The sequence below is a fragment of the Amaranthus tricolor genome, chromosome 11 (genome assembly GCF_026212465.1).
Source record: "Amaranthus tricolor cultivar Red isolate AtriRed21 chromosome 11, ASM2621246v1, whole genome shotgun sequence".
NCBI classification, from domain to species: Eukaryota; Viridiplantae; Streptophyta; class Magnoliopsida; order Caryophyllales; family Amaranthaceae; genus Amaranthus; species Amaranthus tricolor.
Genome location: NC_080057.1, coordinates 24,928,896 through 25,000,833, shown reverse-complemented (window position 1 = coordinate 25,000,833; position 71,938 = coordinate 24,928,896). Strand labels below are relative to the sequence as shown.

Below are 71,938 nucleotides of genomic sequence, written 5' to 3'. Positions count from 1 at the left end.
AGTGAATGCATAATCATACTATAATTTATATTGGATCTTCAACTATAAACTTAAACTTTTATTTAAATAGATTCTTTCACATCCTCAACAAAAATTAAAAAATCCAAAACAAAACTTAATAATATAATCTTGTTTTGTTGCAGTGTTTTCATCAAATGACGCAAATCAAAGAGCTGGAGTAACGTGCAACTTCTGAAGGCCACATAGTCAACTTACCCAAATAATTTCGCACAACCCGTAATCAAATTTGGTCTACTGATGAAGCACTTGAAGAGTCCAACTTAAGAGCCTCTGAATTTTTGCATGTGGTAAAGATACACAAAACATAGATTCAACAAAATCAAAAAGAAAAATAGGGAAGACCTAAACATAACTTTTTACCTCAAAAACAATAGCATATGAGCTCGTGGGTTATTAGAGAACTTATTATAGCTTCCAAGTGATGGGCCGAAATTTGAACATGTAACAAGGTTTAGGGATAAATGATGTAGGTTAGTTATTAAGATGTTAACATTTCTATCATGTACTATGTACAATACCATAAAACTGATATAAGGATATCATATGATGATGATATTTATTATGGAAGACCCGTCTCATTAAGATTATTACGTTTGATTTTAAATTCAGCAGTGGTAACGGAACAAGAAATGTGTATTTGCATAATTCGTCAAAGATAAAAAGTATTGCTTTTTGGGATTCTTGCACATTATTTATCAACATCTATTACAAAGTGATCCACCACAACTTTGTAGAAGTAATTTTATATTTAAACTTCAAAATTTAGGGTCATGACTCACAAGTAAATATGGGTTCCTTAAATGGAGAGCTGCAATCAGCGCCGTTTGAACATTTTTAGGGCGGAGTAAGGATAAATTTGTGAAGGACTTGTTGCATGCGTAGCAGTTTTGATTATAACAAAACATCCATTTTTGCAATATGGGGGAAGGAACAGCCTGCCAGATCCTGCTAAGAAGAGTAGGCCATTATGGAGGATTTGTGGAGTCGGTCACTACTAAGATGATTCCAAAAGATGCTTTGCCAGGATTTAAATTCATTTTTTCCCTCTAATCTATAGTCTACCACATTTCAATGTATGATTATTTGAGCACATTTAAACGACACCGTACTATGGAAGAACAACACATAAATTAGAATAGTTTCAACCAAACCCTAACCATTTCAGCATCTGATGCCATAGAGGAAGAAAAATAGGCTTTATGATTTGAATGTACAACTTTGTTTTATGAAATACATAAAGGTTGGTGTTTTCAAATTACAATCTAATCCAGAAACTCCATCAAATTAAATCAAATCAGAATACAGAAAGATCCGCAGAGTATTTGGAAACCTGAACAATACTCTACTATCAATGAACAACACAGAGATTGGTAAAGATTCAACCAAAACATAATAATCAAAATTACCAAAGATCAACACAAGCATCAACAATTAGATATCAACAATAAAATTCGTCCATTCATTAACATCAAGAAACCGACATGGCGACATCACATCACAAGATTCCACTAAGAACAATACTATTGTATTAATTAAAAGTAAGATACATGAAGATTAAAAAGGAGAAAGAAGCTGAGAAAGAGAAGGCTTAGGCTCAGAATTCATGCCGATGTAGATAATCAAAGGAATTAAACCAAAGTGAACCATCACTTTTCCTTTCTTCAGACTCCAATTAGTCCATTCTTTCACACTCTTGTATATCTTCGATTCGTCTTCTTCTTCGCGCACTTTCCTCCCTTTTCCTCTTATCGCCATTTTTTCTCTTCGAGATCTGATCACCGATTGTATAACGATTATGTCAAGTGTAGTGCTAATATGATGACAAGAACGAATCTTAAAAGGGTATCGCATAGCAATAATATCATTTATTATATTCTCCAAGGTTGAGCTAAAATCAAGACATTATAACAAGTAACTTTAATAATTCTCAACAAGTTGACACTATGTTTATAGCCTTACTAATATCATTTAATTATAACTTCGATAACCTAACGACAGTACTTGCGATCAACATTAATAATTTCTTTTACTTCAACAAGGCCAATTAAGACTACTATGCCTAACAAAACTCCCACATTCAACACAAATAAAATTACTCATGTACTAAAACACCATCATAATAGCACACAACCATTATTTTCATTCATACTTCAAACTCTAAGTCATGAATATGTTAAATTCATCAAACACACTCTTACCCATAAAAAGATTCAATGAAAATAAAATACAAAGTTCAACACTTTTCATTAACATTTCAAAAACCCAATTCATAAGTACATTAAATCATCAATCAAATTCTTGCCCATAACAAGATTCAATGACAATCATACAAAAATCAACACCAAACTCATAAACTTATTAAAATTGCAATTAGAAAGTAAAAGAAAATCAAAACAATGGAAGAAAAAGTGGCTTACAATGGTGGGACTAGAACAAGAGGTGAAACTATAGTTAATTTTTGTGGTGATGGTGTCGAAGATGGAGCTCGGTGACGGTAGGGAAGCCGAAACAGCCGCTGCTGCTGTCAGGAGAAGCAAATGCAGCAGCTGCTGCCCTTGGAGGGAGGAGTTGGGCCGGCTGCTGGTGGCTGTCGTGGGGAAGAGAAAACGCAGCCGGTTGTTGCTGCTAGGCGGCCTGCTGCGGTGGTTCTTGTGGACTGCAGATGGACCGTGAGGGAGAGAGGAGTGAGAGAAAGAGAGAAGAGAAAAGAGGGAATGTGAGTGACGGCTAACCTTGAGCCTTTAGGGTTTTATGGGTTTTTATCCATGTTGTTATTACTATTATCATTATTATTATTATTATGTTTGTTTATTATTAGGTTTATTTATTTATTTTTATCTCGATTCATTTCCTTGCGAGACCCAACTAAGAGACTCGCCTTCGTGGGCTCATATATTTTAATAAAAAAAAAATCATTTTGATTCGAACCTCTCTGTTTGAGAAATCGTAACTATATTTTTAATATATGTATATAAGTTCACATTTAAATTCGTATATGAAAGAAATTTATTAATTCAGAAATAATTTAATATAATTATAAAATCCCCAAAAGTTATTAAAATATTAATTAATGACGTCAGATAATCTCGGGATGTTACACCTAATCTGGTAAACCCCCCGTTTACTTATTTTTTACGCTTTATATATTTGTGAATTGTGATAAATAAATCAGGATATTTGATGGTACAGGGTCCTCCTTTTTGTGGACCGTATTCTTTGGGCTTTTAATGCAAACCTTTTTTGAGAAAAAAATGAAAAGAATAAGGTTATTATAAAAAACAATTCCCAAAAATAAGCAGAGTTTAAATGCTAAATTAAATGTGTTTATATCCGAGCTGTACATTCGTTGTTATTAACAGCGAAAAAAAAAATCAGGTCAAAAATAGTCAAAAAATTCTTTATTCGCAGTAATTAATAGCGAACAAAAGGGAGATAATATTATACCGTGAGGAAGGACAAAAAATTTAAAACAAAGTTTGTTCGCCAAAGTGTTTTTAAATTTTTTTGTCCCTTCTAACGCTATGACATTGTCTCCCTCTTGTTCGCTGTTAAAAACAACGAACAAAGAATTTTGACTTTTTTGACTTTTTTTTTTTTGTTTATTTTAGTAACAGCGAACATACCTAATGAATTTTGACTTTTTTGACTTTTTTTTTTGTTTATTTTAGTAACAGCGAACATACCTAATCTCAGCTATTACATAAAGACGCTCATTTTTTAAATTATAATTTTTCAAAGCTTATTTTGAGAAATTTTTTAATAATTAGCTTATTTCTTTCAATTTTCTTTTTAGGGAGCAAATCATATGAGACTTCATTATGGTGAATAAATTCATAAAAAGCCTAAATTATAAAAGTTGAGTAATAATAATTATTATTATTATACTAATAATAATAATAATAATAATAATAATAATAATAAGAATAAGAATAATAATAATAATATTATTATTATTATTATTATTATTATTATTATTATTTATAACATTTTTATCGTGAAATTTTCAATTTGATAACAATAAAATTTTTTTTTAAAATCATAATACTTCTATATATTAATAGTATTAACTTCGTACATTGAACTGGTAACTATAGTTGTTGATTTTAAAAACACATTTATCTGTTTTTTTTTTTAAATCACTTTCTGGGAGTTGTTGATTTATACTTCTATGTTTTTTTAAATCATTTGCAGCATTTTCTGAAGAGACGAACCAAGCAAGTGCAACAATGTCAGGAGAAGAAGAGAACGCAGCAGAGCTTAAATTGGGTGAAGATTTCATCAAAGCAAAATGTTTAATGAATGGAGAAGTTTCCATGATTTTAGAGCACAGATTAGAGCAACTTCAACAGGTTTCTGAAGATCCTTTAAATCAGATGCCTCAAGTTTTCGAAAAATCTTTGCAGTACGTGAAGCGATTCAGTCGTTACAAAAATCCAGATGCTGTGCGACAAGTTAGAGAAATTCTTAGCCGACATCAATTAGCTGAATTTGAGCTTGCTGTTCTTGGGAATATTTGCCTTGAAACTGTTGAAGAAGCTATTGCTATGGTCCCTTCTCTTGATCTTGCTTAATGGCCAGACAAAAAAATTTCCATGTGAGAAAGCGAAAAAGAGAAAGAAAGAGATCCGAAGGAAAATTTGAAATGGGAAGATTCTGAAAATTAGGAGCAAAATAAGAAAGAAAAGGACCCCTATGCTTCCCCCCTTAATCCATTAGCACCACTGTTTTATTCAGTTCTATACAACATGTCATCACCCCTTAATCCATTTTGTGTATACTCAGATAGCATGGCTAATACTAGCCTATGCAATTAATATTAAAATTCCATAATTAATTATGCTAACGTGTTTCTTAATGTTAATGTGTTTCTTTATCTTGAATAATTGATATATGTTGAAGTCGAAATAAAGTATACACAAAATGTAACTTTTTCTACAAAATGGAGAAATTGTTATTTGAGTTTAATCCTTGAAGTCAATACTGATATCTCATAGCTATTGCCTATTGGTAGTGTTTAATTCATTGAAGCCACGCATATTTATGGATGGGATTGAGCCCAGGAAGAGTGCAATGAGTCTGAGCATCAAATATCAGTGAAATCTTGAAGAGTAAACTACCCTTGAGTCACTCTATATTCATTGCTTCAACAATGGCTTTGGTATGTAGTAGCTAGGTAGCACTCTTTAGTTTACCTCTATTTTCCCAAATAGTTGTTTTGTCCCCAAATACACTATGTAGTCTGTGAGTGAGTACCTTACCTTTGGCTAAATATGATTATCTGTCATTCTAATTTCCCTCTTTCTCATTCTAATTTGGCCAAATACACTAGGTAGCACTCTGAACCCTGGATCCGCCACTAGACTGTCTATGTTGTAGCTGCTCTTGTGAGGCGTTCTGTCTATGGTGCAGGGTGTCTGATGTTTGGCAGCCTGTTCTTTTCGTTCTTGCCTCCCGTCGGATGTGCTGAAACTTCTTTCCTGATGCTGTGTTTGTTTTTTTTTGGGCTGCTGGCTGGTTTTTGTACTCCTTTTGCTGATTGAGCTCTGCTGAGTGCATCATGGTTGGTACAATTCTGCTGGGTTTTTGTACACCATGTGCATCATTTGCTGTGTATGCTTGGTGCTACTGATTGTGACAAAATTGTGTCTGATTCTTGTAACAAGATTGATGTTTTGCTTAATCTTGCAATCCGTTCTTCTGGGTTGGCTGCTAGCAGGCTATGCTGCTATTAGGTAAATTTTCCATGCTGTCTGGTTTAGCAGTGAAATTGCAAGATCCTGGTATTTGTAGTTGAAATAACCCTACTCTTAACTCTTAAGCTGTCTAATGGGTGTTTTTTTCATACCATCTTACCATGAGACGAGCCATGCAATTAACCTATTTTTCTAATTGATCACTTTAAAATAAATGATCACGTTAAGGTTGTAAGTGATCACTTTAAGCTATAAAAAGTGATTAATCTACGATTGTAAGTGTTCAGTTTATAATTGTAAGTGATCCAATTTAAGACTGAAAGTGTATATTGGACCAATCCAATAAAGGCAACCTCACCGTTAGTCTGTTCATTTGAAAATTTGTGACATTCATGAGTTTTTATATGAGATGGTCTCACCGCGAGTCGCGCATTATACATGTGTTAAATAGCCCAATAATACAATTATTATCATATGACTTTCTTATTTTGAAGTCGTCTCACTGAGAGACAATCTTTCACCAGCGTAGCTCTAACACAAAACAACAAATCTCCTGTGAGACGGCCGCATATATGCGACCACTCACATGTCCAACCCATAATTTTGAAGTTGCTATTTTAAAGCTTGAATTGGACATTTTATACCTTAAAATAGGCATTTTAAATATTGAATTGACAAACTTTAAACTATTAGAATGAACATTCTAAGTCTTAAAATGGATATTTTACACTTGAGTAGGTAAGTAAAATATAAAATTAAGGGTTGAAGTCGGGGTGTTAAGAGTTTAGAATGGACATCTTAAGTGGTGGAATGAGTATTTTAAGGGTTAAAGTTGATAGCTTAAAATTTAAATTAAATCTTTGGAGAAAGAAGATTGAAGCTTGAAGTAGGGTTTTAAGTGTTAGATTTAGCTTTTTAATCTTGAAATTAACGTTTTAAGACTTGAATTCGGCAAGTACGCACACGCGAGGCGACCACATGGAGAACACAAAAGTATCATTTTCAGGGTTATTTAAGACTGCTAGTGTAGATGGGTCGTGATGTCATGTGGGGTGATGTCCAATGAAAATTTGAAAAAAATAAAATTATTTAACAGCTTTATTCCAAAAACAAGCTTCGTAAAAACTTTATTCCCAAAATAAGCGTCCGTACATCCATACCTAGGCTCGGTATAATGTCCCTCTTAATAACAGCGAAATCAAAAAAAAAAAAAAAAATTAGTACAGCCTTAAACAGCGACAACAACGTTTGACCAGTCAAGCCTCAAGTCGCTGTTACTAACAGCGACTTGAGGCTTGACTGGTCAAACCTTGTTGTCGCTGTTAGTAACAGCGACTTAAAGCTTTACTGGTTTGACTTTTATTGACTTTTTTGTACGAATTAAACTAGCCGTTGTTAATTTGAAAAATAGCCATTACGAACTTGAAAATAGCCGTTGTAATTATGTTCAATAAATAATTCATCATTTCCCTACTTCATTGTATCCAATCTACATCATTCTTTAACTAGTTAATCAGTTTTTAAAGGTAACATAAGGTATTATGTTAGTGTTATTCTCAATTTATAAATGTTAATATTATTTTTGAATGTTTACTTACGTTACTATATCATATGTGTTCCGTAGATGTCGAATGAGCATTCTATTGAAGAGCTTTGTGATTGTGGTTATGAAGTTGAGATTAATACAGATTGGAGCGACTTTGAACCTGGGCGTGATTTTGTTGCTTGTCTTTTCTACTTGGTTGAATGATTAGGATGACATACTTTAGATGGATTTCTCCGGAGGGTACCAATTGGCAGAGAGAATTAATAATACGGCTTGAAAAAGAAAAACAAGAGCTTAAAGATGAGGTATTTAATCTCAAGAGACAAATAGATGATTGATACTGTGATGATGTGGCACCCTGTGAGGACCCGGCACCGTAGTCGGGGCACGTTAAGTCAACGTCCTCAAGATGAACGTCGGCATGATGAGGAGATGACCCGTACTCGTACGTAGTGCTGTCGGGCACAGTGACTTCTGGAATGAAGTGCTGAAACTGCGTCCCTAGGAGTATGCCTTGGGCAATCTCCAGTACAGGCTCCTCTTGGGTGGAGCTGATGACAGATGCAATGCCCTGTGCCTGCATTAAGACTTAAGTATTAATGAAATGTATAACGTGTAAGTTCTATGGATAATAATCAGCGTTCAAGAATACTTACAAAATGTGTCATCGTTGGTGCTGCGGGAGCGTACTGGGCTGCCGCGATGATACCTCGTGGTGTCATCCATCGACGAGTGATGGAGAGGAACCACGACATGTAATCCGCCAAAGTAGGTGCGCCTACAGCCTCGATCGGCGCACCTTGGGCCAGCAGCTCTAGCCTGTGCTCCCAACGAGCGACATGGCGCATGTTGTTCTCGAGCCAATTCTTGGGCTCCCGACCCTTGCGTGAGCTGTGATGGAGCTCCGCCTCTGTGTCACATGGCGGCGGGATGCCCTGTACCATCCCAAATTGGCGCAGTACGCGCTCAGGGAGATGCACTTCGACTATGTCGAAACAAATCAGAGATACAGATGCTCTCCACGCCCCTGACAATATGCCTGAGTGCTGAGGCGATGCAGCGTATACCTCAGCGGGATAAGGGTCCCATCAAAACTACACGTGAAAATGCAATTAAAAAATTACGCAATGTGATAGTTACAAGACAAGTTGTAGTGAAGTTTTTACCTGGTCAGCTCGAAGTAAATCGAGTTGATCGCGGTAGAACCCCACACTCAATCCTGTGTGGGTCCTTGTACGTCTTTCAAAGGACCACCACGATCCATAGGGCACATGTGGGGGTGGAAGAATTGGTGGCGCAAATGCACCACGTCCCACGCTCCTCATCGGTTGACCAATGAGAATGTGTTCCCACGCCTAAAGCTATGAATTACAGAAATAAGTAAGTAAACAAAATACAAAAACATTTAATACAAGAATTAAAGCGGTAACATGTAAAGTTAGTATTACCTGCAGAATAATAAGGGTCCCAACGATTTTACCACCCTTGGCAGATCCTCTATTACCACGTCCAGTCTTAACTTGAAAAAGGCCTCATCTGTAGTCAAATGCGACGATCTCATGGTAGTTTGCCTTCTCAGTGTTACGGGTGATAATTCTTGTGACGTGTGAAATGTACTTATTCCCCCCAATTAGCCATGCATTTGCGTTCTCGCGTCTTTTAACAAAATAATCATTAACATGATAGAAGGTGAACTCCACAAGAGTGGTTATAGGCAAGAAACGTACACCCTTCATCACGTTATTGAATACTTCGGCTAAGTTGGTATTAGTAACACCATACCTATACCTTCCATCACGTTATTGAAAACTTTGATAAATCAAGAAAAGACTCGGAAATGGAGTTTTGAGATAGATCAATTTCTGAAAATGAAGAAGAGCAAAGAGAGAAAGATTTAAGAGAACCAGAAATATTTGAAGCGGCCATGGAAGGAGTTGGAAGAGGAAAGGGAAAAGAGAAGAAGAAGAAACTAACCATGGTTAGGTCAAATTCGAGATTTAACGGCAACTTAACGGAAAAAGGTTGAAAAGTGTCACGGTTGTAATTAGCAAGATAGTTTGGGGGTACCATTGGAATTAAAAAAAACACATGGGTACCATTGATAAAGTGCCATAACACAGGAGTAGTATTGATAATATCCCTTAATTTTTTGATTTACCAAATAATATATGTGTGAATTTTAGATATCAAATCAAAATCATAGTTTTTGACACTATATAAATGATTAAAAAGTCAAAGTCAAAAAAAAAATATCATAAATCATAACACTAACAACTCGTTTTGTATGAGACCGTCTCATCATGAGATGGACCCTATATAATAAGCCCATTACATTAATTAATTACTTTAAGATCGTAAGTGATCGTTTTAAGGTTATAAATAATCACTCTAAAACTATAAAAAAATAATTTTTTTAAAATTATAAGTAATCACTTTAACATTTAACGTTATAAGTGAGCTCTTTAAGACAAAAAATATATATTAGGTCAGTCCAATAAAGATGGTTTCACTGTGATAGCGTCTTATTTAAGAATTAGTGTATTTTATTATTCGTTATTTTAAAATCAGTATTGATCATATAAAAAGGGGAGTAGTGTTGGTTTGTGAGGCCAGTTTACAATTTCCATGGGTAATCACCGTCAGCAGTCCCATGGGCCGAGGTGTTATAATAAAAGTTTTTCAAACTCATTTTGATAATTTGTTTTACAAAAAAACTTTTTTTTTTTTCAAATTTTATGTACAAATTCTTGTATAAGATGATATCACTATGAGACATCCCTCATACTTGGGTTAAAATAACCTAATAATAAAAATTTTTACCTTATAGGCTTTTATTTTGAGATCGTTTTACCGCGAGATAGTTCCATGTAAAAGGGGCTAATTTTTCAGAGGTTAGTTGTAGAAATTTTAGTTGGGTCAAACTTAGAAAAAATTGAATAAGATATGATTTGGGTCAAAGTATACAGTTAGTTTTGGACTAAGAAATAATAATAAAAAAAAAGGCCCACCTAGTCTTAAACGTTACAACTCGTGTTGTATGATACCATTTTACCGTGAGACGGGTCCATATAATAGCCCATTTCTTTAATTGATTACTTTATAATCATAATTAATTGTTTTACGATTATAAGTAATCATTCTAACACTATAAAAATTAATTATATTAAAATTATAAGCGATCAGTTTAACATTAATCATTTTAAAATAAAAAATATATATTAGGTCAGTTCAATAGATATAATCCAGACGATTTTATTTAAGAATTAGTGTAAAGTGTAAACGATTAAACGATGTGTAATAATTAATTTAATTTATTATATATTATTCCTTAATTTTAAAATCAGTATTGATGATATAAAAAGGGGAGTAGTTCAATATTCATCTTCTTCCTCCATTGTTGCCTCTAAAATTTTCGAAAAAAACCAGCAAAACCATTTTGCCTGAAATTTGCATTGAACATCAACTTACGCTTGTAATTCTTTCCTCTTTCTTCTTCCCTAGTTCAATAAAAACAACAATGGCGTTTTTCCTTTCTTTCTTTGAATACTCGAGTAGAGGAATAACAATGTCTTTTGTTTCTTCGCAGGAACTTCGAATGTGCAGCGTCAGCAATTTTCTTCTTCTGAAATTTTCGAATAACCCCGCAAAACAGTTGTGATCCATCCTGATTTCCTGATTTCGAAAGTGCAGTAGCAATTGTTCTTCACCATTATTTTGTAGCTAGTTTTTATCGGAGAAATATCTGATTTATCACCTACAATTTTTGCCGTGCTCCCAGGTTTTGACTGGTAAAAAGGTCTGCTCAACTCAAGGTGCACAATATGCCATTGGGGTGTTGTCTGGTAAAAAGGTCTGCTATTCATCAACTCAATGATCTCTTTTTTTATACAAGCTAAATCGCTGATTTTTTCTATAATTGATGATGTCTGTTGTGCATCTGGATAATTAGTCAACTTATGTGCTTGAGGTAACTATGCTTTGGAATATTATGATTATGCAACTTATGTGCTTGAGGTGCGTGCAGTGCATATACTGATAGAATTAATATGCAGAAGTTAGTGGGTTATTGTTGCAAGTTAGGGGAGGAGTAAAGATGAGTTGGACAATATTTTTGAATTGTTAAGTGAATATAGCTTGCATTACTTGCATTTCCAAAGTACAAGAAGTGGCTATTTATAGCCTTGGTAAGTCTCCTAGTTTCTAGGCTATTCTAGCTAAGCTTAGAGTGTTATACACTTTCTAGCATATTATATTCATATCTAGATAATTCTTGAGATTATTCTAGGTTGCTAATTCTAGATTTTTCCTAAGATTTTACTAACAATATTCTAGAAACATGTTCTACCACTACAAAAAACTATCACAATGGCGACAGACATTTTCCTCGCCATTTCATAGCTAAATGGTCAAAAAGTGACCTTGGCGACGAGCTTGCGACGGCATATGCGTTCGTCGCTATTTACTTCGTCGCTAAAATAAATATGGTCGCCATTTCCTCGCCAGTTTCATTGGCGACAACAAAGCGACGTAAAATTCCGTCGCCCAAAATCCAATACTGTAGCGACGAACGGGCGACGAAAACATTTGTCGCCATTGCAGCTCTGACGTTGGCGACCACCTGGCGACCAGCAAGCCGTCGCCACTGCTGCGTGCATTCACAAGTCTAATCTGATTGACTTTAACGCTTGGCGACCACCTGGCGACCACCAAGGCCGTCGCCACTGATCATTCATTATTGCGGAATTAATTTTTATTATTAGTGTTATTATTATTTTTATTATTATTATTATTATTATTATTATCATTATTAGTATTATTATTATTATTATTATTTTTATTAATATTATTATTATTATTATTATTATTAATATTAATAATATTACTGTTATAAATATTATTATTATTATTAAAATTAATATTATTATATATATTAGTTATATATATTTTATATTATTTATAATTATAAAATAAAAATATAAACACATAAAACAAAAATATTAAAATGAAAAAACTGAAAATATTATATATAAATCCAAAATTTATTTACAAAGTCACAAAAATTACAAATATTTTTAATCATTCATTGAGGAGGTGGAGGAGGTGGTTGATTTAAATTGAAATGCGATTCAAGGAATTTCATAAATTGTTCTTGTTCTCGTGCTAATGCTTCAGTCATCCTTTGATGATTCTCATAGGCTATCTGAGCATTTCCTCTTCGAATCGCTTCCCATAATTGATTATTATACTCCATTTGTCGGGCTTCTAAGTCCGCAAACCTTTGTTGTATAATGGCGTCATAATCAGGTTGTGCAGGCTGAGAAGATGGAATATCCTTTGGCTCGGGAGGATAAATAATCTGAGAGGCAGAACCAACCCCAAAAACCTCTTTCTTTTTTTTGTATTTTTTATTTGACCCGCTTTCTACGTTTTTTATTGCATCCAACCAAACTTTACTTGGGTCGCGAGTTGGATGCTCCTCCATCAAAGAACGATATTCATCCTACAGTAAAAAAAAAATCAATTACTAATAAACTAAATATTAATTGATACTAAAATAAATAAATATACAAGTTTAATAATTATTACATTAACTTTTTGTGACTTGCTATTTGTCCATTGGGAACAATCTCCTGTGTCACTTTCAAAGACCCCATGCGTTCGTGTAAATATTTCGTAGGGCGTGGGTCTTTGACCTTGTGATTGTTCCTGAAATAATTAAAATAAAACGACTGAAAACTAAAAAAAGATAAGAAAAAAATTAAATATAATAATACTTAATTGACAAAATACTTACCAAATCCCGCATTGTTTTGGCGTGCGGGATTGAGCCGCCTATATGAGTGGCTTCTGCTTTGTCTCTTCCTCCACGGCGGTTGGAGGAATTTCTAGCCGAAACGGCTTTATTATCTGGGCGTTCCCAATCCGCCTTCCATCGCGCCCAAGTCTCATTATCGATGGAAGGAGGTTTAAATTCGGGCTTGCTTTTCAATGTCTTACGCCATTTGAAAAGCATATCCGAATAGCGCCTTGCCGCTTTATCTTCCCACGACCTTCGAACAAAATGTTCGAGACGTGGATCCCATTTGTATTGTTTCTAATTAAATAAATATTGTCGTCAAATAAATTACTTAAAATAATCTATACATAACAAAGTCTAAAAATAATGAACAAAATAATAATTTTACCTTAAATTCATTAAAATAAAAATCTTTGGTGTGTTTTGTCACACCCTTCCAAGTACTACCTTCGGCATCTTGCCTATGATTGAAGGTAGCCCTTATTTTGGAGGCTATCGTATTCCCGGATATCGGATTAAATCTTACAATAATTAAGAAAATTAGTAAACATTGAAATTTTAATATTAAATAAATATTAATGATAATAACAAAATTAAAAGATTTACTTGTTTATCACGGGTAGCCATGGAAGATTCGGACGAGGATCGTCTCCTTCATCCTCATCCATATTTTGGACTGAATCAGAGGGAGTATTTTCATTACTCCCTTGAATATTATTATTCTCGTCTTCATTACTGTCGTCATTATTGTCGTTGCTATTCGACAAATTGTTCATTAAGTAGTTGCTAGCCCAGTCATTAAGGTCGTTATTGCTCATTTTGAGTACAATAAGAAGGAAGGAAGAAGCTAAGTATGAAAACTGAGGTATTAAGGAAAGGAAAGGAAGTATGAAGAAAATGAGGAAAGGAAAACGGAGGTTTTAAGGTAATGAGGAAACTGAGGTATTAAGATGCATGAAAATGCATGCAAAGAGGAAGTATATATGTTGGAAATGTGAGACGGGCGACCACAACATCGGTAGCCGGGTCGTCGCCCACAGGATGACAAGACACAGCTTTTCAGATGACAAGACCCAACAAGCATAGCGACGGAATATTTCCTCGCTGACTCGTCGCCACTGCTGCGACAAGACTCCACAGCTTTACTTTTCAGATGTTTGCGTGCTGCAGGGAAAAAAAATGTCAGGCAAGCTGTGGCGACGGGAGGTTTCGTCGCTATTTGGTCGCTAGCTGCTGTGACATGACTAACCAATTTGACTTTTACAGTGCAGCGACCGTATTTCTGATCGCCAGTTGGTCGCTGCCTGATGTGATTTGACTAGTCCTTTTGGTTTTTGCTGTTGGTATTATTATTAATTTTATTATTATTATTAGTATTATCATTATTAGTATTATTATTATTTTTATTATTATTATTATTATTATTATTATTATTATTATTATTACTGCTGTTATTGGTATAAATCTTATTGGATGACTGAAGATTGCGAATACACCAGTTACAACATTGTTGTAACTTCCATCGTCGTTCCTAGGAAGGTCTCTGACCCTGCATCGCACATGTGGCTCAAAATAATGGGAAACAAAATGCGATGCTTCCTCGGTTAAATATGCGTTGCATATCGACACTTCAACATGAGCTTTGTTTCTGACATTCAGTTTCAAATGTCTAAGGTACCTGTACGGAAAAATTAGTTCACTGGTAGAATAATGAATAAATTAATTACATATGATTTATATACCTCTCAAATGGATACATCCATCTGTATTGGACCGGTCCAGCAATTCTAGCCTCATATGCCAAATGGATCGGAAGGTGTTCCATGCTATCAAAGAATGTGGGCGGAAAGATAGTCTCTAGTTTGCAGATGATAACCGGAATATCTGCTTCCATTTTCCTCAAATCCTCCACACATAGCTTTGTGGTAGTCAAACTTCTAAAATATAAGCTCAACTCCGTAAGCGCTTCCCAAACCTTCACCGGTAGCAATTCTCTGAATGCAATTGGAATTAAACGTTGCATGAAAACATGACAATCGTGACTTTTCATGCCAAACAATTGATGCTTGGCCATGTCAATATTCCTTGCCATATTGGAGACATAACCATCGGGAAATCTAATACTCTTCAACCATTGAAGCAAGGCACGTATTTGTTGTTCATTTAATGTATAGGAAGCTTTAGGAATAGACGTACCTGTATATAATCAAAATAAGATGTTACATGAATTATTATTAATTATTAATTATATAAATGTTTGAGTGTACACGTACCTATAGGATGCAATTCTGAACGTATACCAAGTTCACGCAGATCGTGTCTACCCTTGATGTGATCCTTTGTTTTACTTGGCACACACAACAAAGTGTTGAAAATGTTATCAAAAACATTTTTTTCTATGTGCATAACATCCAAATTATGGCGAATCGTGTTAGTTTTCCAATATGGCAAATCCCAGAATATGCTCCTCTTCTTCCATCCAGCAGAGTATTTACTAACCTCTTTATTATGCTCCGGTGCATCTTCTTCATTGACTTTCAAAAAACCAAACTGGTCCAATTCATCAAGCAATTCAAATCCTGTCCGAATGATAGGTGGGTCTCTCTTCTCAACAATGCCTGCTCTGAAATTTGTTCTATTTCTCCTATACGGATGACTTTTATCCAAAAACCTTCTATGACAGTCAAACCAACACACCTTCTTGCTATGCGTAAGGTAGAAAGCTTGGGAATCATCCATGCAGTAAGGGCAAGCATATCGGCCCGCAGTACTCCACCCGGACAACATCGAATAAGCCGGAAAGTCATTGATCGTCCACATTAAAGCTGCTCGTAGTTGAAAATTCTCCTTTCTTGACACATCATATGTACAAATACCCTCCTCCCACAACATATTCAACTCTCGTATTAGAGGTTGAAGATATAAGTCAATGTTGTGCTTTGGATTACTCGGCCCAGGGACAATCACGGTCAAGAACATATACGGCTTCTTCATGCACATCCATGGCGGAAGATTGTATGGTGTTAAAATGACAGGCCACGATGAATACTGTTGACCCGAACTTCCAAATGGGTTAAAACCATCTGTACACAGACCAAGCCGCACGTTTCGAGTCTCCAATGCAAAGTCTGGATGAATGTCGTTAAATGTCAACCACGCTTCAGCATCGGACGGATGTATCATCTCTCCATCCTTAGTGCGGTGTTCTGCATGCCACCTCATATGCTTAGCTGTTGCCTCTGAAGCATACAATCTTTGTAATCTGGGCCCTAGGGGAAAATAATGAAATTGTTTCCGCGAAACTTTATCACCCTTACTGTTTCTTCTCCATCTAGAAGTTTCACAAATGTAACAGCAAGTTGCATTCGCATTATTCCCCCAATATATCAAACATCCGTTAGGACAACAATCTATCTTCTCAACAGGTAATCCAAGAGCAGCTATTTGTTTTTTCGTTTCGTAGAAGTTGTTTACCATCGTATTCTCTTCTGGTAACACTTCGTTGACAATACCACAAATATCGTCGTAACACCTCTCAGTGAGACGATGGTCTGTCTTCAGGTTTGTAAGTCGACCAATAATAGACATCTTCGTGTGATTTTCACAACCTTCATACAGAGGACTATTTACAGAATTTAACATTTCAAAAAATTGTTGACACTGTGGGTTTGGATTTTCGTCAACGTGTACCGGTGGTTCATTATCTACTGACTCTACATTATACTGTGAGGGAAAAAAGTGATGGTAATTGCCTGGAAACACACTTGCTGCTGCATCATGCACCATCTGTGCGTATGGATTTGGATCATATGACGATTGCTCTCCGACTTCCGCTGCAACATCAGATGTAGTTCCTATCTCTGTGTTCTGATGATATTCCCACTCATAGTAATTTTCAACAAACCCCCTTCTCATTAGATGTTCCCTTATTTCATCTACTTCCTTAAAACAACAATTTTTACACTTTTTACAAGGACATCTAATCTCAGAACTCATGCTTTGTGTACTAGCAAAATCTAAAAACTCTTCCAACCCTCTCATAAATCTTAAACTAAACTTTCCATTTTTTCGTCGGTTGTACATCCAACTTCTTTCTTGCCTAGAACTCATTTTTAACACCTAAATATAATATAATAACATAATCATTCAACTTATCAAAAAAGTAAGTTAATGACAATAAAAATATATATATGATAATAATAATATAATTATTCTAATAAAAACTATTAAAGCAAACTAATGTCAATTAAAATAAAATATAAAATAATAAAAAATATAAAAACTCAAGAAAATAACAAAGAAAATAAAATATGTACAAATTAAATAATCAAATTAATGACAATAGAAACTAAATATAAATAATAAAAATAAATAAAATTAACTCATATAAAAAAAAAACAAAAAACTCACTAACCTTTTCAAATTTTTTAGCTTTCAAAGCTTCGAAAATATACTACAAATTTTTTAGTTTCCAAAGCTCCGAAAATATACTACAAATTTTTTAGCTTCCAAAGCTTGCTTCGAAAATATACTACGATGGACAACAATCAGTGGGTTATTTATAGAAAAACATAGCGACAAAACGGCGATGAAAAAGCGATAAACAAAAAAACCATTCAAATTCAAAAATATGGCGACCAAAGGGCTACGTAACATTCCCGTCGCCATATTACAAATTGAAAAACAAACAATAAATAGAAACTAGGCGACGCAATGGCGACCAGATTTCCCGTCGCCCCGTCCCTGGGAAAAAAATTAAAATTAAATGTTTAACATCGCGAGCAATGGCGACCAAAGGGCTACGTAACATTCCCGTCGCCCTATTACAAATTAAAAAGCAAACAGTAAATAGAAACTAGGCGACGCCATGGCGACCATATTTCCCGTCGGCCAGTCTCTGAAAAAAAAAATAAAATTAAATGTTTAACATGGCGACGAAAGGGCGACCGTCTGTGGGCCGTCGCCATCTCGTTCTATTGTTGGCGACCGATTTGTTCCTCGCTAAGTCGTCGCCAACTTGCTTTTTCACTTTGCGACCCGTTTTTCCCTCGCCTAGACGTCGCCATTGGCGACCAACTGTTCCCGTCGCCATTTTTCCATCGCTAAATCAAGAGTTTTTTGTAGTGTACAAGTTTCTTGTTTAGATTTTTTACATAGATTTTTCTAGATTAACATCTAATATATACTAGTATATTGTTATGGTAGATGGTATTTATCACCTAGTTCATCTTCAATATCTATAACCTATGTTACTCGGACTCTTCATTTTGTTTCACATACCCGTGTCCAGTCCTTGATGTTCAGACATTGGTATGACACATAGACACTTCATTTTAGGCGTAAAATTGGATATTTAGACGTATCCGACAATTGGACACGTACCAATATCTGATATCAATACCCGAGTCCAAGTAACATAGCCTATAACCTGTAATGTTGTCTGCCAAACATGGCTGTTTTAATCTATACTAGTAATATTCTATAAATACTGATTTTCTTATGAATTGTGAGTGATTTCTATGTTTTTAACAATTGGGGTTGCGCTGTCATTTTCAGTAAGAAATGCTGGTTAGCTCTTGGTTTAAGTATGATTGTGTAGGATTATGCTATTGCTGAGATGAGTTTTTTGTTCTATTAGTTTGAACATAGATCATAGAGTTAATGAGTTGCTTACAGTGATTTTTAATGCTCTCATTTTAAATGATTGTGATGTGCAAATTTTATTTAACCGCAAGCACACGGTGTACGTGTAAATGCGGGTCAAACACAAGGAATCTAGGACAAGAAACTTACTAATTTCGATTAATTATATTGCTAAAAGAAGAAAAAAATATGTGGTTGGTTGTTTTCTAACAAACTACGAATGCGATAAGAAATATGGATTAAACTATGTTGACAAAGAGATTTAGGGTGTCGGGAATCCCCTAAAGTCTTGTATGATCAAATTTTCATTAGTGTCTATGAACTGTGGGATTAATTACATGGTTAAACATGATCTTGTTAATCTCAAACTCTCGCTCTGTTGATTAACTATTAGAGTTAGGCCCTATTAAGTCGATTCTCACACGCTAGTTTTATTGAACGAATTAATAAGAATTTAACTAAAATTCACCCTAAAGCAAAGTCGATCCCAATCTCACACGCTAGTTCTATTGACTAGTCCGACAAAGCATGTTTAATTTAGGACTGTTAGCACGATTCAACCACTTTAATCCTAGTTTCATAGACACATTCAAAAATCAAATCATACTTGACTTTATAGGTTCAAACCCTAATCCTAGAAAATAGATCTACGCACTAATCATGGTAAAAGCAATAAATACAAATCTTAGGATGATACTAGACATGACTAAGAATGAAATTAATGACAAATTCAAGAAAAACAATAATTTAACTCCAAGAACACAACAATTACAATTAAATCAAAAGGCAGTGAATGAAGTATAATAACAAGCTTTTATTGAAGAAAGATTAATGACAATAATTAAAGTTCAATAAAGAAAGATTAAAACTAATACAAGAAATTAAAGACAAAGAAAATTAAATACTAGTGAAAACTTACAATGCTTGAAGGAAGATTAATGATGAACTTAATGAAAAACTAAATTAAATGCTGAAATTAAGAGTAAACTAATGAAAAAAGAGTAATTAAGTCTAAAGGAAGGAAGAAGGAGAGAGGAAACCCTAATCAGTCATTAGAGGTAAATAAGACCCATTAACCTAAAACCTAATGAAAAACGGCTGTAAACAATCAAACCAGGCTTGGAATAAAAAACGTCGAGTTGGCTTTCAAGAACACGCGCCCACCGCCGACTCGGCTGCAGCTTTTGGAAAATTGATGAATCTGACAGCCTATACCGCCAACTCGGCGGTCACTTTTTCCTATCTAAAGCCGAGTTGGCTTTTGTTTCTGGAAATCATAGTGAGTGTCAGCACATAACGCTGACTCGGCGGTTGCCTCTTCTTCACTGAAGTCGAGTCGGCTTTGTCTTCTGGAATGGCTCTTGACTTTCTTTTCATCGCCGAGTCGTTGAGGACTTAGAGAACTTCCTCAGCCGACTCGACTTTTGTGATTTGGAGGGAAATACATAAAAAATTTGGTCTTTTGATCTTTTGCTTCACATGGCTTGATGCTATAGATGGTTTGATTCGATCTTTGAGTCCTGTAAACATGATTAGCCACAAAACCCACAAAAAGGACTCAAAAATGTCATGATTCGCTTACTTACCCACGAATTAGCCATGGAGTACCGAAATGGAGCAAGCACGCCTAAAACGACCTTAAAACGCCACTAAACACACAAAAGGAGCATATAAATGATAATGAAAAGTGCAAATAATTGCAGTTATCAGATTATTCGTCTTTGTTTTCTGGGCACTTCTTTGCTAACTTTTATCTTATGTTAAGTCTAACCTATAGTTATAAAAAATGAATTATGGACATTAAGATTTGCCGTTATATATTAGTTAAAATAAGTATGATATATTTAGAATCAAGAGGAGTATTCTTTTATTGCTTTTAACTTGGTGAGGGTGGCTAAGGTGATTAAATTGGAAGTGTAACAAGAAAAAAAGTTTGATTTCTAATGGAGAGTATGTTCTTGTAGTTCCTTTTTTATATTTAAATATCGTGATTAATTAGAATCTAGTTCATCTTCGAAGTCAAAATATATGACCTATTATTCTAGGACGAGAGTATGTTCTTGTAGTGTTTTTTTTTTAAAATTTAAACATGGTGACTCAATTTTAAGCATGTTTATGTTATTTTGATCTTGCAGCTTGTTGTGAATCCCGTTCAAGCTGTTGTATCGCTTCGACCATCAATGGAATATTTGGATTCTGTTGGGTCAAAGAAGAAAAATGATCCAAATGTTACGGTCGAAGAAGGATCCAGTAATGATGTTCGTTCTGGGCAATCAAGTGAGCAGGTACTGTTGTATAACCCATATATTCTTTTCATTCCCAAAAGTCGACTACTCATTTTTCATGCGATAGACTTTAGATGCTGAACTGCTAGCTTCTTTAGGCATACAAATCATGTTCTATTTTGCTTACATAGACTTCTAAACGATTGAGTTAGAAGATCCAAACTATTATTGATGTTTTTAATAATAACTCCTCCATTATGCAAGTGCACCATTTGCATTGGCATGCAAATCGAGGAATACGGAGAGAGTAAATTTGTTTTACAATACCCATATGACTAGAGAAGAGAAAAATGCTTTCTAAATAGGTGGGTAGTGCAAGTATGGGTATGCCAGAAACCAATAAGTTCTCCTATAGTTTCCTAGAGCATTGGGGTAGTATAGGAATTTTGAATTAAAAATGGACATGTTTATTTATTCTAAAAGGTTTCTTATATTATAATCTAGTTGTGTAAAATTATGTTATTTGTTTTGGCTTGTTTGTTATATGCTGCCAATATAAAATCTCAATAATGTTTTGAAGCAATTAAGGATTTATGTTGTTGCTTTTGATTACGTGCTTGGCGGTGTCTAATTTTTGGGACTTTCTTGTCTTGTTGTGCGAAAAAGCATGTGGATCCAGAAACCTTAGAGGTTAGAAGTATGATTGGAATGGTATATGTCTTATCCTGTCCAGTTCAATAGGAATTTTTTCTTGACGTCTTGATATTTGTTGTTCGACTTCTTAGTATGCAATTTGTCTTCAAAAGATTTAAAAATTGACCGTAAAATTTTAGTTTCAAATGAGAATATTTTCCTGGTGGTTGATATGGTTATTATGTCCTTGGCGTTCATTTTTTGCAACTTGACATGTTCATCTTTGCATGTTGAGTTAGTTGTTGTCATATGTATACAGAGATAAATTGTTCTGCACCTTCACATGTATGTATTGTTCCTTCACGCATTCATACTTATTGGTCATTTATTTTGCATAATTGGATGCAGCCATGGGTTTCTCTCAATTACCAAAGCTCGACGTCTGAGCTTGCACAAAGATATTTGACGAAGATGGTGACAACACAGAATGATCCATTACAGTTTTCGATGAATCCGTACATCTTCCATGTTCCTTAATTGGTCTTACTGTCCTTTTCTCATAATTTTGATCTTAATATGAAAACTTTGAACAAAGAAACAATTCTTTAGCTTAGTGGAGTAAATGGTGGGATTTATGGATTGCTGTCGTACTTTTATTTTAAGGGCTTTTTTGAAATGTTGCTGAAACTCACATTATTTGCAAGCATGACTATTTGAATTCTTTGTGTCCTAACGCGGCTATCACCAAGATGCAGTCAAGTGGACCATCAAGGTTGCATTGGGAACAACTAGTTCATTTCTAAAATATGGGTTTTTAACTTTTAATTATTAAATTATAAATGACGAATATAAGAATGAAAACCTCTTGGTTGTTATTATCAAATTTTCAACTTTTACTATTTTTAAAAATTAGTTGAAATTGATATAAATGTAAATTTGATTTTTTGATTTGCCAAATTAAAATCATAGTTTTTAAACACTATATAAGTAATTAAAAAGTCAAAGTCAAACAAAAAAAATATATCATAAATCATAACACTAACGACCTGTCTTGTATATAATCAGTCCATTACATTAATCATATAAACCCCATCTGTTAATAATTAAAATTAATTTATTCAAGATCCAAACACTAAAAGCTAACAATGAAAAGAACATAGTAAAGCATCAAATGTCTTGTAGTTGCAAATCATACAACTTTGACATTAAAAGAAGGCTTTGTTAAAGTTGATCATTGTTGAATTTAGCTTGGTTAAGCAGCACCAAACTCTCTACATAAGTACCAAGTAGCTAATCTTGTGAGAATCTGTCAAATATTGAACTTTATTAGTTATAATGTTATACGACGTTAATTGATCTTTATAACACCCATAAAATGTATGATTCCTCTCATCATATACGATTTTATTATGTTTGTCGATTACCAAGAAGATTCCAGAAGCTTCTCCATAGGCTCCTTTACTTGGTTTTACAGTTGAATCTCTAACAAAATATTGGGTCCATTGTTGCATAGGCTTCCCAGCATTGTTAACTTTTAAGATCCCACGATCTTTTGCATAGGCTTTTTTTTAAGGGTTTTACTGTTGAATCTCTAATAAGATTTTGACACCAATGTTGCTTGGCTTTCTCAGTATTGTTATCCTTATCCATTACCCAAATACAAATTTCTAAATAGGAAATACCAAGAGCAGCTAATGATCCACTTAAGACAAATACGATTTTCATATAATAGTCATTAAGAACAACAGGTAAATCTTTAATTCCAAATATTTCATCTTCAAAATCGAAATAAACAAGATTTTTACTACTGTATAATAAAGTAGGCTTCCAATAAACCACCCCTTGCGAGTAAACAACATTATCATGTGTATAAACACCCGAATCATAATTCTTTGTGAAAGCTAAAGATCTTCCTAATACATTAACTCAATTGGGTTTAACTTTCCCACGATTTTCTCTTAATGAATAAATTGTCATCTCAACTTCTAACCTTTCTCCTTTTTTATGCTCTCTAAAGACAAGTACTCTATAATCAAAACTAGAAGGTACAAATTCGAGACAAAAATTAAAGTCCAATTTTAAATATGTTTTCGTTAGAGGACAAGGAGGAATTTCTAATAATTTATATATGGAAGGATTCCATAAAAAAAGTTGTTCATCCTGAATCCTAAATCTTTCTCTTCTTACCAACATCAATCCATTAACTATATCGGTTTCATGATAAAAATGTTAAATCTGCCATTATCTGGTAAGTAGGATACATGTTTTTTGAAATTATAATCGCTTTGATAGATAATGAATGAATTTTGTACATTTCGAATCGCGTAAATGTTAAGACGGCTATTATTACGTTTGTTGTCATTGTAAATTTCTAGGTGCCTATACGTGAAATCATGGGAATCAATCAAAGAACACCATGTTTTACAAACACACCTGATATGTAACAAAGTTTTGGTTAGCAAATATGCAACACTTCCATCCATAAGACGTCTGGAATTAAATACTTGTCCTCTAACACCTTTGTTCTTTCACAAGCAAGTATCATCATACCATAATAAAAATTATCTGTTCATTTAAAAAAAAAGATACAATGAGAGAATCTTAAAAAAAATACTTAAATAACGAGCTTTTCTATGCATTTACACCAAATAATAAATCCTCAAAAAGACATACATAAAATGATTTGCAAGTTGTTCCTATGTGCAGGTTTGGTTTGTTTGGTTATGTTTGGTTACATTTAAAATCCCCTAATCTTTAGCCTAAAAAACAAATGAGTGATTTATCAAGCTAGCAAATCATTGTTATTTACCTTAGAAAAACTCAACATTTTCGTCTAGGGATGTTAAATGAACTTATACGATATTATGATGTAAGCCATGTAGCTAATGTCAAACGAACTTATTTTATCATCAAAACATGCAAAAAATTTATCATATACGATATTATAATATAAGCCAATAAATGCTCCAAAATTCGACGGGCTTTTGCATAGGCATCTTTGAAGGGCTCTACACTTGAATCTCTAACAAGATATTGGCACCATCATTGCTTTACCTATAATTTTTTTGCTATACCCAAATATAAATTTTTGAATAAGAAACACTAAGAACCGCTAATAACTTGATTAAAACAAATAGATTTTCAAATAATCGTTTTGAATTATAGCTGGTAGTTTTGTTATTCCATATGTTTCTTTTACAAAATTATCATTCGTGGATTTTGAATTAATAATCCATCTAAACGTGCCGAGTACAATAATAAAACTTACTTTTTATATAAACTCGTTTCACGGTGAGACGATCGAGCTGAAAATTTAGTTGAGTCAAGTTTAGAGAGAATTGGATAAAGATGATTTGGTTAAAGTATACTTTTAGTTTTGGGCTAAGAAATTAAAAAAATAAAGAGGCCCGAATGTTCAAATTCTTGTGAGAGATGATTTTTTTAAGAGACCAACTCTACTTTGGTAAGCTCGCTATTATTTCTTATGTTTAATTAAGCTTTAATGGGTTGGGTTTAAAAAACATTTCTCAAAAAGACAGTCACTCAAGAGACCGGCTGGTTACGCAAATTCTCAAATGAGACGGTCTCACAGTGTGACCATCTCTATTGGGCATGCCTAATATACACATTTTGTCTTAAAGTGATCATTTATACCGTCGAAGTGATTACTTATGATTGTAAAATAAGCATTTTTTATAGTTTAGAGTGATTATTTTATAATCATTATTTTATAATTTTAAAATAATCATTATTACGATGTTAAAGTAATCAATTGAAGAAATGGGCTAATATATGGGCCTTCTCAAAGTGAAACGGTCTCATACAAGACAAGCTGAAACTTCAGTCGGTCTTATATAAGACCGACTTACCATGAGACGAATCTATATAAGTAAGCCCATTTTTCAAAGTAATCACTTTAAAATTGTAAGTGATCACTTTCAGGTTTAAGTATTAACTTTAAGACTATAAAAAGTCACCCATTTAAAAATAAATGTAAATTCGGCCAATCTAATTAAAATGGTCTCACCGTGAGACCGTCTCATATGAGAAAATTTGTGTAATACCAATTCTTAATTGAGGCTGTCTCACCGTGAAACGACTTCAATTGGACAAACGCAAACTATTTAAAAAATAAATAATTCAGTTTTTTTTTTTTTTTTTTTTTTTTTTTGTTGTTGTTGTTGTTGTTATAGTGTTTTATCCTCAATCTCTGTAAGCCATTAATCCTCCTTCGTCTGCCGCCATTAATCCTCCTTCGTCTGCCGCCGTTCATCCTTCTTTTTCAACGGTTATACGTTGCACCAGTGCACAACATTACTCCGTGAGTCTTCTCATCGTGATTTGTTCTTAATTCTTGCATTTTATAGGAATTTTAGCGTTTTTTTTGTTAGAAAGGAATTTTATTTATTAATTTGTTCTTAAATCTTGATTATTTTCAAAATTCTGGATGAATTTATTTTTGATTTTTTTTTCCGTTTGAATTTTGATATTAATAGTTTATTGTTTTTGAATATAGGGATTTAGGAATTTTAGGGTTTATTTTGAAATTGTTCTTGGTTATGATGAAATTGTTCTTAATTTTTATATTTAGGGTTTATTATCTTTGATATTTAGGGATTTTTTTTGGATTATTGATTGATATTGATAACAGGAATAGCTCACTTGGTTACTGTAGTCTGTCTATATGTTTTACATGTTTAGTGTTAATTTTTTATTTTACTATTGAATTTTGTTTATGTTGCAAATTTGGATGAATTTTATTATTTTTGTTTGTTTTTTTCGTACAATCATAATATTCAGAATTTATTGTTTTTGATATTTAGAAATTTAGGATTTTTAGGGTTCATTTTTAATATAATAGAGTCCCCTTGTTCCTTCAAAAATAGCCTTAATTTTATCTAAAATTTGTTAGAAAGATTTTTATAGGTGGAACAAATAAAACAAACTAAACTTGCAAAAAGGAACAACTATAAGGGAGAGATTAATTATCATGAATTTGTTTTTAGGCTAAAGATTAGGAGATTTTAAATGTAACCAAACATAACCAAACAAATCAAACCTGCAAATAGAAACAACTTGTAAATCATTTTATGTATGTCTTTTTGAGGATTTATTATTTGGCGTAAATGCATAGAAAAGCTTGTTATTTAAGGTTTTTTTTTAGATTCTCTTATTGTATCTTTTTTTTTAAATGAACAGATACTTTTTATTATTGATACGATGATACTTACTTGTGAAAGAACAAAGGTGTTGGAGGACAAGTATTTAATTCCAGACGTCTTATGGATGGAAGTGTTGGCATATTTGCCAACCAAAACTTTGTTACAAATCAGGTGTGTTTGTAAAACATGGTGTTCTTTGATTGACTCCCATTATTTTACATATAGGCACCTAGAATTTTACAATGGCAACAAACGTAATAATAGTCGTTTTAACATTTACGCCTTTTACGGGAGACTGATTCGAAGTGTACAAAATTCATTCATTATCTATCAAAGCGATAATAATTACAAAAATCATATATCATGCATACCAGATCATGATATGTTTAATCGCTTTTATCATGAAACTGATATGGTTAATGGATTGATGTTGGTAAGAAGAGAAAGATTTTGGATTCAGGATGAACAACTTTTTTTATGGAATCCTTCCATATATAAATTATTGGAAATTCCTCCCTGTCCTCTAACTAAAACATATTCAAAATTGGATTTTCATTTTTGTCTCGGATTTGTACCTTCTAGTTATGATTATAGAGTACTTGTCTTTAGAGAAGATAAAAAAGGAGAAAGATTAGAAGTTGAGATGGCAATCTATTCACTAAGGGAAAATCGTTGGAAAGTTAAACCCAATTGGGTTAATGTATTGGGAAGATCTTTAGCTTTAACAAAGAATTATGATTCGGGTGTTTATACACATGATAATGTTGTTTACTCGCAAGGGGTGGTTTATTGGAAGCCTACTTTGTTATGCAACGGTAAAAATCTTGTTTATTTTGATTTTGAAGATGAAACATTTGGAATTAAAGAATTACCTATTGTTCTTGATGACGATTATTTGAAAATCGTATTCATCTTAAGTGGATCATTAGCGGTTTTTGGTATTTCCTATTCAGAAATTTGTATTTGGGTAATAGATAAGGATAACAATGTTGAAAAAGCCAAGCAACAATGGTGTCAAAACCTTATTAGAGATTCAACGGTGAAACCCCTAGAAAAAGCTTATACACAAGATTGTGGAATCTTAAAAGTTAACAATGCTGGGAAGCCTAAGCAACAATGGTGCCAATATCTTGTTAGAGATTCAACTGTTAAACCACGTGAAGGAGCCTGTGCAGGAGCACGTGGAATCTTCGCAGTAATCGACAAACATCATAATATCGTATATGATGAAAGGAATCATACATTTTTAGCATGTTATGACGATCAATTGAAGTCGTATAATATTGAAACTACTGAAGTTCAGCACCTGACGAATTCTCATAAAATTAGCTACTTTGGTACTTATATGGAGAGTTTGGTGCTGCTTAACCAAGCTAAACTCAAAAGATGATCAACTTTAATTTAGCCTTATTTAAATGTCAAAGTTGTATGATTTGCAACTACAAGACATTTTATACTTTACTTTGTTCTTTTCATTACTTAGCTTTTCGTGTTTGGATCTTGAATAAATATACTTTTTCCTTTGAATGTGCTATAATTATTAATTTTAATTATTAATAGATGTCGTTTTTATGATTGTTTTTATATTTCTTTAGTTATGTTATTATTAGCCTTAATTATTATCTTGCCAGCTATTGCGTGTTTATTTTGTATTGTCATGCTTTGCTTTCTTTGCAGTCTTTCTTGAGCTGCTTGATTAGTTGGCTGCATCTTCTATTATGAGTATGATTTGTCGTTTCTGGATAGAATCTATCGTAGTGTTTAAGAGAGATACATTGGGCATTATGATGATGATTAACTGATATAAATATTACATTCAGCGTGATGTGCCCATAAAAGGAAAATAGTGAAAAGAATTGAGAATTTGAAGAAAATAAGCTTATTTGGAAAAAAATTCTTAAAATAAGCGTGTTCTAGTCCAATGCTAAGATTTGGTTGTATTCACTGTTGCTAACAGCGGATGATTACTTGAACTGAGTAAAAGAAGTCAGTTAAGTAATCGTTCGCTCTTACTAATAGAGGACGATTGGGTTGACTTTTATTGACTTTTTTATTGTCATTGACTTTGGATGTTAATGGCTTGCTATTAGTAACGGCACGAAATTGTTTACCCACATACCTTATTCTAACCTTTTGTTCGTATATGGCACTCTTACTAACAATGAGAGATTATTTGGCTGTCTTTTGTTAACTCGGCTTAAGTAATGGCCCATTATGCTTATTTTCTTGAATTTTTGAAAATAACTTTAACATGGCCCAATACTGAAAGCCTATTGTGTGGGTTAACATGTGGATAAAACGGGCCATCAATGATTTGATTTAGATATTATACTATATTACAAATGTTTATATGAGACGGTCTTACAGTGAGATGCGTTTTATATATAGGCTAATAGTTAATTAATACAAAGTAGTAGCATATAAATTTCTTGTTTTGAGGCTGTCTTATGAAAGATGATCTCTCACAAGAGTAACTCATACTAAATATATACCATGTAAGAAAATTACTATTACTATAAGTTGTTCAATTTCTCGGTTTTCTTACAGCGTATCATTTTGTTATTTTAGTTAAATTATTAGTATTTATAATTTATGATATTATGATTATGATTTTTAAATACTTATGATACAAATTATAAGTAAGTCAATATAAAAGTACATAACTAGATTATCTTATGAATATATACTTCATAAATAAACAAAAAAAACCATAAAATTAAGGAATAATAAATAATAAAATAAATTAATCAACGTTTAAGACTGGTGGGCATCTTCTTTTTTTTTTTTTTTTTTAATTTCTTAGCCCAAAACTAACTGTGTATTTTGAGCCAAATCATCTGTGAAAATTTGAAATGTATAAGAGAATTTATCAATAAAATGAACCAAATAGTACAACTTTCAATTTGATTTCAAAAGTAAGCGTGAAAATCCCAAGCCTGTGGTTTGAGGCTGTTCGCAGTTAGTAACTGCGAACAGGTCAAAAAAGACAAAATAGTTGTTCGCAGTTACTAACTGTGAATAACTGTTTGACTTGTTTTGACTTGCGTATTTGTGGAGCAAAGGTTGCTTGTATTGTTCTATTTTTCAAATCATGTGCAAGAACATGAAGAAACATTGCAACAATTTCTCTCACTGTAACATATCTTGTAGTCACTAAACCACCCTTAAATTGTAAAATATTGCACAATTTCTCAAAATATCGTTTGTCTAGACGTAATTGCTCCCTACATATTCTATCATTCATCAACCGCCATCCAAACTGTTCGTCTATCCGTACGTTCTTGTTGATTCCATATTATTTCCTTTACTCTATACCTCAAATCAAACCAAGCCACAACAATAGTCATGAAAAAATCTACAATCGCCATAACAACTTGCTTATCTTGATCCACATTCTCCCTTGCACGCTTTCTGGATTCTTGAATACTAAATTGATCAGACATTTTTTGTCTTCCCACAAAAAAAAAAATTTTATCACTTAGGATACATGGTAGTATTTTGCAATTAATAAGTACTTAGAAATTGTATAAATTATTATCAACATTAATAATCTTTGACACTTCTAGTAGAAGTATATGATTTAACTTTTAACCCTTTAATAATGTAAATAGAAGAAGAACAAGATTCAATAATGAAGTGATGAGAAAATAAAGTTTATAGAATGACGAAACTTTCAAATTCGACAGTACACAATTTATTTTTCAAAAAAGAAAAAGCAAAACCCAGAAATCATTAAACACTACGAACACCCAATAATCATGATTGAAATTCTTAAATTACACTCAATTTAACAATGTTACAACAGTCGAATCAGCAGTAATCTTCTCAACTAAAGGTCTACATTGGCTATAATTGAGCTTTCTGGAAGAAAGAGGCACACCTAAATATCTAAAAGGAGGATCCCCTTTTAGTCATGCCTGTCTCCTTCAGAATAAGACTCTGAACAATCATCACAATTCAGCTCATATGAATGTCCATTTTCAACAATTTCTTTAATTTTCGATTCCCAGCAAATAAATTCGGAAAAAAAAGACCCGTCAAAGATTTTATCAATAAAACCCTAAATTATCAGAAACCCACCAACAAAATCCGCATAAAACCCCAGAATCTAAAGTATTCATAAAGAGATTTGTCAATTTATTACCAATTTAAGAGTTAAACAAGCGATCAATTACTTAAGTCTTAGTTTCTGACAAGTAAAATCAGAGAAACCATCCGCCAACAGGTAACAAAATTCTGGAAAGACGGAGATGAAGATTAAAACTTGCTCCAAAAGTCAAATCGCAGAAGAGAAGATTGAGAAGGCAAGATTATGAATTGGAAGACAAAGTCTCGTATGATTCGGTGTATAGTTGGCGTTAAGAAGTAAGAAGTGCTTCCTAAATCACACTCAATCTAACTACGTTACATCAAATACAGACAAAATTAGACAAAAATGACAAAACAATAAATCAACTTGTTTAAGATGAGATTGAACGGTGGGAGAAATTTCACTCAAATTCTTAAAAGCATCAAAATTCCAAGAAGTTAGTTTTCTGGAAATTTCTGTTTCTTAAATTTTTCACCATTACAGCGTTGTAAAATTAGACTCTTCCGGATAACTCTAAAATCTAAACTGAAATTTAAGAATTTTATTCCGGAAATACCTCCAAAGATACGAACTCAACAATGACGAAAAGAGTATAAAAACAGCAACAACTAAATCGCCTACATTGGTTCTATCGGTACCGAGCTCGATAGAGAAATAGAAAGCAAGAGATGAAGTATATCTAAAAATAAGGACGAAAAGCTTTAAAGCAATGAACAATGGTGGATCGAGGCAGATGAAAATAGGGTTTTTGAAAGTGGGAGAGGTAGATTGAATTTGAAATGACAGATCATGGGCCGTCATTTTACCATGGGCTATTTTAAAGAGTATTGGAATTAGATTGGAATTGGGCTAAATTTTAAAATTGAGTTTTATGACCTCTCAAACAAGTACATTGAGGCAATTCAGGAGAAAATTTGAAAAAAATAAGATTATTTAACAACTTAATTCCAAAAATAAGCTCCGTGAAAACTTATTTCCCAAAATAAGCGTCCGTACATCCAAGCCTAGGTTCGGCAAGAGTCGCTGTTAGTAACAGCGAAAGAGAAAAAAAAAAAATTAAAAGCCCAAAGTCGCTGTTACTAACAGCGACTTAAAAAAAAAAAAAAAAAAAATTTTTTTTTTTTTTTTTTTTTTTTTTTAAGTCGCTGTTACTAACAGCGACTTAATGCGTTTTAAGTTTTCAGTTCTCAGTTACTTCCTTATTCCAGCTGACGAGGTGAAGGAGTTACCAGTTAACCTCAAAGTCGCTGTTAGTAACAGCGACTTTGGACATTTAATTTTTTTTTTTTTTTTTTTTTTTTTTACTTTCGCTGTTAGTAACAGCGATTTAAACCGAGGCTAGGCTTGGATGTACGGACGCTTATTTTGGGAAATAAGTTTTCACGGAGCTTATTTTTGGAATTAAATTGTTAAATAATCTTATTTTTTTCAAATACTCCAATTCAGGATTTATAAATCAAATGTCCATTCTCAAACAAAGCATTAATCATTTCAAATTTTCATCATCTGTTATCCAATTCTTTCTAAATTTGACCCAACTAAATTTTCTACAACTAACCTGTGAAAATTTAGTCGGTTTTGTATGAGACTGTCTCGCAGAGAGGCGATTTCAAAATAAAAGCCTATATAAATTTTTATTGTTGAGTTATTTAACCCATGTATGAGGGATGTCTCATCGTGATACTGTCTTATACAAGAATTTGCATAGAAAATTTGGAAAAAAGCTTTTTTTTGTAAAAAAATTCTCAAAATGAACATGGAAAACTTTATTGTAACACCCCAACCCATCGGACTGCTGATGATTACCCATGGAGATTGTATACTAGCCCCACAAATCAACACAAGTCTTTTTAGCGCACTTTCACCCCACTCTTGATTGCTCCCCACCAAGCACACTTAACTGTGGAGTTCTTAGCAAATAGACTCCCTAGATAAGAAGATGCACCTTGTTGATATGAGTAGTTTATCAATCATTTTTAAAGTTCAATTCATGGTATCACATTTTTTCCCAAAATACGTATCTCCTATTCCAAGCCTGAGGTAGGTAATGTACTCTGTTAGCAACAGTGGACAATTACTTAAACTGAGTAAAAAAAGTTTGCCCATCAATCACCCGTTGTTACCAACAGCAAGCCATATGCGAACAAATACTTAGATTAAGGTATATGGGAAGACAATCGCCTTTTATTACTAACAGCAAACCATTGAAATCCAAAGTCAACAACATTCAACTAAATCAAAAAAAGCCAGCCGAGCAATCGCACCCTGTTAGTGTCAGCAGTCGATGCTTGGCTGACTTTTTTGATTCAGGTTTAGTTATTGCCCACTGTTAGCAACAACGAATATTACCAATTTACCATACCATAAGTTTGAACAGGAAGACACTTATTTTGGAAAATATAATTTTTCCAAGCTTATTTTGTGATTTTGTTTAGGAAAAAGGCTTATGTTGTTCAAAACTTCTCAAATCTCATGTCCACCCAGTCCACCCACAAACCAAGCCCTATCATGGATATTCAGCCCATTAATAAAAATGACAAAAAATAATATTAAAAAATATGAAGTTGTCATATTAAAGTTTGAAATGAACATTTTAGACCTTGAAATTGACAACCTATAACCTTTGAAGTTCACATTTTAAGTCTTATGGTAGTCATTTTAAACATTAGTGAAGGAAAATTAAGGCTTGTAGTATGGACTTCAAACCTTAATGTAGAGATTTGAAGCCTTATAATAAACATTTTAACAGTTGGAGTAGATGGTTAAAAAATGAAGTTACGCATTTAGTGAAGAAAAATTAAAAATTAGAGCAGAAATCTTAATGTTGGAATTATCATTTTAAACCTTAAAATAAGTGTTTTAAGGCTTGAAATTGGTGAGTAAAAAAACAGTTAAAAAATGAAGTTACGCATTTAGTGAAGAAAAATTAAGAATTAGAGCAGAAATTTTAATGTTGAAATTATCATTTTAAATCTTAAAATAAGTGTTTTAAGGCTTGAAATTGGTGAGTAAAAAAACAATTTTTGATTGGGTAGTCCATATAAGTAGCACAGATGCAACAAATACATTCATTAATCAATATTTTAAATTTTTAGAATAAATTAATTGGTAGCACGCGCTCCCTCAAAAAATTCTATTTAAGTTAAAAATTAAATTCAAATAAGTTAATAAATTTTTAATAGTTCAAGTAATCAAATACAAATTGTGAAGGTTTAAATTAATTTATTCTATGATGTAGTTAATAAAATAAAAATACGATACCATGATAAATTAATTGCTTTTGTAGAAATACAAATGATTTTAATTAAAAATATAGATTATGAACTTAAATAAACTTAGTCAATCCACAATGAACAAACCTACAAACTAAAAGGCATCTTAATAATTTATAAATAATGAACGTGAGGGATATTATCACCACTTAATACTGCAATAATTGTACCACAAAAGCTATCAAATAGCAAAATTAATTAATGATTAATAGAAGTACTCATATTCATCATAATCATAATCAAACATAGAAATTTTCATCAAATATAATGGAAAATGTAATTAAAATCATTGATCAAGTCAAAATGCTCAAGTTTAGGACACATGAAAATAGTTCAATGTAATTTCTTACGTGTCTCGTGAGCTTATCTTCTTCGTATAGTGTGTGCTCCTCCTTCTAGTGGTTTAGCACGGTGGTACGACATGCTTATGTTTAGTCTCCTAGCTATGGTGTTGTATGTTGTGTCATAATCTAAACTTCTTACTAAGAGCATTGTTATCAATCACCAAGATTCTTATGTTTTGCGATGGCAAAATTACTTATATCTCTTATAATTCTCAAACCGTCATTTTATAGGTTGCCATTTCACTTATATATGGGTACATCTGAAAATTTAAAATAGATAAGATTAATTATATAAAAAAAAAAGTACAAATAAGAGCAAAATCAACTTATTTTCAAATGTAAACGCCTCCAGCCCTATAGCTCAAGTTCGGTGCTGTTCGCAATTAGTAATTGCGAACAGAGACAAACTAGTCAAAAAAAAGTCAATTAAGCTGTTCCAACTTGCTAAGTGCGAACAGAGGAAAACTTAGTCAAACAGGGTCAACTCCTTGTTCGCAGTTACTAACTGTGAACTGGAGGTTGACTCTGTTTGACCAGACTCCTCTATTCGCACTTAGAAAGAAGCTGTTATATTTAAGGAAAAATCTGTCCGCAGTTAGTAAATGCGAACAGTTTCTTTGGCTTTTTTTTGAATCAAATCACTTATTCACAATTAGTAAATGCAAACAGACTCATACCTCGGGTTTGAAATTTTGGCGCTTACTTTTGAAAATAAGTTGATTTTGCTCTTATTTGGTGCTTTTTTTTTATAGTTAATCTTATTCATTTCAAATTTTCGATACATCTTACGTTTAAACAATCTCATAAAGAATTTGTGTTTTATTACTTTCTATCACTTTAAAGAGACCGAAGATGCACCAATGATAATGGTGAAAAACCTTATATATGGGGTATCTTAAGTTAAAACAATCTTGGAGAAAGCACGGATATAGCATGTCCACTATCTTCCTTTCCCAGGTCCCGACATATGCAAGTTATTAAATTGATGACTATGATTATAACTATTTTCTACAACTTTAGAAGCTTGATCATAATTACTTATTATCAAGTAACGTTATAAAGTGGAAAATTAAACAAATTATTGCAATATTTCACCTAAATACTCAAGAATAGTAATTACAAAAATCTTATAACTATTAAGTAATAGAGAAACCACATTTTCAAAAAAAAAAAAAAAAAAAAAAAAAAAAAAAAAAGCAGATTAAAAGGTTCCAAATTCATAGGATAATAAATCAAAGTTATGTATTAGTTTTAGATCATAGTATGACTATGAGCAGAAAAACTAGTGCTCCTTCTGTACCGAGCATCAAAATGGCAGGAGATCGGCCGAACAAGGCAGTAAGTCTTCTTGCTTGACGAAACCGGCAACAATATCAAAACTACAAGGTTCAGCAATTCAACTGAACCGCAGAAAAAAGAACACAACTGCATCGTAATAACAGAGCAAACAGTGTCACATGATTCGCTAATTGCCTTGTGAATTGCGAATAAAAAAAGCGAAATATAATTGGTTTTAGGCTATTTTTAAACCATTTTGAGCGAACTGCAAATCCAAAAGGCGTACTAAGTAGCGAATTATGTTTCACTAAAGCAACATATACCTGGCGGTATTCCTGTGTAGTAAAAATGTTGGAAGATACTTCAGCAAAGATCTTTTGGGACTCCGTCACCACTTTTTAGTACCCAAGCCCCTCCCTTTGATACGCAAAAATCAGTGATGACCTATTAAGAGACGACATCAACACAAAGAAAAAGCCTCAAGTCGGTGTCTTAGATACGGGTGAGAAGCATATTTAGGATTATAAAGCAAAACGTAAAACTGTTGTAACTACACGAAGTTCATACAAAACTCCAATATATAACATTTTACGTCGAAAATGCAATGTCGTGCCTAAAAATTTTGGAAATTGTAGTGTTTGCATTACGAAAACTAGTTGTCAACAAATACTAACTAAGCTTCATATAAAAATTAACACAATCAAATTAGCAAGGAAAACAAAGAACAGCGATGCAATAGCAAGAAAAAAATGTCGACCCGATAAAGAGGTGAAATTGGAGGATTCTTAATTGTGGTAGGGCTGCTAAATGCCTATAGAATGATACACACTTTGATTGATAGTGTCACCAAAAATAGTATTCTTCATCGCCCACAAACCATAACCAACAATTTCACAACCGTAATTTTTAGAATCGAATAGCACAGTTGCGTATGAAAATTCATAAGAACACTAAATTGGATTCATAAGTTTACTTCAGTTTAGTGGGTCAAATCCTCGCCCATGCCCTCGTAAACACAATCTCCCTAACTTCGAACATATTTGTGCAATAGCTAATACATATATGATACTCAAAAGAAACATTAGAAAAATTGAAATAAACCAGCCATGCTTTGAGGAAAACTAATATTGTACACACACTGACCTTCTGAAATTCACTATTAGTGGGCTCCTTTTGAAGTCTAATCTTGGCAGCTTCAATAATTTCTCCTTTCTTAAGCTTTGCATTAGGTCCTTTTCCAAGAAAAAGTTCAATAACTACTCTTCTGCAAGGGAAATGAAAGAAGTTCAAAAATCTCGAGATACAGACAGAGGGAGAAAACAAAATAACAGAAGTCCATGATCGGCTGGCTCATTCTTTACAAAGACCATGGAGGAAATAACATAGCAACTTTTAAGAGAACATTCTCATCGTCATCATACTCAATAAATCCCGCTCATAGAAGTTATGATAGACTATCAAAGAGAAAATAACATAGCAACTCTTAAGAGAACATTCTCATGATCAATGCAATGAATATAAGGATTGAATGACTACTAAAGCGATGGGAGAAATGTTGCATATCAAAGAGTGCTGCTGTTTGGTCCTTATCATGGAAGATTAGTATTTCTTAATATATTCTTTAGCAGGCTGAATAGCAGAATGAGAACTGACATCCTCTCTGCCCACGATCTATGTTACTCGAACTTGGGTACTGACGTTGGATACTGGTACATATCCAAGTGTCGGATACATCTAAATGTTCAAATTTATGCCTAAAATGAAGTGTCTAAGTGTCATACCAATGTCCGAGGATCAAGGATCGGACACGGGTACGTGAAACAAAATGAAGAGTCCAAGTAACACAGACGATGATGGTGGACTTCTTGTTTTAGCAGTAGAATTCCTTCCTTTCATTGGCTTATGTTGTGAGGAAAGAGAGGATGTTAGTACATAAAACATTTATGTCTCAATATTTAATTATTATCATACAAAACAATTGGTTATCAAATAAAACATAATACATCCACGGGCTAGAATAATGTTTTGAGAACCACTTATGTTGGAGTATGCCTTCGCCCTTGAGATTGAGACCTAAGACTAGCGCAATGCAATGTCGTTTGAACACCACTTATGTTGGCTAAGGGCTTCGGTTAGAGACTAAGGCTAGTGCAATGCCACTAAGTGATAGTAGCAGCAACTTGTTCTCTAGATTCCCCACGCAGCAGCAGGTTTACCGCCCACAAAGTAGGTGGATTCCATGTAAGGAAAAAAAGGTACGAAAATACAATTGCAAGAATTGAATCTCCTGCTCTAGCTACTTTAACACAGGTGACATAGTACACTGAAACCTAACACACAACAATCTAGAGCAATGGAGCATTTTAAAATAGTCTCTTATTTGAAGGTATGCTTATAATGACAAAAAAGTATAGCTCAAGTGAAATCACTACCTCAATGGGTCGACTTCTGAATGTTCAGGGGATGACTTCAATAAATAAACACCATGAATGTTAACTGCAATGTCACATATTACAGACTGAAGTTCTTCTTGAGGGGCATCAGCAGCTAGAACAGCAGCAGAAGCTCTAGCATCAGCCTTTGGTAGGGCAGACATAGAAACTGCCATATCCCTAAGACCCTGTAAAATTGTTTGAAAGCTGGCAACACAGATATAGCCTCTGTTATTTATACATGTTATCATCGCTAAGCAATTTGATTATGCAATATTTTTTTCATAATTTTTTAAAAAAAACTTCAATATTCATTAATTTATCTTTACATATAAAAATAGGCTTTTAAACTATATTAAATTAAATATTAAAAAAGCCATATAAAATTAATTAAGTTTAAACTTCTATCTATATCAACAAAAAAGATTATATTATTACTAGTTGATAAATTTTATTGATGAAAAAGACAGCAGTGGATGATCACTGAACTAAAAAACTTTCCAAAAAGATGCCAAGGAGTGATTTATGTATAAAAGAGGGTCATCAACAAAATTTTGTGAAAAAGGAATGATTGTACATGGTTAAATAGTTTGTAAACAGGTTTTTTCATTCCTCTTAAACATAGTTGACTCTCTTTTTCCTTTTTAGTGTTTTTTGGTTGTAAATTGTGTTTTACGAGTGGATAAGAAATCTTTGGACCACCAAAAAGAAAAGTTTGAAGCCCTCTAACTACCTTGAATAATCCATGAGGGAAGAGCTTAACAATAACACTTGAACTCTACAACCATGAACACCCTCAAAATGGAATCTTGGAGCCTTTGATAAAAAAAGATATCTTTAACACGTTCACTCATTTTTTCCCAAGGGGAAACAATAATAAAAAAGAATCGCATCATTACTAGGCCTAATGAAGGTACAAAGCTAGGCACTCTAGGGATGAGGTAAATTTATCGTTCTATATGCAAATTTCAACAAATTGTATATTCAACATGGTTGAGCTTAGTAATAAGCTCCTTCAAGTACTAATTTCAACAAATACTAATTCCTTATAAATTATGAAAGCTTTAGTAAAGCAATGAGACTAGGATTGAATGTATGATGATTTTAACTTTAGTTGCTCCTATTAATGGCTAAAGACAAGCTTGATTGTCACAAAGTTCCATTGATGTATGATGCTAGAACTTGTTCAGAGACGGGTATTTCACTAAGATACCTCAAGTGACTTGTAAGGAGAGAGTCCTTTCACGGTTTCAGATTTGCACGAAGTTTAAAGGAAATTCCAACAGACTTTTCTATGCACAAAAACACAACTTTCAATTTATTTATTATGAAATAAAGCATAGCTAAACTCTACACACAATCACAAGAGTCCTCACCTGCAAACTTTATGGCTTTGGAAAATTTTTCTCAAAACCTTTGGCAGGGCATCTCGAGTTTCTTTTGACAAGAAATTGTTTGGTCTTACACCACCTTCATCAAGACGCATTGATGATCCAGGCCTCCCAGAAGTTTTGGAATTCGCTCCAATTCTAGCTCCAGCTCTGCGCGCATCGATAATTCGTTGCAAGTGTTGCTCATGGCCTTGCCATAATTTCTGCTGTTGCTCCACGACATCTGGATAATGTTTTATAAATGAAACATCTGTAGGTTCTAAGAACTTCCAATCTTTACAGTATGGTCTTTCAACTGCTATTTCTCGAAGTACTACTTTTCCAGTAGATTTGGAAGATCCTAGAATGTCTAATTCTGAGTCTTTGAAGACTGGGCTCTTGCTGAAAAGTAGAAGAGCATAATCTCTTGCTAGTAATTCAGGTCCTTTGGAATTTGGATATCGAAATCTAGTTTTCACCACCCAAAGCCCCTGTACCAACATAGCATACTTTTGAAGTTCTTCAAGAACATCTTCAACTGGGTCATTAGGAGCAAGGTGAGTAATGGCTGCAAATCTTTGAACAGAGGGTCCCTGAAAAATCAAAAGGTTTGTAGCTCAACATAACTCCAAGAAATATTTGTCATTTCACAGCAGATGGTACACGACAAACAACATGTTAACAACTTAGTTTTTAGAGGCATGAGGCGCACCAAGGCGCAAAATGTCCTTTACCCGAGGCACAAGACACGGGATTTTTGTATATAAAGCGCACAATTTCTCTAAAACGCTTCAAAATCAATTTTAAAACGTATTTAATACTTAAAGCAACATGAAATTCGTATTATAATAACATATAGATATAAGTAAGATATACATTAGTTTAACAATAAAGTCACACGATAAGTCGATAACATAGTCTTCAGTTAAAAAAAGAAATAAAAACTAAAACAAATAGATTTAATAAAGCAAACAGTGGTTCTTGATGGTTGAAATGTTTTGTGACATACTTAAATGATCGCAATCGCATGTCGCAACCACGAAAAAAATGCGGTTCTCGCGAAACGGGTTGCGATTGTTATGTAGTATGCCTTTTAAAATACTTCATATATTATTTTTAAGAAATTATTATAAAATATCAATGAGATTTCTTGCATAATAGAGACATTTATTCAATTGATATTACATATATTATATTATCTTAAAGTTATGGAGTTAATAACCTTATTCTAAACTAGTTAAAAATTATAATAAAGTAGTAGTAACTGTTAAGAAATAAAAGGAAAGAAAAAAATTATTGTAGCATCTAAACATTACTAGAAACATTTCAAAAGAAAAAAAAAAAAAACATTACTAGAAACAATAGACAATTGTAAAATAATTTAAAGACATTAGAAGTTAAAAGAAAAGGTCTTCCACACACGCATAACTAAGTAAAAAAAAAATTCAAAAAAAACAGGAACAACTCTAATGTTAGACGAATAACTAGAAGACTGTCTTAGTTGTTTAATTTCACTTTCCCATTCCATTTCAACCTTCTTTTCTGTTTTTTCTTTTATCTTTTACACTATGCTTCTCTTAAATCTTCTTATCTTCAATGGTGGATGTGATGTGTAAGTTTCTCTTGACCTTTCTTTTCAATTTTTGCTTAATTTTTGGAGTTGGAAATGTCAAGCAGGAGCAATTAGCAAATAGGGTTTTTCTCATGAGGCAATTAGAAATTTACAGAATATTAACCCTTAAGTTATTTTAATTTTTAAAAAAAGACAACTAAGAGGCGTTGGAGGCAAGAAAAAGGCGCATTTGAGGCGCCTCTTGTTCTGGCTGCACCTAGAGTCAAGGAGGCATTTTGGAGCTCGCCTAGACACGCCTCGGGCGTGCTTTTATAAAACAGTGTAACAACCAAAAAACAGAAAGGTCATCATTGTGAGCTCAAAGGTAAAAGCTACTCACTTATTCCTTATGACAGGCCCAACTAATTAAATTTCTAAGTAAATGCCACGAATAGCCAAAGAGAATTCCTGTAAAAAATAAATAATAAAAAAAAAAGCCCAAAAGCCCAAACAAACATGTGGTGACCAACCATGAATAACACACTACTTCCCATGTTACATAATAGTTGTGTAAGACAACCCATGCTCATGCAATCATAGGAATTCCCATGAATAACATGCATTAACAGACAAGATCAGCATACAAAAAACCCCACAAAATAATGTTAAATCAAATACATACAGTGTCCTTATAAAACTTCATTTTCAAGAAAAACATCAATACCAACCTCAATAAGCGATGTCTTAATTCGCTCCTCCAGTGGCAGGGCAAGCAGAGACCTGCATCAATTAACACCTCTTCGTAAAACAAAAGGTTAGAAGAACAAGTTGCCTACCTAGGAACTAGATGAGCTAATAGTAGAAAATAGATTAACCATTAAGAAAGGCATTGACTACCAACACAAGCAGCTACTACCTAACTAGAGGCTATAAGTAGTCTTTTGCCCTTTTCTCAACCTGTAATATCTTCTTTGTTTTCCCCTCTCAATATATTATTGTCACTCTCACCCTTCTTTTTCTATATCTGTTCTTTTCAAAATAGGAATTGATGAATCATAAATTGCAACTCAAGAACTGTCCCAAACATTCTTTGGAGATAAAGTATGATAATGTAGAGTATGAGCGAAGGTCAATGAGGTGGGTAGCGGCAATTTTTGTTGATAAATAGAAAATTTTTGTTTACCACCCTTTCACTGAGCAAGTTATAGCTGATTGAAATTTTATCTTGTGGATTAGTGCCCTTTGGAATTTTGCACCAATAAGACAATACTACCCAAACACACATCCTGACTAACTAAATACACATGAGGTCGTTTATGACATCCTTAAGTCTTAAAAAACATGAATTGCGATTATGAAAAAACAATTACTCCCTTGGTCCCCAAGAGATTGCAACAACAGCATTTTGCACGAAGTTCATGAAAAGGTGGGGTCATTTAAATGTGGAAGACATTAAAAGAAAAAAATGTGTATAAGAATTAAAGAAACGTGGTGGGTACATTTCCACAAAAGGAAAATGTAGCAAAGTTAAAGCGACGGACCAAAATGAAAAGTGTGGCAATTTCAAAGGGACGGACAGAGTAGCAAATTAAACCACCCTTTCCTTATGTTCTCTCTGCTCCCACGTTCACCTCAACAGAAAACCTTCAAGGGCAACTGCACCTCATCACTGCTACTACCAGTCATCTTCCTTTTAGCACTCAAGTACACATCTCCACGTTTTGGTTTCATACGAAATCATAACCCCCAAGAGGAATAAAGAGATAAATAATGGGAGAACTGAGAAGTATATTAACATTAAAGGGTAGTAATAACCAAAAAAAACACTTCTAAAGGCTGTAAGCAACAAAGTAATGAGGTAGTAAGTGGCCATTTTATTATCAAATTACAAATAATCAAAATATGACAAAATAAACAAGTTCATTATCAATAACCCACATAGTACAACAAGCAAAGTAGACTAAATGAACAGCACTTGATATCCTCCACATTCTGAATCCTCATTTACAAGGCATACCTTAAAGGCTTAGAATTGAAAAATTATTAAAGACAAGCTGAAAACTCCACACAATTTGGCAATTTTCTTCAATTCAAGGGACAAGGACCAAATAACAATCGATTGTTATGAAGTGGAAGGTTTTAATTTCAAGGAATTCCAAAATTATATATTAAAACACACCAATCACAAGAAGACTAAGGTTTAAACAGCTATACCCTCTTGATGGTCCACTTGACTGCATCTTGGTGATAGCCGCCTTAGGACACAAAGAGTTCAAATAGTCATTCCTGCAAATAATTAGAGTTTCAGCATAATCCAAAAAAGCTCCTAAAATAAAAGTACGTAGGCGTTAAGTTACAACAACCCAGTTTAAATCCCGCCATTTTCTCCATTAGTTGCTGGAGCTTAAGCTTAAGCATTCTTTCTTTGTTCAATGTTTTCATATTACGATCAAAATTATGAGAAAAGTGACAGTAAGACCAATTATGGAAAATGGAAGATTTACGGATTCATCGAAAACTGTAATGGATTATTCTGTGCTGTCATCATCTTCTTCAAATATCTTTTTGCAAGCTCAGACGTCGAACTATGGTAATTGAGAGAAACCCATGGCTGCAACAAATTATGCAAAATAAATGACCAATAAGTATGAATGGGTGAGGGAACAATACATACATGTCAAGGTGCACAACAATTTATCTTCGTACACATATGACAGCAAGTAACTCAACATGCAAAGATGAACATGTCAAGTTGCAATAATTGAATGCCAAGGAAAAAATAACCATATCAGCCACCAAGGAAATATTTTCATTTGAAACTAAAATTTAACGGTCAATTATTAAATCGTTTAAAGACAATTCGCATGCTAAGAAATCAAACAACGAATATCAAGAAGTCAAGATAAAAATTCTTTTTTAACTAGACCGGGTAAGACATATAATGCATAATCATATTTCTTACCTCCAAGGCTTCTGAATCTACTTGCTTATTCTGCACAACAAGACAAGACAGTCCCAAAAGTTAGACACAGACAAGCACGTAATCAAAAGCAACAACATATTTCCTTAAATGCTTCAAAACATTATTGAGATTTTATATTGGCAACATATAAGTATATAACAAACAAGCCAAAACAAATAACATATTTTACACAACTATGTTCTGAAATAAGAAACCTTTTAGAATAAATTAACATATCCATTTTTTGTTCAAAACAACTATGCTTCTCCAATGCTCACAGGAAATTATTGAAAAACTTATTGGTTACTAGCATACCCATACTTGCACTACCCACCCACTATGGAAGCATTCTTTCTCTTCCCGTTCCTTGATTTGCACACCAACGCAAATGGTGCACTTACAAAATGGAGGAGGTATTATTATTAAAAACATCAACAATAGTAATGATTGTTCTCATTACTTTTTCCTTCTAACTCAATCGTTTAGAAGTCTATGCAAGCAAAATAGAACATGATTTGTATGCTTAAAGAACCTAACAGATCAGCAACCAAAATCTATCACATGGAAAATGAGTAGCCGACTTTTGGGGAAGAGGAGAATATATGGGTTATACAACAATACCTGCTTACTTGATTGACCAGAACGGACATCATTACTGGATCCTTCTTTGACGGTAACATTTGGATTATTTCTCTTTAATGACCCACCAGAATCCAAATATTCCATTGATGGTCGAAGCTGCACAACACCTTGAATGGGATTCACAAAGAGCTGCAAGATCAAATCAACAAAAACCATGATTAAAATTGAGTCACCAATTTAATTTAAATTTTTTTTAAAGAAAACTACAAGAACATACTCTCGTCACTGAATATTAGGTCATATAATTAACTTTGAAGATGAACTAGATTCTGATTTATCGCCATAATTAAATTTTAGAAAAAAGAACTACAAGAACATACTCTCCATTAGAAATGAAGCTTTTTTTCTTGTTACACATCCAATTAATCACCTCAGTCACCCTCACCAAGTTGAAAGCAATAAAAGAATACTCCTCTTGATTCTAAATATAACATACTTTTTAAAACTAATATATGATGAAAAAGGCAGATCTTAATGTCCATAATTCATATTTTATAATTATAGGTTACACCTAACATAAGATAAAAGTTAGCAAAGAAGTGCCAAGAAAACAAAGACGAACAATCATTTTAAATGAGAGCTTTGAAAACCATTGTAAGCAACTCATTAATTCTATGATCTATGTTGAAACTAAAAAAACAAAAATCTCATCCCAGCAATAGCATAAACCAACACAACCATACTTAAACCAAGAGCTAAACAAGCATTTGTTACTAAAAATGATAGTGTAACCCCAACTGTTAAGAAACATATAAATCACTCACAATTCATAAGAAAATCAGCAACTTATAAAATGTTACTAGTATAGATTAAAACAACCATGTTTGGCAGACATTACAGGTTATAGCTTATAGGTATTGAAGATGAACTAGATGATAACTACATTGATTATAGAATAATTTTCCAGATGCACAACAGACATCATCAATATAGTATAAGCACTGCACCTCAAGTACATAAGTTTTATAATCATAATTTTCCAAAGCATAGTTACCATTCAGAAATAGAAGTAATAATTTTCTCTTTGTAGGGAATAATTATCCAGATGCACAGCAGACATCATCAATTACAGAAAAATCAGTGATTTAGTTAGTGAATCAATCAAATATTTTTGCTGAAGTATTGTAAAAAAAAAAAAGAGATCACTGAGTTGATGAATAGCATACCTTCTTACCAGACAACACCCCAATGGCATATCCTGTAGTTTGAGGCAGCTTGCATGAAGATGACAAAACCTGGGAGCACCAAAAAAATTGAGGGTGAAATCAGATCTCCGATAAAAACCAGCTATAAAACATAAACAGGCTATGGCAATCGAACAATTCGAGATAGAAACCTCAATAAGCTTTTGGCCCTGTTTGCAATTAGGGAAGATTGTATTTAAGTGGTAAATTCGCATATAACAAATTGTTTAAATGATATGTATTGATGTCAAGTAATGGAAAACAGAATAAATGTTGCAACCTTTAGGGCAAAGTTATCATTTATAATTGATATCTTTAGGGTGTATACACCCCATAAGCTCTTTCACAATTTGATTAAGCTCCTCTATCATCACATTGTAAAAGGGCATATAATACCAAATCTGCTCTCAAATAAGCATCATATTATTTGTTTGTTTATATTTATTTGTATACACGAGCCATAGCCTTTTGTGTAACAAAATTCAATTACCCCAACACCATAGAAAGGCTCCCACCCACATAAATGTGGTTTGGGGATTGGATGTGTGCAACATGACGTGATAACAAAGAGGTTGTTTCAAATTGACAATATCGTCTACAACTTCACATATAGTCCATTATAATCCGAAACTAAAGACCTATAAATCTTTCACCATACCGAAGTAAGGGACACAAAGTCATAGCCTTTTGTAGTCTGGTTTAATTGGCCTTAATTCTCCACCTTTTTTTAGGCTTCTCTTTGAAATTATACACCACACTCATGATATGGATACATAGAAATGTTGAAACAAAAGAAATCGCCAAACATTAAGGGTGGAAATATGGAAAGAATCCTTGCATAATTTTGCTAAATTTCAGTTTATGCTGTCTTTTACTTATACATTTGTGAAGACAAATTCACATGCAAGTGATCAAAATTATGCAATCCAAACCCGGAAAATCAAGAAGTGAAAAAAGGAAGCCATATATGTCAATGAATTAACATCACACAAACCTGTTTGTTCATCTTGAATTGATCATTTGCTCTAACATCAAAATTATCTGAATTCATATCGATAGACAAATCCACTTCCACCTCACCGGTACTTTGTTTGAATCTCACCTGCTCACCAATACAATCACACCAAAAACAATTCAAAAAAATCAACAAAAAAACAAAACTGAGTAGATTATTAGTATACCTCGGTGCATCTTTGCTCCAAGTCGTAAGGACGCCATGATGGTCGCAGTGGATATTGCAATACATACAACTAACATAAATTAAAGCCTAATTAATATCAAATTCCATTCAAAACACATTTTTTTTAAATCCAATACATTCAATTTCTTCACTTACCTCAGAAGACGGATCAGGAGGGTTAAAATACACATCATACTCAGCAACAACTACATCATCTTCCTCCATAGCAACAGAACTTTCTGGAACTCCCGCCTCCTCTTCTTCCTTTAACTCTACAGTAGTACCTCCCTTTTTTTCCAAAAAATCCTCATCAATATCCACTTTAGCATCTCCAACGGATGAGATAGTATGTGAATCCTCTTCTTTAACATTCATTCGCTCCAGCGCCGGCTCCAGTTCCGGTTTTGGTTCAAGTTTAACCGGCGGTTGCTTTGTCTTCGGCTGAAACCTAGACGATTTCGGAGCAAACCTTGAAGTGGAAGGCTTTGACTGAGCTTTAAACGGGTTATCCAAATCATTGAATTCCATTTTTTCCCTTTAAATTCAAAACCTCAACAATGGAAGTATGGAGCTGCGGAAGTCGGGGGGATCTAAGAAAAAAAAACAATGATGTCAATAAATTAAATAATGTTTTTTTCACAAGTTATCTATAAAAAAATATCACATTTTCTAGTTTTTTAAAAAAAATACAAATAAAATATCAGGGAAAAAGAAGAGCCCATATTATGTGTTTAAATGTGAAGGTGCAATAAGAAGTAGCTTAACATGCAAAGGTGAGGACAGGGACACCGAAAATTGATATAATTTTGTTACTACAAAGTACAAACTCATTTGATATTTTATGTAGATCATTTGTAAGCATAAGGCATGTAATTTTGTTAGTAGGTAATTATTTTTCAACAACGAATTTAGCCAACTTAATAAAGATGTAACTACAAATAAGAAGTTACCAACACACCAATGTTCAAAAAATTGAACCCAAAAGCATACATAAACTATTCTATAGTTTAAAAAACACCCTCTCAGAAATTTTAAAAGGGATAGAGTGTATATCTTTAGCGTCATGATTGTTCAATAGTAGAATAGCAAAATTAGAAATTAAAACTCTTATTTTTCAATGTCATACACAATAATTTGAAAATGTATAGCCAAAAACCCTAAATCAATTATCTAAACTCTTATTTTAAGAAATTAGATTCAAAAAAATTACCTAAATCAAATGTAGAATTGAATTACTAATGAATTGAAACTCAAATAAATTCCAAGAGATTAAATATGAAACCATATAATAATTTACCACCAATTAAACCAAAAACCCTAAACTGATTAACAAATATGGTTTGAGGTATTGTTTAACAATCAAAAATCAACATTCAAAGAAATAAAAAACAATAACAAATTAACAATAAAAATTAAAACTTTTAGGGCAAGAAAGAAAAAGAAAAAAAAAAGTATATACTTTAGCGGTGGTGGGCGGAGAATGCCGGCTGGGGTGGCGTCTTTCGGTCTGCGGCAGTGTTGGCGGCTGCCGTCTGGAGGAAGGGCTGGAATGGAATAGGCTGGGCAGGCGCAAGGACTGGATTCTCGTCTCTGGAATGGAGGTTGAGAGGAGAACAGAGTATGGGGAGTAACCGAGAAGAAGGAGAAGCAATTAAGCGAATAAGGAACTGAGGAAAAGCGGTTTTGGAAAATATTTATACTATTTTTTTGACCCACAGTCCCACATCGGAAGATTAGTTCAACTATAAGAAGTTTTTAAATTTAGTTCATCTGATATTAGATAACTGTTTGAAGGTTAAAGTGAATGGGCTTTGAGCTTGCTGTTATGCGAGTCTTGGCTCAGGAAAGTCCCCGAGCCGTCATCCATAGAGATGTGGACCTCCGAAATGGGATTTGCTTTTACGTGGGATGCTTTGTTCACATTCATGCGGAACTAGGCTGAGACATGTGTGGAGCCTTTGAGCATCCTACGAAAGCAGTTGTGGCTGATTGTACAGTTATTCACTTGGGCTTATCGCAGCCTAACTGAGTGGGGCTTACAACCTTCAAACACTTTTTTAAATAGAGAATATAATAAGTAAACATTCTCTTTAGTTACCTATAATTTTAAAGTGATAATTAAAAAATAGACTAAATATATGAATCTAATAAAAAAATAAATAATTATATGAATCCGCAATGAAACTTTCATACAAATTTTGTAGTGTACATTATCTTATTACAATATTATAGCCATGTGCTCAAAACATATTTAACGATTCGATAGGTTTTCAACCTTGTTACTAAATATAATTTAATCTGAAATCGACACGATAATGCAAATAAACACTTCTCTTTGTGATAACATGAAACTGTCTTAAATAAGAAAATTATGCTTTTAATTTATAGTAATGTACATGTATTGTTCATATTATTATATTAGTACAATATAATTCTCTTGATTATAAATATCTTTGCTTTTTCCTATTATTCAAATAACTTTTAAATTGTATATTTTCTATCTTTCGAACACATGTTTTTAAAGGATCCAACTTGACATTACTCTTTAATTTGCATAATACAACTCAATACTTTCTCAGTTCTGAAATATTTATTACATAACTATTTTTAACACTATTTATCGTTTAAGCTCATTTTATACATCGCGGTTAATGTGTAAGGAAAAATATAGTCAAGTGGGATCTTATTTGAATTGTCTAATCGCATACTTTCATAATATTAAATTTTTATAATTTTTAGATGTGTACTATATAAATGATTAAAATAACACATTAGATTGCGTAAAAAGTTAAATGTAGCTAGTATAGTGAAACAGAGGAAGTATATGAGAATTTTTTAAAATTATATTTCATTATTCAAATTTAAAGAGACAAACCATTTCTTAAAATATTCCATTAGACTATTAAACAATATTTTATTTGACTAAGTTTTTTTATTGTTAGCCGCAATATATAAAATAAACTCGAACGACTAATACTATCAATGATCACAATGTAGCAAGTATTTAAAAAAAAGATATTATTACCCCCGGTGCAAAATACTTCTAACTTATAGTGTCATGTTTAATAGAGAAATGACACAATACCAAGTACTTCCTCCCTTTTATATTACTTGCACCAAACTAAATTTTGCACTATTCATCATACTATGATAATTTACATATTTCGGCTATTATATGAGGAAAAAATATAGTCATTTAGAACCTTGTTTTATTTGTTTCGTCGCATATTTTCATAATATAAAATTTTTATAATTTTTAGTTATGTATCTTTATATATAAATAATCCAACAAATGTATTGAATTGCGCTAAAGTACGTTTGGTGCAAGTATTTTTGTAGATTAAGATCCGTGAAGCACGCGCTTTGAACATTCTTGGAAGAAATGAATAAGCAGTCAACAGTATAAGTTACTGGCCTCGTACATCGGGTCGGGTCCTTTTCCTGTCACTTCTTTTAATTTCTCTCTCTAGGAAATAGTATTGTCTCTTTACACAGATAAGAATATAAGATACTCTGCATTCTTTAGCACGCGCGGATTTTCTTCTTCTTCCGTTCACTTGCCTTCCCTTTTTAATACTTCCACGCGCCCAGCCCTATTAAATCTACACATACTTCTATATGAGACTATTTCGCAGTCAAACAAGCTCAAATAAGAAGTTTATATTTTCATAACACGTACTTATTATATGGGCTAATCTGATCTTACAATTTGAGCTCATCTCATACATGGATTAGATAACACATCTAATACATATTACGAAAATATAAACCCATTATTTGAGCTCGTTTTACCGTGAAACAGTCTCTCACTTGTGCATATAGCAGGGTCAGGCGTTAACACGTGCTTGTCAAAACCTTCACTTAACGGTTAACTGACAATTACTGTTAAATGGTAGTGATTTACAAACGTTTAGGCCATATAAGGTAGATTTTTGACAAAAAATAGGTAACTTTTTGCAAAAAATATATACATTTAAGTAAGTTTAATGTAATTTTTCTTTAATAAAAATACTCTTTGATTCAAATAAATTTGTCTCATTTACTTTAACACGAAAATAAAAAAAAGTTAGATATAACAACTTAATGTAGTATATATTAGAAATAGGTGAAAAATATAAAAGTAAAAGTCATGGGTCATGTTAAAAATAATAATTTGACTTTTCATTATTATACTAAAATAAAAAAAAACGAGGAAAATTTATTAGCGGTCATTACTCATTTGTTATTTTCAAACAATATACTCACTTACAAATCATTACTCTTTTTGTTTTTCTCATTCACTTTTTGTAGATCTAATGCAAATTTAAGAGTCAAATAATTTTAATTGTGAATCTTTAAAAAATTGAAAAAGTTAACATTTAAAAAATATATATTGAGATAAATCTAAGAAACTCCACATTAATATATTTTTTTCATATAGATCGATGAAAATTTGTTATAAATTTTATATAAGAAAAACACATGAAAATAAATAAACAATTTGACCATAAAACACTACTTATAAATAAACTACATAACCTAATTAATAGAAGTAAAATTAAACTAAAAATCATAAATATAATTTGTTTTTTTTTTTTTTGTTTAAGTACGTCTAAGAAAAGTAGTTGTAATTAAAAAAGGCAAGATAGACATAATCAGTCTATCATTAATGTCATAATGTGTCATTAAAAGCCAAAACTTTAAACGTCACAGCCTTAGGCCTTACTACTTACTAGATGGTTAGACTTGGAGCAGATATTACAAAACTTACAGGACAGAATACAGATGCAGCGGTACTTCTTTTGTCCCATAGGTTTTATTTTAGTCATCTTTCCTTTTTTATTTTAATTCTATTTATAATTTAAAACTAAATATATATATATATATATATATATATATATATATATATATATATATATATAATATTTTTAAGAGAACTAAAAATATACTTCTATTCAAGTGAATTATAATTTAATTTGTTTTAATTTGAATTTTATTGTGATTATTATCAATTTATTTACTATTTATTTTAATTTTATTTATAATTTAAAACTAAAAAATATTTTTTTTTTGAAGAGAACTAAGCATATACTTCTCTTCAAGTGAATTATATTTTAATTTGTTTTAATGTGAATTTTATTAGGATTATTATCAATTTATTTACTATTTTATGTATTGTTGTTATAAATTAGAAAAAAGTTATGTAAAATTTTGTGTTGTTTCTCTCCTCACATATTTTCATTATCTCAAATATTTATAATCCTAGGTTATATACTTCTTCCTTTATTTACTTGTAGCCAAATCAATTTTAACACTTTTTATAATTGTATGATATTTTACATATTGCAATTATTATACCAAGAAAAAAATATAATTATGTGAAATTTTGTTTTATTCGTCTTACAAATATATTCATAATATCAAATTTTTAAAAATTTTAATTATGTATAATTTTAGATATAAATAACCAAACATACATATTAAACTGTGTAAAAAAGTGTTTGAGTGCAACTAAAAAAAGCCAACTTCAGCTATAAACAAACCGAGAATCATACTTCAATTAAACTACATAAAAAAGAGTATTTTACTTCGCATGTGGTTTCGCTCCTAAAAGGGAGTATACCTTTTTCTTTTTCGCACTTCTCTTAATTCGCAAAAAAAATGTAATTTATGTCCTTTTTTTTACACAAATTTAAACCAACTTTTATAGTATTCATTATTGTGTACAAGAAGTACTTTCTCCGTTCCACTATACTTGCTAATTTGACTTTTTATGTAATTTAATGTATTATTTTAATCATTTATGTATTAAATTGTACAATTTAAAAATTATAAAAAGTTAATAGTATTATATAAGTATGCGATTAGACGATTTAAACAATATCCGACTTGACTATATATATTTTTTATGCATTAGCCGCAATATATAAAATAAACTTGAACGATAAATAGTGTCAACAACTCTTATATAGCGAGTAATTCAGAACAGAGGAAGTATTTGATATATTGTGGTTATTATACAAAAGAAAATAGTTACGTGACATTTTGTTTTTTTAATCTTGTCATATATTTTCATTGTATCAATTTTTTATAATTTTAATTTATATTTTTCTATAACTTTAGAAATAAACAATCCGATTAACATATTAAACTGCATAAAAAAGTGTTTAACGGCAAGTAACAGAACAAATGTACTTGTTCGCCAACCCCATGGATAGAGCTCGTAGAGGAAGTACGTTCAAATAGTTAGAGGTGTTCATTCGGATGATTTGATCGATTTCGGATCACATGTTTTAGTTCGATTTAAGATCGGATTCTGTATCCACATTGTTTTTACATTTTAAATTCAAATGGATGTCGTGTAAAATCGAATTCAGTAACAAGGTCAAATATCAAATCATCGAATATATTTTAAACATCCCTACGTTTAAATACGTTCCTCCATGCGCGTGTGAGACATTCACTTTACTCCTACACAATCTTTTCAAATCAAATCCATATTTCTCTCTCTACTGTTACAAGCATTCCTTCTGTGTCTATTGTTACTACTCCACCACACTCTACTGTTACATTTCCTTACTTCTATTTCGCCCTTTTTCCTTCTCCAAACAAAACCTTACTAAAAACCCCAAAAAAAGAGGAAAGATTTACAAAAGAATTAATCTTTCTTTTTTGCCACCATGAACAACCACAATAAAGAAAAGCTAGTAGTAGAAGTAATAGGAGCACATAACTTAATGCCTAAAGATGGGGAAGGTTCATCATCTCCATTTGTAGAAGTTGATTTTGATAATCAAAGATTAAAAACTGAAGTGAAGTATAAAGACCTTAATCCCGTTTGGAATGAAAAGCTTATTTTCAACGTTAAAGATGTTGCTGATCTTCCATACAGGACACTAGAGGTGAATGTTTATAATGAAAAAAGTTCAAGTAATAGTAGAAATTTTCTGGGTAAAGTTAGGATTTCTGGGTCTAATATTGCTAAAGAAGGTGAAGAAATGGCACAACTTTATACCCTTGATAAAAGGAGTCTTTTTTCCCATGTTAGAGGTGAGATTACTTTGAAACTTTATGTTTCTTCTAGGGATGATTTTGGGGTTGAGACAAAACAAGTGATAAATTTCTCAAATGTTAGTAATTCTTCTGTTTCAATGGTGGAAAATGACGGTGGAGGGAAGAGGAAGAAGAAAGGTGGGCAGATTCAGCAACAAAATGAGCAAATTATGGTGGGGAATGATGGTGGGAGGAAGGAGAATCATGCATTTCAGCCAAAAATTGGGGATTTTGGGAAGAACCCTAGTGAGATTAAGCCAGTTGTGGTGACTACCCTTCAAAATAATGGTGGGGTTGGTGGTGGGAATGGAAATGTGGGTGTTGGGAGGAGTGTTTTGGGGATTTTCCCAAATGGGTCTAATGAGTTTTCCCTTAAAGAAACAAGTCCTCATTTGGGTGGTGGCCCACAAAGTAAGGATAAAACTAGCTCAACTTATGATCTTGTTGAACAAATGCAATATTTGTATGTTAGAATTGTGAAAGCTAGAGACTTTTCAGTCATGGGGGGAGGGGAAGTGTTGGGTGAGGTTAAGTTAGGGAATTATAAAGGAGTTACGAAAAGGGTTAGTTCAAATCATGCTGAATGGGATCAAGTTTTTGCCTTTTCTAAGGATTGTATTCAGTCATCAATGGTGGAAGTTTTTGTTAAGGAGAAGGAAAAAGATGAGTTTTTGGGTAGAATTTGGTTTGACTTGAATGAAATTCCTAAGAGGGCCCCACCAGATAGTCAACTTGCACCTCAATGGCATAGAATGGAGGATAAAAGAGGGGATAAGTCAAAATGTGGTGAAGTTATGGTTTCTGTTTGGTTTGGTACTCAAGCTGATGAAGCATTTGCTGAAGCATGGCATTCTAAAGCAGCAAATGTTCATCTTGATGGGCTTTGTTCAATCAAATCAAAGGTATATCTTTCTCCTAAGTTATGGTATTTAAGGGTTAATATCATTGAAGCACAAGATATTGTGTTAGGTGAAAAGGGTTCATCTGTAATGAGATATCCTGAGTTTTTTGTTAAAGTTCAGGTAGGAAGTCAGGTTTTAAGAACTAAAATTTCACCTCCTGGTACAAATAGGGCTGTTTCCAACCCTTTTTGGGATGAAGACTTGATATTTGTGGTTCCTGAGCCTTTTGAGGATTGTTTGTTGGTGTCGATTGAGGACCGCCTTATGCCCGGTAGAGAGGAGGTTGTCGGCCGTCTCCTCATACCCTTAGGAGCCATTGAAAGAAGGTGGGATGATAAGATAGTACCTTCAAAATGGTTCCACATTGACCATCATAATAGCCTCTCTTTTAGTAACCCTTCGGATCCCTCAAAAAGTCGGTTTGGGTCTCGGGTTCATATTAGGGCAAGTCTAGATGGTGGGTACCATGTCTTAGATGAGGCCACCATGTATAGTAGTGACCTTAGGCCTACTGCTAAACAGCTTTGGAAGCCTCATATTGGTGTTCTTGAGATGGGTATTTTGGGTGCAACCGGGCTTATGCCTATGAAGATTAGGGAAGGTAAAGGAGGGACAACTGATGCTTATTGTGTGGCTAAATACGGTCAAAAGTGGGTTCGAACACGAACTGTGGTCGATTCTGTTTCGCCTAAATGGAACGAGCAGTATACTTGGGAGGTGTTTGATCCTTGCACTGTGATAACCATTGGTGTGTTTGACAATTGTAGGATTGATAAGAACATTGCTGGTACCGGGGTAAGGGATTCTCGTATTGGGAAGGTTCGGATTAGGCTATCGACACTAGAAACCGATAGGGTTTATACTCATTCATACCCTCTTTTGGTGTTGCACCCTTCTGGTGTGAAGAAAATGGGTGAGCTTCACTTAGCTGTGAGATTTTCATGTGAAAATGTTGGAAACATGCTTCATATGTATACAATGCCCTTACTTCCTAAGATGCATTACGTGCATCCTTTGTCGGTGAATCAGCTTGAAACCCTTCGCTTTCAAGCAATGAATGTGGTGGCTACTAGATTTAGTCGAGCCGAGCCCTCTTTGGGCCGAGAGGTGGTGGAATACATGCTTGATCATGACTCCCATATGTGGAGTATGAGGAAGAGCAAAGCGAATTTCTTTCGACTGATGGCCGTGCTTCAAGGTCTTATCGGTCTGGCTCGTTGGGCTGAGGCGATCCGGTCTTGGCAGCGACCGGTTTACTCGTCGTTTTTTGTGATTGTATTCGTATTGTTAGTCACATATCCTGAGCTCATAATCCCTACAATGCTTATATACATGGCACTTGTAGGGATGTGGATGTACAAGTCAAGACCGCGACATCCTCCTCATATGGACACACGACTTTCCCATGCTGAAAACGTGTACCATGATGAACTCGATGAAGAGTTCGATACTTTTCCTTCGTCTAGGAACCCAGAGCTCGTGAGAATGAGATACGACAGGCTTCGTAGTGTGGCGGGGAGGATACAAACGGTCGTAGGAGACATGGCAACTCAAGGAGAAAGATTCCAAGCATTGTTGAGTTGGAGGGATCCAAGGGCTACGTTCTTGTTCGTGATCTTGTGCTTGCTCGCTGCCATCGGATTCTATATGGTTCCGATCAAGGTTGTGGTCGCGTTGTCGGGAATTTACTATCTAAGGCCACCAAGATTTAGGAGCAAATTGCCTCCTCAGATTTTTAGCTTCTTTAGAAGGCTGCCTTCCAAAGCTGATAGCTTATTGTGAGAAGATTATCAAGTATTTTGTATTAATGGCTTATGTATTTTGACCTTAATATTAGGATGCTAATTATACTTTGTTTTAGGTGAGTATTAGAAATTGACTCTTAACGTAATCTTTTGTATTTTGGCAATTCTTAGGAGTTGGAACTTAGAAATGGTTGTTGGTGGCTTCTGTCCGATGTATTGATTGCCTAAATCTTATATGTAATTATTTTGGTTATTTGTGTTATTAAACATTGTTCCATTGAGATTGTTACATTAGATTACCAGCAAAGGCGGGAAGCTACATCGCGGACCAGGGATGTTTGTTCTTTGTATTTCAAATTTCGGTCCCTTACTAATTTATAATACTCTCCATGCTCATCTTTGTTTAATCCTTATAAAATCTTTTACTTTATAATAGAGAATTCTATATAACGTTGTAAGGAATATATTGAAAATAATATATATATATATATATATATATATATATATATATATAGCACTAACGTTCAATTTACTTTATGCACTCTATTCAATGCATTTATTTAATTCTTAATATCTCTAATTGTGCATTATTAAAAATTATAGAAAGTTGATATGAATAATTCTTACATTGAGACGAATCAAACAAGATTCCACGTGAATATGTTTTAACTTGTAGATTAATAATAAAATACAAATTAAGATTAAGAGATGAATAGTGTCCAAAAAGCAAATAGGACGTGCTGAATTGGAGGGAATATTTTTTTGAAAATTAGATAATATCATTAAAAATACCAGAATTTTTTTCTTACAATCATTATTGATATCAAAATAAAAAATCCTACGTAAAGTTTTGATAGCAGACACATCATCACTGAGGAAACAGGACTCGACTTAGTCATCGTCTACAGCTTCAATTTTAACTTCAAATTAGATACTACACGTCATCATCGGTGCATAAACTCTTAAGTTTTACGGAAAAAATGGGCATGGGCAAAGTATTCGGTGTGGGTCATTTCCAAAAAGTTGGTCTGGCCCATAATTCGGAGAACAATATGCTTCTATTAACATGAAAATTTGAAATAGTATAAGTTTCAAGTTTATTTTTAAAGTAAGCGTGAAATTTCCAAATCTGAGGTTTGGGGTTATTCGCAGTTATTAACTGTTAACTGTGAATAGGTTAAAAAAGACAAAATAGTTATTCGCAGTTACTAGCTGCAAACAACTATTTGACCTGTGGAGCATGTTAACTGCGAACAGGTCAAATAGTTGTTCGCAATTAGTAACTACGAACAACTATTTTGTCTTTTTTAACCTGTTCACAGTTACTAACTGCAAACAGCCCCAAACCTCAGGTTTTTAAATTTCATGCTTACTTTGGAATAAAGTTAAAACTTATACTATTTTGTTCTTTTTTTTAATAAATTATCTTATACATTTCAAATTTTCTTATTAACATAACCTTCCATGTTTATAGGAATTATTGGGCTATTTTTTTCTCATGCTTTTTATTTGATTTCTCACCCCTCTTAGCACATGGGCTTGACATAATCGGAGACACGAAATCCATTTCGCTGGAATTACATAAGCCTTGGTAGTATTAACTATTAAGGGTAAACCCTTACTAATACAGTAATACTAGATTCAAATGTGCTACAATCAATACCCCATTTGAATTATTATTATTATTATTATTATTATTATTATTATTATTATTGTTATATTCTCACAAGAAGTTGGTGAAAAATCGCGCAATAAGTTGAGCGCCCACACTCTTTTGAATAATTATAATAATTATTTAATTTATTATTATTATTATTATTATTATTATTTTAAAATATAAGTATATAGATATATTTTTTTTTCCTTTCCATTAAAAATATTATTTGCAGAGAAATTTAGTGTTTTTGAGTGTCATTTAAATTATTTACAAAGAGAAATTAAATGTGTTTGAGTGTTTTGACCTTTCTAGTAAAAATATAATTATTTATGTCATGTAATAAAATAAAATACCTCAATGAACCATTTTGACACTTTCAGATGGCAAATCTTTTGTTAAGAAATGCTTTTAGTTAATTGTGTGATATTTAGTACAATAAATATAACTAAATATCATACAATTAAACAACTTGATTATTCCATGTGACAAATATCATATAATTAAACAATTTGATTATTTCATGTGACAAATTTTTATAAGAATGTCACATTAAATTTTCCAATGCTTTTAATTAATTGTATGATAGAAAGTTAGAGACTGCATAATGTATCTATTAAATTTAGAGTAATTATCAACAGTATCCTAAGTTTATGCACTTTATCAATTATATCCCTGAGTTTTTTCGATTGTCAATGGTACTCTTGTGTTATTGAGCGTCTTACAACCGTAATATTTTCTAATTTTTTCCGTCTAAAATTATCCAAAACCGTTAAATTTTTTACTTTTTCTTTTATTTTTTTACGTTTTAAATTGAAAAATAAAAGAAAAAGAAATAAGTAAACGGTTTTGGACAACTCTGGACGAAAAAAATTAGAAAAGATTACGGTTGTAAGACGCTTAATAACACGAGGGTACCATTGATAATCGAAAAAATTTGAATTTACCATTGATAATGTGAAAAACTTAAGGGTACCATTAATTTCCCCTAAATTTATAGGAAGTCTAAGAAAAATAAAATTAAGTATAAAATATATCTCTTAAATTTATAGAAAGTCTAAGAAAGAGAAAATAAGCAACTGAATATATCTATTAAATTTATTTATATAAAGTCTAAGAGAGAGAAAAACAAGTATGGAATGTATTGTTTTAAATCTTTATTTAAATTATTAAATTTACATTCATGTAAAATCTAAAAGAGAGGTAAAATATATTCTTGCAAAATCTTTTTAGATTCGTCTTGATACATAATTTTTTATTACTATATCATTTTTATAATTTTTTACAATGCCTGTTGAGAGTTGTTGAAGTTCAAAATTTACGGTAATAAAAATGAAATAAAAGATTGTGGCTTAAGTCTTTATTTAAATTATTAAATGTAATTATTGTTATAATTCTTTTTAAACTATAATTTGATAGAATTTTTGTCTTAAATCATGGTAGAAATTTTCCCATTTAGAAACAAAAAACTTAAAACATTAGCTTGATTTTGTATTGTTATTTTGTTAGTGTATTGGCCATTTGATTTAAAGAAGAATTAAGTTTGGGTTTGCCTAGGCATGACATGGGCATTTGATTAAAATTAATCTATTGATATGAAATTGTAATAAAATATAATACAAATGAATAATAGTTGAATTGGTTCAGTAATATAAATATTGTCCATTTTATATTATTATCCTAAATTTACCACTTTATAATATATGCATAAATCTTGTGGCAATTTTAGTTGCGTAGAAGAGTATTAAAATATACGACAATAAAGAGAATCGTGACAGAGATTTGATTTTCATCGCTCATCACTTACAAAAATAAGATTATTTTCTTTTTTTATTTTCAGTGATTCCTCTAACTAAACTAAAATAAAAAAACTAAGGTATAGTGAAATACTATATAAGGAATTCCACATGGTAACCGTGAGTTTTTGTTTTTTCCATAAATGTTTTTTTTTGAAATCCGCATATTGACCTTAAGTTTTCAACTTTTCTGTGTGACAGACAAATTGTTAAATTTTTGGTTAAATTGAGTATATATTTCGACTTGATTTTAAAATATATTATCAATTAAGATGCCGACGATGTTTGTTATTTGAAAAAATGTCGTTACGTTGGATAAAAGTAACATAAAGTTAACAAAAAAAACTACTCTTTTGTCTACCACGTGAAAAAGTTGAAAACTCGAGTTTACCACGTGGACTAAAAAAAATTATTTTTCTACCATATAGAAAAGTCAAAAATTCAAAGTTACCGCATGAATTTCCTACTATTTATAATAATTTGGGGTACAACTACTCTTGTGAGATACTGTCTCTCAAAGAGATGATTTCAAAACTAAAAGCTCACATTTTTATTTTCTCTTTTATTTGTATTAATTGTTAGTAGAACCTTCTCTTACAATCAATAATTTGGTAGCTGCTACAAGTATTTGCAAAAATATAAAAGGAAAAAGAGAAAAAGCGTGCTGGATTGGTATCATATAAGTCCGACAGTATTCCAAAAAGAAGGTCCATAATGTGGCCTAAAGTTGGTATTCGTTTTGTTTGTTTGTTTGCTGTGAGCCTGTGACTTGTGTAGTAAGTCTGGCAATGATAAATCCCTTTCACCACCTACATGTAAACTTTTAACCCACTCTTGTCGAAATGTTTTTCATAATATTTTTAATTTTGTCTAACCTTAAAAAAGCATTGATTTTTCTTAATTCAATCAAATTCGATGCTTGATTAACGTGAATTTCTAAATAAATGTCAAATCGTACAAAATATGTGATTATATTTAAGTTGTTTTGTGCGACTGCACGTCTGCACCTAGATACGATTATACGATTTATACGACTCTACCTAAGTATATGTGTAGTCGCACAAAATATGCGAATGTACCTAAGTAGAGTTGCACGTTTTGTGTAGGCCTTGACCCTTGGTTAGGTACAATGACATTAGATATACCTCCCGCCTTCGGACATCTAAGAAGTAGGTACTTGAAGATATAACCTTTAATTAATCACTAAATTTAAGAAAATTTCCGAAATGTAGCATAAAATTAGTTATCACTACACAATCGATGTTGAATTACCTTTCATATTGCTTTAATATACAAATAAGAGTAGTTGAGATTAAGCATATATAGTCTATTTAAGAGAGATAATTCTAAAGGTAAAAAAGTCAAAAGGAGTAATGACACAATGAAAAGGTGGCGACACGAGTCTCAAGTTCTACCTCACTATTTTCGAATTATAACATATTACTTTTCGTCAATTTTTAAATCAATTTGAGTTAGTATTCTAAAAAATGTTTTGAATAACATTACAATTTTTCAAGTCAAATTATTTAAAATCTCGATTTTAAATTTTTTTTTAAAAAAAAATCAAACCAAACACCCCTAAGAGTTCAAAAGTCGATGACCCTACAAATATGCAAAGCGACTAAGTGAGATCAACTAGACCTTTTATTAGTTGTATGTCGTAAGTTGTAAGTACAAACAAATATATCGTTTCGACTTATAAGTCCGAAAATTTCATAAGTCTTTTAAATTTTTAGCCTTACATGACACAAACGCACTCAATATCTTCAAAAATACAGAACAAGGAGCACCACCACCCATGAAACTGTCAAGCTACCAAGGATCAGATACCGACCTGGAATTGGTAATCAAGCACCCAAAACGAATCTATTAACGAAGTTTTGAACGATTCATCACCTCGACATGAAACAATTATACAACATTTAGCAAGGATAATGAGCTGCAGTTTCTCAAGCAACAATTACCAAAAGGTGCGGAGAAATCTCCTGCGATGGAGAATTGACAAGCCACATACTTCATGCTGATGATGTATTATGATTCTGATCCAGGTAGAGTTGCAAGTGCGGATCTGTGTGATTTGGAAGACCTGTACGAGCTCCAAATGCTCGGCAACAACCAGCGGCCTAAGGTGATACCACCCAATCAAGATCATTAGCTTAAAATTTTCTTCTAAACAAAGGATTTTATGTCAATACCTAAACGAAGTTCCCTGTATGGGCTGATGAAAGTGTCACTCACCACTCGAGCAGCAAATGGCAACATTTTCTCTGGTGGCATACCCGTACACAGAGCTAGAAAACAGAGACGAGGATGGTTAATGCGATGATTATAATAGTGGCATCTCTCCAATCAGACGAAGAATTATATCAATGAAATCATAGATCCTTCCCGCTAATAAATAATAGGAACAAAAACTAAAATACATAAGCCAAGAGCATGTTCCTTTTGAAAACGATAGCAAGCTTCTCAAATATGAAAGCGATCACCACATACCATAAAGAACAGCTCCTATGAAGGCGTCACCAGCACCGGTTGTATCAACTAGCTCCAAGTGGGGTATCCTCTCAGCAATTCCCACAAGCAATCTTCCGCTAAGAGTTCCAATTCCAGGGGCTTCTAGCTTCAAAATTGGCTAGCAAGAGAAGAAAAATGCATCTAAACAGAATAAGATAACCGTACCATAAACATAAGTGCATGACATATAAATGTTCTGTCGGTCCTAGAGTAGCCCTCTAGTGAGAAGGGCAATAACATGGCAAGTAAACAATAATTATAGGTGCTCCGCGCTCTTGTACTCAAACTCATTCTTACATTAGACCAGTGCCATGTGATTCACTAATCTCCTTGCAAATAGAAATAGAAAAAAAAAACAATTTATGATCGATTTTGGACTATTTGGGCCATTTTGAGCGAATTACGAATTCAAAAGGCGAATTAGCTGGCGAGTTATGTTACACAAAACAAAACCTTAAAAGATAAAATTCAAGGACGATAATTACATGACAATCATCACATGAACTGTTTATTTACTCTTATCACTCAATAGTTCATATAACAACCTAATACTTACTTAAAATACATACAATTGATCAATAAAGTTAGGAATACATGAAAAAAGCATAAATACACATATGACCAGAAGTTCAGAACTAACCGATGAAACACAAGTTGGATTGGCTGCATATTTGTCTTTCCTCTGGTTTAATGAAGCTAAACATTGGTCCACATTCATCTCTTCTAACTGAGTATCATCTTCTGAAAGATAATAAGATAAGTTTATCCATGACACTGTATGCATATTCAATTGATAATGCACATTTCAAAGTCAATGTGCAAAGATCAAGCATATTTATAGACAGATAAAATCAAAAAAACGAAACACATAATGGACACATTATGAATCTTTGTAGCATTTACTCACTGTCATGACTTCTCAGCAGCATTATGCACCCCTCTTCACCAAGAGTAACAATCACAAATTTCAACTTTGGCAATCTCATTAACATAGAAACAAGTGCACTTGGCATAGATGGTGCCTTTGTCCAGGCCTATCATAGCAAGAGATAAAAAAGTATGTTACCCTGGGAACTAGTCTTAACATTATACGTCATCTCATTTGCTCTGTTTCAGGGAGTCGCCGTTAAACAGGAGTAATCTCTTGGGAAATAAGTAGAGAAGTTGCTGCCATAAGAAAGGCAGTGTTCACCTGAGGAAATTTTGCTGAACAAACAGCATAGTTCGCCATATTCAAAAGTTTGTCAAACCCTTCCTCTCCCATTTCTGCATCAACCAGAATTGGTATATTTCTACAACATGCCTGCAATAGAAAAATACTGTAGGTCCGTCAAAACCAATTTACTATTATGACCCACAGGCAGGGTTAGATCCAGAATCTAAAAACACTGTTAGCACCAAAACACATTGAAAATCCAAAAATACCGGTCTCAACTTTACCCTTACAATGATAATGATGTTATTTTCAGTCTTAAATATGTGTGCCATTGTACGATGAAGCAACTAGAAAAACAGAGCAAGTATTTAACAATAATATTAACAATATTAAACAATAGGATCAAATATGATTAACATTAATAAATCCCAATAACGATAATGATTAATGACCCTTTAGAAAACTGTTCAAATAACCCTTGATTCTGAAGGCAAAGAAACCAGAAGCCATTAATATGAACAGCTTTATCTGAGGAGGCATGGGGCATCTAGCAACTTAAGCAGTCAAGTAGCTTATTAAGGTCAATAAGAAACAAAAAAGTCTTTTTCTTCACTTGGGTTTTTCCACTTCAATATTAAAATAGCAAAAGATAATAGGTGATTAGCAACCTGAAAACAAAATTAAGCAGCAATATCATATTCCTCAGAGTTCACAAGAAATTTAAATAGCCAAGGGATCTAAATTCAAAACTACAACCTGAACAGACAGAAAACTAAAACAAGTAAGACATGAAAAGGAAAAACCAATATTTTTCTAATCAACCAAGCACACTCCAACACAAAAATAGAAACTAAGTGAAAAAAAGAACTCAGAGAGGATGCAAAAGAATTACCTCTTCTGCAATAACTAAAGCCGTTTTCAGTGAGAGTCCATCAAAATAGACAAGCCTTGCCCCATCTAAAGCAGATGATAAACTTGTGCTTGAAAAGTCTGCAGGCATCATGGGAGGATATCCTGGATAGTAAATAGCAGTTCGGGTTTTCCTGGCACATGTGAAAAAGCTCACACTTAACACATGTACAACGGTGAGAAAAAGTCTGAAGCAAGGGTAACAAATTTTCACAAATACGTATAGATACAGTTTCCAAATATCAAAATGAGAATGAAAAGGGTGGAAGAATTTTAGATTTATATCAAATAATCATACAAAAGAGAACAAGAAGCAGCAGAAATATAGAAAGTAGAAACACAATCAAAACGTGAATTATGTATAGAGGAAAAATGGGAGAATGGAAGACAGAAACTAATAGTTATGATTATGAGTGCGCGGGACATGAAGCAGGTAAACTACGATTCCTATATGACTAATTTTATGTGTGAAAAATTAAGCACGAGTCTCACATTTGGCTGTCAACAATGACATAACTGTACATTGAACGACCTTCCTTAGAAACCTGCATATGTAAGTAAATATTTCTTAAATTAAGACTCTTTGACATAGAGGAGTAAGCTTAATCTGTAAAAAAACAAGGTGAACGGATAGTAGACTGTATGGTGGTTTAAGTGTTAGACGGTATAGTCCACTCCTCAAACATGCCTAACACTATATAGATGCAACTTTATTAACAAGTTTATATCCTGTTCAAGATAAAAATAGTGGCCTAACGCTAGAAAAGGAGTTATGAACACATCTTTAGAAGCCTAAATTAAAATTTTATTTTAACACACTTACAACCGAAGCAGGCAGGATAAAACTAGCAAGTAAAAAAGAAACTTATTAAAATTTCCATGTAACATAGCAAGTAATCACCACTACAAAAGAAGTATCCACACCATCAGCTTCAAGCTCTTCTAGCATGCCTCTTCCTTCAGCATCTTCAGCAACCTGAGAACTAGTAATTAAGGTGAGTGAGCCAACAAGTGTCTAGAATTCAGATTCTTCATTCTTAATGAAAAAATCTTGAAAGAAAGACATTTAAGATAAAGAACTAAGGGACCTAGACCTTGGCAATTATTCTTGGTCTTAAACCCAAACGAGCAGCACAAGTCAACGCATTACTAACATTACCACCCCCTTGTACCTACAAAAACCATCAATCAAAAAAAATTCATAAAGTTCCACAGCATAAAAACACAAAAATGCATTGCCTCAAAGTCACAAGTTAACAGGGTTAGTGATGTCGAAAGTACTCAGCCTTAACCATGGATCAAAAACATCATATGCAACTTCCTATACATAAGAAGTGCAGATGATCAATAAGCATTTACTATAGTACATTATAGTCCAAACTAAAGAAATCTTTTAGGCTCCTTTAGGATTGGACATAACATAAGGTTCGCGGATAAGCATTTAAAACTCACTTGCGTTCAATGTTAAACGCTCTTTAAAATAAACATAGTATCTAAACATCAAGGGTTAAATTAATGGCTAAACCTAATAAGAGAATCTTTATTCCCCTCTTTAGGTCCTCATTTCTCTCCAAATACAATCGTCTAGTGCAGTAGTGCTACAAAATTTATGCAATGAAAAATTCTGGAAAACAAAAGGCAATTTTCAAGCAACATTGTGCTTTAAGAGAAGAGATTCATGGCATCATATATGCATGCATGTAGAGAAAGGAAATCCACACACCAAAGTTGAACAATAATTTGGTGTACATGGGGTGACTTCCATGCAGTTACATTATCATCGGAGTAAAGAGTTATTCAATCTTTATAGCAAAAACATGCACAGACCATGGGTAGTTGAGCATTATTCATAGAACTTTATTTTAACTCATAACAACAAAGTTACAAGAAAACATAAGATCAAAAAAGTCATTCAAGCTCATACACTATAATTAAAGTACCTTGGAGGAAGTGCCTTTGATCTTCTCATCAGGCTTAGGAAAGCCATCCACCAAAACCAGATAGTCCATAGATGCACCCCCACAACCCACCTGCAATGAGCCACAACATTAAATACTGGTATGTGGTAAGTTCACATCCTTCTCTTCTCCCTCATCACACATGAAATAAAGGAGTGTTCTACTTGGGCTGTAAAGAAATACCAGTAACCTTCCTTTAGTCATTTGGTGGCTTGTGTATAGGCATCAGGAATATATTGGCTATGTATGAGGTTTAGCTTAAAGAGCCAAGTCAGCCAATTATGCATATGAGGTAGTTTTGAAGCTTTGGGGGTTCATAAGTAAAAAGTTGAGTCGGCTAAAAGCTAACTCGGCTTTTAATGAATCAAAGTAGCGTTTTGGGCTTAAGTACAAGCCGACTTGGCTTTTAGGGTGGCCTTCTCAAAGCCGACTTGGCTTTTAAGTGTGAAACTGGTTTTTTTTTTTGCGTTGCTCTGCTTTCCTTCTTAACCCATGTACGTGTGTTTGGGGTATAAGCTATAAATACTTCAAAAAAAAATAAATTTGAATACTATTCTACATTCACATACCATTCTTCTCAATTGTAATTCTCACCTCTAGCCCTAACTCTCTCACACTCTATAATACTCTATTATTATACCTCCATTAAAGTTCATTATAGAACTTGACATTTAATCAATTCATCAACAAACTATATAGGAAGGACCGTAGCCCACATTGAATGAACTCCGATAAATCTTTTGAGGTTGTAGATTTGTGTTTCCTTGCATTAGATTTCTTAATTTCTGTGATTTTGTGATTAACCCATCAATTGGGACGTTCCCAATGATCTGGGATTGCAGGATTGATTATTTTCATCCAAACTATACATTCATTGCATCAACCATTTTTGCAGCTGCAATTATCCAAAACTACATTCATGAAATTTACTGCAATTCTAGTGAAAATCGATTGGATAGACTTCGTATATTACAACATTAAGTATCATGTAAAACAACAAAATTGTCAACATCAACTAAATTAAATAAATAAATGTAAAACACTTGAAAAATTAGGCATAAAAGAATAAAAAGTAGAATTATTGAAGCTAAACATCTTCTAATGGTAAAATTGAAACTTGCTAGAACAATTAAAAAAAATAACAGAAAGAAAAGGGTCTCACAATTATATGATCATCAGGAAGTGGAGGATGTGATTGATTAATAGACATCATGATCCTGCAAAATTCTCAAGATTTCAGAAAAAAGATTTACACATTTTGAACAATGAAAAAGGGGAGAACAAAAGGTAAAACCTGGTTGTTGTCGAAGAACCTGGAACGAATGGAGAGAATTTGAAAGGAAAAAAAGCAGAAGAAGGAGATTGGACAGAGAAAGATTTGTGATGGTGGGTAGCTATGGAGGTGGTTATGGTCATGGTCATCGATGGCGACGCCATTTTTGCCAAGCTTAAAAGAGAAGACGGGACAGGTGACTGGTGACTGGTGATGGTAACAATAGTTTACTTATTTATTTAACTTCTACTAGTAAATTTTTTCTACCGATGAGATAAAATAGAGAGGGTAAATTAAGTTTTATTAGTTAAAATCGAAAATTTGAATAAAATAAGATTATTTAACAATTTTAATTTCAAAAATAAGCTTCGTGAAAATTTAATTTCTAAAATAAGCGTTCGTACATTCAAATTTAGGCTTGGTGTAAATCGCTGTTACTAACCGCGAAAGACAAAATAAAAATAAAAAAATTAAAAGCCATAAGTCGTTGTTAGTAACAGCGACTTATGGCTGTTATATTTTTTTTTTACGAATTAAACTAGCTGTTGCTAATTAGAAAAATAACCGTTACGAACTTGAAAATAGCCGTTGTAATAATGTTCTATAAATAACTCCATCATTTCCCTACTTCATTATATCCAATCTACATCATTCTTATTCTATTGAATCAATTTTAAAAGTTAACATAAGGTAGTATGTTAGTCTTACTCTCAATTTAAAAATGTTAATATTATTTTTGAAAGTTTACTTACGTTACTATATTATATGTGTTCCGTAGATGTCAAAGGAGCATTGTATTGAAGAGCTTTGTAATTGTGGTTATGAAGTTGAGATTAATACAGATTGGAGCGACTTCGATCCAGGGTACCAAATGGATGAGAAATAGACAAATAGATGATATGGCACATAGGAAAGAAGAGACTGAAAGGATTATGAGAAAGTTTAAGAAGCAATCTTAGTTAACGACGATAGTTTAACTTAATGAATGAACTATGTAATTTAATATGGATTCGTTGAACATGAATGAAATTGTGTTGAATTTTCGATAGCATTTTCTCGGTGTTACGGGTGATAATTCTAGTGGCGTGTGAAGTGTACTTATTTCCCCCAATTAGCCATGCGTTTGCATTCTCGCGTCTTTTAACAAAGTAATCATTAACACAATAGAAGGTGAACTCCACAAGAGTAGTTATGGGCAATAAACGTACACCCTTCATCACGTTATTGAACACTTCGGCTAAGTTGGTATTAGTACCTCCATCATGACATATTGACCATTTACACATATCACCAACTTGATCAATCCAAAAAAGAGTCTCTCGATTAGCAACACCAATGGCCTTCAATCCCTCGATGACCTTATGTGGTTGTCTTTGCTCTGCAGTCTGTCCAAACATCTTCTTCAACTTCACATTATCTATTTAACGGTTGAAGTTACTTAACAAATGCAGCAAGCAAAACCTATGATGGGCGTTCGCAGTTTGCCATTCTGGCTCCTCCATGGTTGCTAGAATACCCGCATGTCTATCGGAAATAACACATAACCTTGGACTATGCATCACATGCTTACGAACACACGCCATAAACCAAGACCAGGCGGCTATGCATTCTTTCTCGACCAAAGCAAAGGCAAGCGGGAAGATTCCCTTGTTCCCTTCTTGGGCAATCGCAGTCAACAACGTATGACGATATTTACCATACAAATGTGTTCCGTCAATGGCAATAAGGGGTTTGCAATACTTGAATCCCTCAATACTAGGTTGGAAAGCTCAGAACACGCGTTGGAAAGTTCTAATACTAGGACGGACGTACACACCAAAATCATTATCTTCCTTAAAGAACCACTCAATTACAGTCTCGGGGTTTGAAACTTGCAGTGCCTTCAAGAAGCGTGGAATAAGAGGATAAGAATCTTCCCATGTACCATAGATGGAGAGAAGGGCGTGTTGTTTAGCACACCATGCCCGCTTATAGGTCACCTCGACACCAAATTGGTCTTTCACCATTTGACGCACAACATAGACCTTAATTGATGGGTCTTGAGCAACACAATTTCTAATAAGATTGTTAATCACGGAAGATGTCAAATGAATGTGCCCAGCTGACACATTTTCAGTACTTAATACACAACCCCCATGCTTTCCTTTATACGTAACAATCTCCCATGATGGTGAATAGGAGCTCTTCCTAGCCCTAAGCCTCCAACCACACCCTCTCTTACACTTAAAGGTGAGCACGGTTTGATTTGAAGTCTCAGTTCGGTACTCAACGTTCCTACGAATATGATACAATCTAACAGCGTCCAACAAGACATCCTTGTTATCAAACATCATACCCTTTTGAAACTCTCCTTCATCGGTGTAGGTTGTATCACAATCCCAAGATCTTCAAGAGTTGTCCTCAACGTGTTCATCTAGAGGGGGAACCAGTGCATAGGGTGTAGGATTAATGATTGTTGGAATGTTGCCTAAACTCATGTCATTAGCTAGAGCCTCCTCGTCAACACCCACATCGTCCTCAGAAGGAGCTTCTACGAATTCATTACTCTCGCTATTAACATCACCCCATGGCTCATTTGTATCTTCTAAGTTAAAAGTATCATCATTTGTGACTTGAAATTGAAGTTGATTGGGTTCATTAGAAGGATAAGAGGAAGATGGCATAAAAGGATTTTGGGTTTCTTGGGTATGGAAGGACGTATGAGAAGGAGTTACATTCAGGATTGCATTTGTTTCCACAATATTGATATCTTCATTCCCTAGGGGTACCTCTTCTACATATAACTCTAAAGAAGGAGTAGGGGTAGACCTTGAATACTCCCACATTGCATCTATAGCCTCCTCATCCTCAACCGGAAAAGCTAACAAATCTCCACTCATATTATACTTAAAACTTAAATTAACATCACTTCTTGTAGTGTCAATGCCAATCTTAGAGCATATAAAATGTTTAAATTCATTCAAATCCATGTATGAGTTGCATGCAAACAGTTTACGTCTTCCCCCAACATACTTAACATTCTTACTAGTTGATCGAATTGAACCATTCCAAAAGCATACAACAGTCACACGAAATAAATTCATTTCTACAACAATACATACAAAATCAACATCACGATCAGGTTCATAAATATATGACCACTATACATTTTAAATTCAACAACAAATTCACGAACAAACTTTTAATTATGAAGATCAAGGTAAATAACAACTACATTCGACGTATTCGTAGAATTTAAGTGTAAATGACCACTATACATGACATATATTTTAAAATCAACACCAAATAAAAAAATTTATAATAAAAACGTACCTCAATAAGCTGTAGATCAACAAGAATTAGTAAATTGCAAGTTTATGAACCTACATTAATGTGGAAGTTGATTAAAATTCAGTAAACCCTAATTTTTCGAAAATGGAAAAAAAAACACAAAAAAATACCTTAGGTCGATGTAGGAAGATGACAGAATTAATTAGTGGTACAAACTTGAAATTTGATGAGTTTGGTTGAAGGATTGAAGTTGATTTTAATGGTGGAAAGAAGAGGGAGATCTCGTAGGTTGATTGGGGAAAACAAAAACGCGTGAACTGAAACGAGGGAGAAGGAGACTGGAAAAATATAACAGCCATAAGTCGTTAGTAACAGCGACTTATGTTTTTTTTTTTTTTTTTTTTTTTTTTGTCTTTCGTTGTTAGTAATAGCGATTTACACCAAGCCAAGGTTTGGATGTACGGACGCTTATTTTGGGAATTAAGTTTTCATGAAGCTTAGTTTTGGAATTAAGTTGTTAAATAATCTTATTTTATTCAAATTTTCATTAAAATCCTCCACGGATTTCTTAGTATGAATATATATATATATATATATATATATATATATATATATATATATATATATATATATATATATATGACATTGTTTATATCATTTGATGCAATAAAATTTTTTAGCTTGATTAGTTTTATAAAAATAT

General features: G+C 33.0%; 8 protein-coding genes across 14 annotated transcripts in view; 4 read left to right on the top strand and 4 right to left on the bottom strand.

Moving 5' to 3' along the window:
• Positions 1–625, top strand: part of LOC130827715 (U-box domain-containing protein 34-like) — a 4,978-nt gene extending 4,353 nt beyond the window's left edge. The window contains exon 8 of the mRNA XM_057693543.1: positions 144–625. Within this exon, the coding sequence (XP_057549526.1) occupies positions 144–196 (53 nt within the window). The 3' untranslated portion in view covers positions 197–625. The remainder of the gene's footprint in view (positions 1–143) is intronic.
• Positions 626–1,431: 806 nt separating this feature from the next.
• Positions 1,432–2,766, bottom strand: LOC130827716 (mitochondrial import receptor subunit TOM7-1-like). Its single transcript, XM_057693545.1, has 2 exons — positions 2,439–2,766; positions 1,432–1,792 (listed from the first exon to the last, which is right to left on the bottom strand). The coding sequence occupies exon 2, from the start codon at positions 1,774–1,776 to the stop codon at positions 1,576–1,578; it is 201 nt and encodes a 66-aa protein (XP_057549528.1). The 5' UTR covers positions 1,777–1,792; positions 2,439–2,766; the 3' UTR covers positions 1,432–1,575.
• A 1,481-nt stretch (positions 2,767–4,247) lies between these two features.
• On the top strand, positions 4,248–4,592 carry LOC130826690 (DNA-directed RNA polymerase II subunit 4-like). The gene has a single exon (XM_057692257.1). The coding sequence runs from the start codon at positions 4,248–4,250 to the stop codon at positions 4,590–4,592; it is 345 nt and encodes a 114-aa protein (XP_057548240.1).
• Positions 4,593–25,774: 21,182 nt separating this feature from the next.
• Positions 25,775–29,007, top strand: LOC130827714 (F-box/kelch-repeat protein At3g23880-like). Its single transcript, XM_057693542.1, has 2 exons — positions 25,775–25,879; positions 26,758–29,007. The coding sequence occupies exon 2, from the start codon at positions 26,779–26,781 to the stop codon at positions 28,108–28,110; it is 1,332 nt and encodes a 443-aa protein (XP_057549525.1). The 5' UTR covers positions 25,775–25,879; positions 26,758–26,778; the 3' UTR covers positions 28,111–29,007.
• A 654-nt stretch (positions 29,008–29,661) lies between these two features.
• Positions 29,662–31,866, bottom strand: LOC130827713 (uncharacterized). The gene is made up of 2 exons (XM_057693541.1): positions 31,367–31,866; positions 29,662–30,170 (listed from the first exon to the last, which is right to left on the bottom strand). Exons 1-2 carry the CDS (start codon positions 31,609–31,611, stop codon positions 29,957–29,959), a joined length of 459 nt encoding a protein of 152 aa, XP_057549524.1. The 5' UTR covers positions 31,612–31,866; the 3' UTR covers positions 29,662–29,956.
• A 3,730-nt stretch (positions 31,867–35,596) lies between these two features.
• Positions 35,597–48,919, bottom strand: LOC130827712 (uncharacterized). Of its 2 annotated transcripts, XM_057693539.1 has the most exons (15): positions 48,486–48,915; positions 47,183–47,616; positions 47,028–47,096; positions 46,841–46,948; positions 45,829–45,897; positions 44,642–44,791; positions 44,021–44,050; positions 43,563–43,669; positions 43,273–43,344; positions 41,787–41,838; positions 39,513–40,099; positions 38,137–38,343; positions 36,848–36,968; positions 36,028–36,148; positions 35,597–35,851 (listed from the first exon to the last, which is right to left on the bottom strand). In XM_057693539.1, the coding sequence occupies exons 2-14, from the start codon at positions 47,552–47,554 to the stop codon at positions 36,068–36,070; spliced, it is 2,025 nt and encodes a 674-aa protein (XP_057549522.1). In that variant the 5' UTR covers positions 47,555–47,616; positions 48,486–48,915; the 3' UTR covers positions 35,597–35,851; positions 36,028–36,067. The 2 variants fall into 2 exon arrangements, with proteins under 2 accessions (XP_057549522.1, XP_057549523.1); XM_057693540.1 differs by lacking the exon at positions 44,021–44,050 and having other exon boundaries at positions 48,486–48,919.
• A 4,700-nt stretch (positions 48,920–53,619) lies between these two features.
• Positions 53,620–56,950, top strand: LOC130827711 (multiple C2 domain and transmembrane region protein 10). Its single transcript, XM_057693538.1, has one exon. It carries the CDS (start codon positions 53,686–53,688, stop codon positions 56,740–56,742), a length of 3,057 nt encoding a protein of 1,018 aa, XP_057549521.1. The 5' UTR covers positions 53,620–53,685; the 3' UTR covers positions 56,743–56,950.
• A 3,957-nt stretch (positions 56,951–60,907) lies between these two features.
• LOC130827710 (uncharacterized) lies at positions 60,908–68,175 on the bottom strand. Of its 6 annotated transcripts, none has more exons than XR_009047234.1 (14): positions 67,987–68,175; positions 67,855–67,909; positions 66,675–66,764; positions 65,829–65,906; positions 65,636–65,710; positions 65,227–65,279; positions 64,718–64,868; positions 63,862–63,972; positions 63,577–63,703; positions 63,310–63,410; positions 62,649–62,787; positions 62,351–62,446; positions 62,120–62,278; positions 61,216–61,989 (listed from the first exon to the last, which is right to left on the bottom strand). XR_009047234.1 is itself a non-coding variant. In XM_057693534.1 (13 exons), the coding sequence occupies exons 1-13, from the start codon at positions 68,127–68,129 to the stop codon at positions 62,187–62,189; spliced, it is 1,308 nt and encodes a 435-aa protein (XP_057549517.1). In that variant the 5' UTR covers positions 68,130–68,175; the 3' UTR covers positions 60,908–62,186. The 6 variants fall into 6 exon arrangements, 4 of the variants coding, with proteins under 4 accessions (XP_057549517.1, XP_057549516.1, XP_057549520.1 ...); XR_009047235.1 differs by having other exon boundaries at positions 61,224–61,989; positions 62,394–62,446; XM_057693534.1 differs by having other exon boundaries at positions 60,908–62,278; positions 63,310–63,407.
• Between the last annotated feature and the right edge of the window lie 3,763 nt (positions 68,176–71,938).

Bases quoted from the DNA above. Each gene is read 5' to 3' on its own strand.
- LOC130826690 (XM_057692257.1), top strand. From the start codon at position 4,248: ATGTCAGGAGAAGAAGAGAACGCAGCAGAGCTTAAATTGGGTGAAGAT.
- LOC130827716 (XM_057693545.1), bottom strand. From the start codon at position 1,776: ATGGCGATAAGAGGAAAAGGGAGGAAAGTGCGCGAAGAAGAAGACGAA.
- LOC130827713 (XM_057693541.1), bottom strand. From the start codon at position 31,611: ATGACGGCCCATGATCTGTCATTTCAAATTCAATCTACCTCTCCCACT. The intron at 30,171-31,366 runs GTATTTCCGGAA...TTTTGTGGGAAG, and splicing joins TTGAGTTCGTATCTTTGGAG to ACAAAAAATGTCTGATCAAT.
- LOC130827712 (XM_057693539.1), bottom strand. From the start codon at position 47,554: ATGGAATTCAATGATTTGGATAACCCGTTTAAAGCTCAGTCAAAGCCT. The intron at 44,792-45,828 runs GTATGCTATTCA...TTGATCTTGCAG, and splicing joins GGGTGTTGTCTGGTAAGAAG to CTCTTTGTGAATCCCATTCA. The intron at 43,345-43,562 runs GTAAATCTTCCA...AATTATTTGCAG, and splicing joins TTACAGTTTTCGATGAATCC to GAATGACTATTTGAACTCTT.
- LOC130827710 (XM_057693533.1), bottom strand. From the start codon at position 68,129: ATGGCGTCGCCATCGATGACCATGACCATAACCACCTCCATAGCTACC. The intron at 65,711-65,828 runs GTCTAGGTCCCT...ACTAGTTCTCAG, and splicing joins GACCAAGAATAATTGCCAAG to GTTGCTGAAGATGCTGAAGG. The intron at 62,279-62,350 runs GTATTGACATAA...GTATCACCTTAG, and splicing joins ATACAGGGAACTTCGTTTAG to GCCGCTGGTTGTTGCCGAGC.
- LOC130827711 (XM_057693538.1), top strand. From the start codon at position 53,686: ATGAACAACCACAATAAAGAAAAGCTAGTAGTAGAAGTAATAGGAGCA.
- LOC130827714 (XM_057693542.1), top strand. From the start codon at position 26,779: ATGATACTTACTTGTGAAAGAACAAAGGTGTTGGAGGACAAGTATTTA.